This window comes from Equus asinus, chromosome 2, assembly GCF_041296235.1.
Source record: "Equus asinus isolate D_3611 breed Donkey chromosome 2, EquAss-T2T_v2, whole genome shotgun sequence".
NCBI lineage: Eukaryota > Metazoa > Chordata > Mammalia > Perissodactyla > Equidae > Equus > Equus asinus.
Genome location: NC_091791.1, coordinates 89,685,268 through 89,746,215, shown reverse-complemented (window position 1 = coordinate 89,746,215; position 60,948 = coordinate 89,685,268). Strand labels below are relative to the sequence as shown.

The following is a 60,948-nucleotide window of genomic DNA, read 5'->3' as shown; positions in this document are numbered from 1 at the left end:
TTGTGCCATGTCCATGCCCAGGATCTGAACCAGAGAAACTCTGAGCCGCTGAAGCAGAGCATGCGAACTTAACCACTGGGCCACTGGGCTGGCCCCCTCCAGCTATTTTTTGACTTCTCCTTTAATTTCTTCATTGACCCAATGGTTGTTCAGTAGCAGGTTGTTTAGTAATCACACATTTCTCACTTTCCCAGCTTTTTTTTTTTTTTACAAGAGTAGTTGATTTCTAGTTTCATAGCATTATGGTCTGAAAAGATGCTTGATATGATTTCAATCTTCTTAAATTTATTGAGGCTTGCGCTGTTTCCCAACATATGGTCTATCTTTGAGAAGATTCCATGTGCACTTGAGAAGAATGTGTATTCTGCTGATTTTGGAAGGAGTGTTTGTATATATCTATTAAGTTCATCTTGTCTAGTATTTCATTTAATTCCACTATTTCCATGTTGACTTTCTGTCTGGATGATCTATCCATCAATGTAAGTAGTGTGTTGAGGTCCCCTACTATTATTATGTTGCTGTTAATTTCTCCTTTTAAATCTGTTAATATTTGCTTTATGTAGTTTGGTGCTCCTGTGTTAGGTGCATATATATTTATAAGTGTTATGTCCTCTTTGTGGAGTGTCCCTTTTATCATTATATACTGCCCCTCTTTGTCTCTCATTGCCTTTTTTATCTTGAAGTCTACATTGTCTGATATAAGTACGGCAACACCTGCTTTCTTTTGTTTGCCATTAACTTGGAGTATTGTCTTCCACCCCTTAACTCTGAGCCTGTGTTTGTCTTTATACCTGAGATGTGTTTCCTGGAGGCAGAATATTGTTGGGTCTTGTTTTTTAATCCATCCAGCTGCTCTGTGTCTTTTGATTGGAGAATTCAATCCATTTACATTTGGAGTGATTATTGATATATGAGAGCTTAATACTGCCTGTTTTTTTTTTTTTTTGAGGAAGATTAGCCCTGAGCTAACATCTGCTGCCAACCCTCCTCTTTTTGTTGAGGAAGACTGACCCTGAGTAACATCTATGTCCATCTTCCTCTACTTTATATGTGGGATGCTTGCCAAGTGATACATAGGCCTGCACCGGGGATCCAAATTGGGGAACCGTGGGCTGCCAAAGCAGAATGTGTGAACTTAACCACTGCACCACCAGGCCGGCCCCTAAATACTGCCGTTTTATCACTTGTTTTCTGGTTGTTCTGTATTCCCCTTGCTTCTCGTCCTGTGTATTTCTGACTGCCAATTCAATTTGGTGTTTCTCTGTGATGATTTTCTCAGTTTTCTATTTATTTATTATTTGTGTCTCTGTTCTGATTATTTGTTTAGAGGTTACCATGATGTTTATATAAAAGATCTCATAGATGAAATAGTCCATTTTCTGATAGCCTCTTATCTCTATTAGCCTAAGCAGGTCCTATCCTTTTCCTCTTCCCCATCGAAGTTATTGTCATCATGACTTATTCCATTTTCTGTTGTGAGTTTGTGATTAAAATAAAGTGATTATAGATGCTTTCCTTCCCTTTATCTTCAATGTTATAATTGTTTGTTAAACCTGTTTTGATAGAGAGCTGCAATTTTCTGATTTTGTCTATCTATTTCTCTCCTTGCTCAAAGCTTTCTAAAGCTTTTCTTTTTTGGTTCTGGTATGAGGGCATTCTTGATCATTTCTTGTTGTGGGGGTGGGGGTGTCTTGTGGAGATGAACTCCCTCAGCTTTTGTTTATCTGGGAAAGTTTTTATTTCTCCATCAAATCTGAAGAATAGTTTCACTGGATAGAATATTCTTGCCTAGTTTTTGTCTTTTAGAATTTTGAATATGTCATTCCACTCTCTCCTAACCTGTAAGCTTTCTGCTGAGAAATCTACTGAAAGCCTGACAGAGGTTCCTTTGTAGGTTATTTTCTTTTGCCTTGCTGCCTTTAATAATTTTTCTTTGTCATTAACTTTTGCCAGTTTTGCTGATATGTGCCTTGGAGAAGGTCTTTTTACATAGATGTAATTAGGAGTTCTATTATCTTCATTTACATGTAATTCCAGCTCCTTCCCCAAGTTTGGGAAGTTCTCAGCTATTATTTCTTTGGATAAGCCCCCTGCTCCTTTCTCCTTCTCTTCTCTCTCTAGGATACCTATAACCCTTATGTGACATTTCCTAATTAAGTCAGGTATTTCTTGGAGAAATTCTTCATTTTTTGAGTCTTAGTTCTCTCTCCTCCTCCATCTGCAGCATTTCTATATTTGTGCCTTCTAAATTACTAACTCTGGCCTCCATAATATCAGCTTTGTTTTTTTAAGGATTCCAGATTTTTCCTTATCACTTCATTGTGTTTTTCATCTCCAACATTTCTTATTTTTTATTTATAGTTTCAATCTTTTTTGTGAAGAATTCCCTGTGTTCATTAATTTTATTCCTGAGGTCATTGAACTGTCTGTCTGAGTTTTCTTGTAACTCACTGAGTTTCTGTATGATAACTAATTTGAATTCTCTGTGATTTAGATTGTACATTTCTGTGACTTCAGGATTTATTTCTGGGTACTTGTCACTTTCCTTTGGGTCTTGAGTGTTAATATATTTCTTCATGCTATTTGATGGGGTGGACTTTTGCCATCACATAGTGATAGTATCTGGTTGCAGATTCCACCTGCTGCCACTAGGGGTGGGGGCAGGAGTTGTGTATTCTGAGCCTGCTGTGACCCCTGGCAATGTGCCTGTCCACTGGAAGCTGTGCCAAAAGGGACCATCTACATTTGCCCACTGGCCGCCACTGCTTTACACACATAGGTGCAGGTGCTCTGGCGGGGATCCCCTGCTCTGGCTGGCTGGCCGAGCTGGTGCACCAGGCATTATGGGGGAAGTGGTGCTTTTCTTTTGTGTGCATGATCCCACATGCTTCCACTCTGCATTCACTGTCTGCCTATCTGGGCTGCTCAGCTTGGTGGGGATGCCTCCATGATTGCTTAGCCTCCTTGGTGTGGAGCATCCCACAGGCTGGGAGGCAACTCCATGAGTGCAAGCATTCCTGCAGAGGGCTGCCTCTTTCCCTTTTCCTCTCAAAGCCATGTGCCAGGTGCTGCGCAAGGTCCTATGCCTTAGATCACTGCCACTGGGGAGGGAAAGGAGATCCCCTTACCTCCTTCCACTCTTTCCTAGGGAGGGGGTCCAGCACCCCCACTCTCAGATGTATGGCTGTGTGGATTTCTCAGACATCTATTGTGTTGTGTGAATGTCCTCTGTTGGTTTATGAACCTCCTTTTCATTGTATCTTAGGGGGGAGAGTTTAAGGGAAGAGCTCACTCTGACATGACATCACTCAGGAAAGAATTCTTTTTATATTTTAGATACTAGACCCTTATCAGATATATGATTTGCAAATATTTTTTTCCTATAACGTAGGTCTTTTAAAAAATTTCTTAATAATGTCCTTGATGCACAAAAGGTTTTTATTTTTATGAAGTCCAATTTATCTACTTTTCTTTTGTTGCTCATGCTTTTGGTGTCATATCTAAGAATCTATTGCTAAATTCAAGATTTACCCCTCTGTTTTATTCTAAGAGTTTTATGGTTTTAGCTCTTATCTTTAGATTGCAGATCCATTTTGAGTCAATTTTTGTATATGGTATGAGGTAGGGGTCCAAATTTATTCTTTTGCTGATGGATATCCAATTATCTCAGTACCATTTGTTGAAGAGATAATTCTTTCCCCATTGAGTGGTTTTTGCACCCTTGTCAAATATCAATTGACCATAGATGTATGTATTCATTTCTGGACTTTCAATTCTATTCCATTGGTCTATATGTCTATCCTTATGCTAGCACCACCCTGTTTTGATTACAATAGCTTTGTACTAAGTTTTGAAATTGGGAAGTGTCTTCCAACTTTGTTCTTCTTTTTCAAGATTATTCTGGTTATTCTGAGTCCCTTGACTTTCCATGAGAATTTGAGGATCAGCTTGTCAATTTCTGCAAAGAAATTATCTGGGATTTTGATAGGGATTGCTTTGAATCTATAGATCACTTTGATAGTATTGCCTTCTTAATAATAGTAAGTCTTCTGATCCAAGAACAATGATATGTATTTTCATTTATTTAGATATTTTACAATTTCTTTAAACAATGTTTTGTATTTTTCAGAGTATAAGTTTTACATTTCTTTTGTTGTCTTTATTCCTACATATTTTATTCTTTTTGATATTATTGTAAATGGAATTGTTTTCCTAATTTCATTTTTTGATTGTTCATTGCTAGTGTATAAAAATAGAACTTGTTTTTGAAATACTGATCTTGTATACTGAAATCTTGCTGAACTCATTTAGTTTTTCTAATTTTTTGTGGACTGTTTAGTATTTTCTACATTCAAGATCATGTCAGTTGCAAATAGAGAATTTTGTCTCTTTCTTTCCAATTTGGATATTTTTTTTTTCTTATCTAATTGCCCTGGCTGGAAGCTTCACTACAATGTTGAATAAAAGTGATGAGAGTAGACATCCTTGTCTTCTTTTTGATCTTAAATGGAAAGCATCTAGTCTTTCGCCATTAAGTACGATGTTAAGGGTGGATTTTTAAATGGATGCCCTTTATCAGGTTGAGGCTGATATTCACTTCTATTTCTAATTTGTTGAATGTCTTTATCATGAATGAGTTTTGGATTTTTTTCATATTCCTTTTCTGCATCTACTGAGATAATCATGTGGTTTTTGTCTTTTATTCTATTAATAGGGTGGATTACATTGACTGATATTTGGATGTTAAACCAACCTTGCTTCCTGGGATAAGTCCTACTTGATCAAGGTATGTAATACTTTTCATATGTTGTTGAATTTGTTTTTCTAGTGTTTTCTGGAGTATTATTGCATCTATATTGGCAGAGATACTGGTTTTTAGCTTTCTTTTCTTGTGATTCTTTGTCTGATTTCTGTATCAGGGTAGTACTGGTCTTAAGAATGAGTTGAGAAGTCCTCTTCTATTATTTGGAAGAATTTGCGAAGAATTGGTAAGAATTATTCTTTAAATGTTTGTTAAAATTCACCTGTGAAGCCATCTGGGCTTGGCTTTTCTTCATGGATAGTTTTTTGATTACTAATTCGATCTCTTTAGTTGTTATGGGAATCTTCAGATTTTCTATTCCTTCTTGACTCAGTTTCAGTTTTTGTGTCTTTCTAGGAATTTGTCCATTTCATCTAAGTTGTTTAATTTATTGACATACAAATGTTCCTAGTATTCCCTTATAATATTTTATTTTTGTAAGGTTGGTGATAACGTCCTTTCTTTCACTCTGGATTTTATTCTTCTGTCTTTTTTTCTTGGTCAGTGTAGTTAAAAGATTGTCAATTTTGATGATCTTTTTGAAGAACCAACTTTTGCTCTTGTTTATTTTCTCTATTTCATTATTTTCTGCCTTAGTCTATATTATTTCTTTCCTTTCAGTTTGGGCTTTGCTCTTAAAAGGTGGTTGAGTCTAGAGCTCAATCACCTGCAGATTTGTTCCTCAATTCCATCTTGTGTATTAGGACTGGTTTTACAAAGAATAAGACACACTCACGTCCACTGAAAACTCATGAGCTGGTGAGAGAGAGACTCAAATGCTCCCCCTCCCATATGAGGCGGCCGGTGCTATAACGAAGCATTGTCAGGCAGGACATACAGCCCGAGAGGGCCTTAGAGAAGGTTTTCCTCCTCTGAGAAGGAGGTGATGTTTGAGTGGGGTTTTGGAGGAGAACAGGCACCAGATGGGTCCAGGAGGAAGGGAAATTCTGAGGAGGGACTAGCATGTGGAAAACCCAGAGCTGGAGAGAGAGGCCGCATGCGCTGCCCAAGCCAGGAAGGAGTCCTTGCCTCGTGTTTCCTTCTCTGTGGCTGACTTAGGAGGCATGAAGGCTAAATTGGGGGTGATGAGGTGCCTCTGGGTGTCCTGAGCACTGAGCAAGGACAGGTCCAGTGCCTGGGCAGAGCAGGGCCTTGCCAGGCTGGAATGGACTGTGCCCAGGACATCATGGCCAGGACTTCACCAGAGAGCAAAAGGTCAGAGCAGATGAAACAAGGTGGGCTGCTTCCTTTGGCAGGTTTGTGCCAGGCAGCTAGGGAGCACTTCTGGGTTTTCAAACTCCTAGTCAAATCAGGCACCTTCCCGCTTTGCCACCAAAGTGAGAGCCAGGAAGCAGGGCCACAGGCAGTCCTCACCCAAACTCCAGAAAAGAAGGGACCTCTTTCTCCAGCTCCAGTTTGAAGAATCCTGGGCTGAGATCTGATTGGCTGGAATTGAGTCAGGTGACTTCTCTCGGCCAATCAACTGGCTGGGGGAAGGGCATCTGTGTTCAGATGGCAGGTCCCACATGGAGGAGGAGGGACAAGCAGCATTTCCAAGAGCGAAGCAGGGCACTGAGATGCATAGTCACTTCAGGGGTCTAATGTGGTCAGATTATGCAGACACCAACCAGCCTACACACACATGTGTGCGTGCGCACACACACACACACACACAGGACAAGTGAGTATCTGCACATAGAATTGGTGTTGGGAGTTAAGGTCCCACATCGATTAGGGCTACATGGTGACATTTCAAAAGTAAATGGCCAGCTCTGGTTGGTGTTAGCAGGAATAGAGTTTCATCTGGGGGGCTGGGCTTCTTTGAGGGGACCTCAAACTGTGAGAATGCAGGCTTTGCATTGGCTGGTTAGGTTGTCCTTTGTCTGTGATGTTTGGGCTTTTGTATTGTCGGCACCGGGCATCAGCAGACCTTTCTAGATGGGGGTCTGAACCTGGTGGTGTTTGGACTGCAGTGGGGCTCCCGAGAGGAACTCTGGACAGATTACATGGGGCTTGTCCGTGGGCTCTTGCTCTCCCTCTCCCCTCCAGCTGTCCTGCTCCCAAGTTGCCTTTGTGTGTCCGTGCAGAAGTCCAGAGCCTGCAGTCTGCGGGCAGTTGTTACTGTGAGCTGAATGTTTGCGTCCCCCCAGATTCACGTGAGGAAGCTCTAATCCCGAATGTGATGGTATTTGGGGATGGCGCCTTTGGGAGGTGATCAGGTTTACATGAGTGAAGGTGGAGCCCTCGTGAAGGGGTTAGTGCCCTCCTACAAAGAGCAAGAGACACTGGAGCGCTCTTTCTCTTCATGTGCACACAGAAGAGGGCTGTGGACACACAGCAAGATGGTGGATGTTTGCAAGCTGGGAAGAGAGTACTCACCAAGAGTAGAATCTGCTGGAACCTTGATCTTGGCCCTTCAGCCTCCAGAACTGTGGGAAATAGATGTGTATTGTTTAAACCACTCAGTGTGTGGTATTTCATTACAGCAGCCTCAGCTGACTGAGACAGGAATAGAGCAGGAGGCGCAGAAATAGACCATCTTTGGGGTCCTAATGGCCTGACCACAGGGCATCTGAAGACACCAGTGGCGTTTCTCTGCTGATGCGGGGTCCTCAGTGGGCATCGGGCAAGGCTTGATTATGGCTGTGACTTGCACACCACCTCTTGGTTAATCACAGTGCAGTGACGGCATCTTCCATGAAATGACAGAGGAGACAGAAGGAATCCAGCTTTTCTTTGAACTCTGGTGGAAGTAAACACAGCTCAATGATCACAAATGATTTTGGAAATCAGTTTTGGCATGGAAACAGGCAAACCGTGGTCTGCCTGACAAACTACCGTAGGTCATTTAAATTTAACTAAAAAGGCCTGCTAGAAACTGTTTTTCCTTCAGAAATGGCCTGAGGTGAACCTGGGAAGTATCAGAAGATACAGGAAGAACAAGATTTTCGGAGCAAGACTCCAATCCTCCAGCCCCCGGCCTCTCCCCACCCTCTCTTTATCGCCTTCCCATCTCCTCATTCCTAGAAATAGACTTATTATAGAAATAGACAGAGATATTATATGGTAGCAAAATAAGTGGATGGACTTAGTGAAAATATAAGCAAGATCAGTCAGTATCGCATACATTAGAAATTATTCAGTGGATTTCAAGGTGCTGTGAGGGAATATGCAGGAAGTTTATAGTTAGGACTCTAGGAAAAGGTACAAGTAAGGTGAAATGCAGGAAGAGACAGGAGAGCAGGCAGGACCTTAAGCGTTGAGGCCAGGCCTTAGATGCTGGGCCGCGTAACAGGGACCACTTCCTGCGTGGAACTGCTCGATCCAGTGGCAGTAGGCAGCAATGGCTGATTGTGACAGACTCAGAACTTCCTGACTTGGCTGCTCACATTCTGTGGCCACCCCAGGCAAAATCTGGAGGAATTTACTAGGAAAACAAACGTATGGGCCCATAAGTAAAGGAAAATAAGGGTGGCTCCGTAGGTACCATTTTGAATGCTGAGCTAGCCTATGGATCAGTGGGCATTGCCACCTGGGATGGTTGTAATGACAAGGCAGGCTCTGGCCCTGGGAGGCAGGTGTCTGGGCAGCAGCAGGAGCAGCAGCAGCCACTAGGACATATGTGGCAGCAACAGGCTCAGGAAGTCCAGGATGCTGCTGGGGTGGAGAACTGCTGAGAGGTGACAGAATGTGACTGTGGGGTGTGCAGACAATGGCTAGGGCTTGGAGAGATGCTGGACTGAAATGAGTTTCTGTGCCCACATGTGGGGTGGAGGTGCTCTTTAGACTGATCCCATGCTCAGGAGTAGGAGTAGAGTGGCAGAGACCACAGGTCACGGGCACTAGAAGGGACTCCAGAGAGCCTAAGCACAAGAAGTGGACACTAAGAGGAAGAAGGAGTCTTCAGGATAGGCCTGGAGGCTGGGAACTGCCAGCTTCACACGTTCCTAGATTGTTTAATACGAAGGGAGTTTTCAGATGCTCTCTAAGAGCAGAGGCAGTGTCCCTCAAGGATAAAGGCAATATTTTACAATTATCCTCTCGGTACACATTTCTCCCACCTGAGCTTTAAGCTCACAGTGGTGGGCGGGCTACTGGCAATTGCTCTGCATTCACCAGCTTCCTAGTAAAGCTACTACCAAGCCGCTGTTTTCCTTGCTTCTGTCTGACGCCTTCTCAAAATGGCGCCAGATGGCCTCTGGGCTGGCAGTGGGAATGCTGGTCTAAACATTGTTAGGGGGTGGGGAACGAGATTGAATCAGAGGGGATCCTGGACTCAGAGGCTGTACCCCAGATACAATTATGTAATGTTCGCTTGGACAGCCCAGGAAGTATAAGGACTCCCTGAAGGATGGAAGACGGGATTTGGTGAGCAGAGGGATCCACAGCCCACACTGTGTGCAGTGGAGGACTCTCGAGAAAGCTAGGAGGGGTTCTTGGGGTGCTTCCAGCTGGAGGAGACTCCGAGAAGGAACAGAGGGTCCTGGAGCAACAGCAGGCAAAGTGCTTGGGAACCAGAATTGGGATGGTTGGCTCAGGCCTCCCTCTTTCCCTCCACTGGGGGTGGGCACTTGAGAAGGAACACGGGGGCAGCACCCAGGAGGAGCGGGGAGCCCCCTGCCCAGAAGACTTACTACTGGCACACCCAGTCAACACCCACACCCCCCAGCCCTAGAGGCAGCCTTCACTGCCTCCAGGTGACAAAAATACTGCTCGTGGCAGGCTCCTAGAGAACCTTAAATCTAAGACGGGCCTTCAAACAGGACCCACCAAACGTTTGCAGGAAAAAAAATGACAATTGAATAGAGACACCAAGGAAATGGGCTTAACTGGGCGAACAGGAGATTTTAAAAGAAACATCTTGAAAGGGATGAGAGTCTATTGAATCCATTAAACAAGAACAAGCAATTATAGAAATAGAACAACGAGGTCTTGGCAATGAGAAATATGATGGTCAAAATACATTTAAAAAACTTAATGGATGGGATTAATTGCACAATAACGTAAGTCAAGAGGGAGTTAAATAGCTGGAAGAGCAAGCAGGGAGTACCTCCAGAACTCGGTGCCAGCATCTTAGAAAGACTGTCAGTGGTCTAGCAAATTCCAGGCTTGCTTTCTCCCAGAGCACCGGCTGGACTACATTTCCCAGGTTCCCTTGCAGGTAGGTGTGGCCACGTGACCAAATTCTGTCCAGTGAACTGAGTGGAGGGTCTGTGGGCCTTCTGGACTGAGAGTCGGCCTCTTTCCTGCTGTCCCCTCCCTATCCTGCTGCCCGCCACTGGCTGCAGCCAGCTTTGACCCAGCAGATGAGGAGGACATGGCAGAAATGTCAGAGAGATGAGATGGAAGGAACTTTGGGTCCCTAAGTGGCTGTGTGGAATGCTCGCTGTGAATCACTATGAGTGAGAAAAGTAAATTTTGTTTTTTAAACCATGGAATTTGGGGCCTTTTTTTGGGTATAGCAGCACAACCGTCACCCGAAATAATATAGAAAGTATAAAAGAAAGTTAAGAGTGATGAAAGATAGTTTCAAAATCTGTCCAATGGAAGTACAAGGAGGATAAAATAGAAAGAATGGATAGGAAGAAACAATCAAGTGAAAAAATGGGGGGAAAATGGGGCCAGCCCGGTGGCATAGCAGTTGGGTTCGCGTGCTTTGTTTCAGCAGCCTGGGGTTTATCAGTTTGGATCCTACACATCACTCATCAAGCCATGCTGTGGCAGGTGTCCCACATGTAAAATAGGGGAAGATGGGCACAGATATTAGCTCAGGGCCAATCTTCTTCAGCAAAAAGAGGAGGACTGGCAGTGGAAGTTAGCTGAGGGCCTCAAAAAAAAAAAAAAAAGGGAGAAAATATCTAAGAGCTGAAGAAATACAAGACTCTAAATTTGAAGGCCTACTGAGTGCCAAAGAGGATGAAAAGAAAAGATAAAAAGAGATCCAGACTTCCTATTGTGAAATTTCTAAACATCAAGGATAGAGAGCAAATCCTAAAAAGGGGAGGAAATTAATAAATAACCTTAAAAATGAGGTTTAAAGTGACATCGTTTTTCTTCCTTGGAAGCACTAGATGCAGAAGAAAATGGAGCAGTGTTTTTCTATAAGTCAAGTGTGAGGGCAAAATAAAGACATCTTAAGGCTAGAAGTTCTGTTTATCTCTAACCTTATTACCTATGAATCTTACTTGAAAGAATTACCAGAGGATGTACTTCAGCAAAATGAAATATGGATTAAAAAAAAAAAGATGTGAAATATAAGAAATGGTGTGAATAAAGATAGTAGTAAAACTTAATTCCAAATTGGTATTATCAGTATAATATGTTGACTGTATTTCATAAAACTATAACAACATGGAACAAAGATTCTAGATAACCTCAACATTGGGGCAAGTGATGAGGAAAATATATACACGTTAAAAATGGATGTAACAATAAACCCTCCTCTTCAAAATAGAAAAAAATGTGAAATAAGAAATGCAAATCTGTTTTTAAGAGGAGAATCAGATTTAATTAAAGGAAAACTAAGAAGCAAATCACTTGGATCTAAAAATGATTTATTTATTTAGATAGCGTATTATAAGTTAACCTTCTCTGTGCTGTTCTGACAATGGAAGGATTCAGTATATTTCTAGCCCAGTGAACTGAAACATAATCAATTTGCTGACAAATTTGATTAAGGTGAAGATCTCAAGTAAAATAAAATTTTATTCTGTTCTAACTTTATCACAAGTCACAGGTCCTCCCTGCTGTTTCCTGACATTCAATATAAAGATACAGGAACATCTTTGTTGTAAAGATGTTCTCTGTTATCCAGTTGTTTTTCCATAGAGCATGTCTTTACTCATGAAAAATGTAATTTCTCAACTATAAGTGTGTATGCACATCAAGGTTTTTGAAATGTTCTAGTCAATTTTGTAAAACATGACTAGCAAAGGAGAACATTGTTCAAAAATTGTACCTACTGTTAATGACTCCAGATAGAATTGACTCTTTTTTTCCTTCTTTCCTGTTTAGATCTGGTGGTGGTGGTTTGGTTTCAAGTGCTAAATAAAAAAAAAACAGTGACAATATCAAATGTTGGCAAGGATGCGGAGACGATGGATCACTCATATGCTGCTGGTGGGAGTGTAAAATGGTACAGCCACTCTGGAAAACGACAACAACAACTAAACGTCTAACCACTATTTGAACCAGGAAATGCACTTATTTGTCCCAGAAATGAAAACAACGTTCATCCCCAAATTTGAACGTGTTTATGTAGCTTTATTTGTAGTAACCTCACACTAGTGGAAACCCCCCAGAGGTCCTTCAACAGTGAGTGATTACGCAAACCCTGGTACATCCACACAATGGAATACTTCCAAGCAATAGACAGGAGCAAACTATGGATACATGAAACAACTTGGGCGAATCTCCAGAGAAAGCCAGTCCCCAAAGTTTACATCCGGCGTGATTGCATTTATGTAACATTCTTGAAATGAAACAGTTACAGAAATGGAGAACAGACCAGTGGCTGCCAGGGGTTTGGGAGTGGGTGGGAACGGGAGGGAAGCGGGTGAGGTTATAAAAGGGCAACAGAGGGATCCTTCTGGTGATAGGAGTGTTCTGTATCTTGACTATTTCATTGTCAATATTCTGGTTGTGATACTGTATGCGGTTTTGCTAGGTGTTACCATGAGGGGTCTGGGTAAAGGGCGCGGGGGATCTCTTAGTATTATTTCTTACAACTGCGTGTGAGTCTACAATCGTCTCAAAACAGAAGCTTAATTTAAAAAAATGTGCTTCTGAGAATTTCTATACCTACAACTCAATTCAGAATTTTGTTTATCTTTGTTCTTTTCTTGTTTGGGGTGAGATATAGATGATGATTAAGGCTGGAGACAATTGAATAAAGTTCAAATATTGGTACTAAAAATTTAAGAGTAACTAGAAAAATAAAAATGAGATGCATAGCTCTGAACTTCTAAAGAAAAAAGGAATAAAGGGATACATTGATTCAGCTAACGAAAGAAGGGAAAAGAAGAGATATGAAACAATAAAGCACGGTAAATAGAAAGCATAAAATCAGAACACTAGAATAAATCCAAATACATCAATAATAATTATAAATATGAATAGGTTAACTTATTCTACTAAAATAATGAGATTCCGAGGAGATTATAAGCCCAAATCCAGCTACGTGCTGTCTCTAAGAGCCTCTTGAAACAAGGTTTAAATTAAGGGAATAAAAAAGGTTATAGGCTGCTGTTAAAGCTGTTCATTTTTCATAAATAACGAAGATGTCGTGCTCATAAATGCATATGTCTAAAACACATAACGTGTGGGAAGGAGATTGTAAAATGCATTACATTCTGGGCATAGTCTGTCTTTCAGGAAAGATTTCTGTATGATAGAATTGCTGCTTTAATTATAAACTGCTATATAGTCTCATTTGGATCTGGGAATTTGCTCATGTGACTTAGATATTAGGCATGGGATTAATATTGCGCTCTTCTCTCTGTGTGTGCATCCCTCTGGAACTTTAGATAACACAGATCTGCAAGTGCGGAGGAACCCTGTCGGTTCTGGGGGAGGGTGGTCCAGGTTCTAGCTCCTGAAGAAGGAGCTAAGACTCCGTCCAGGCAGCAGAGTGGCACTGCTCTAGAGAAAGGGAAGTTTTGAGTTTATCTTTCCCGTGAGAAAATGGAATGGGGTTTCCTTTTTGGAGGAAGATTTAAAATTATCTGTGGGAAAAAATGATTTGGACTTGATAATGGAGGCTGGGGGAATTTTCATTGGTACATTTAATGGGATGGAAGCAAATATTGGTTCCTCTAGTCTTTCTGGAATTGTGTTATTGGCTGTGATGGATCAGATTATGGTTAAATGTATTGTACTCCCTTCCCCCACATCACGTCAGAGGAGAATAGTTCCTGGTTGTGTTAATGTTGGGTGTAGCCCTGTGACTTGTTCTGGCCCCGGGTGGGTGGGGTGCAGCTCCTTGCCCCTTGACTTTGTGCTCAGCCATGCAGCTTGCTTTGGCCAATGGATGTTAGCAGAGGTGACTCAAGTAGGGTTGGTGATGAGCTGGCATAGCTGGGCTTGTCTTCTTGCACTTCTGCCTTCTCCACCAGTAAAGCTTCTTCTGGACTTCAGCCTGGGCCCCTCAATGAACATAGGCAGAGGAGCCTAAACCCCAGTGAGGAGCCAAGCCCACTTGGACCCGTAGCTCAAAGCAGAGCTTCCCCATAGAATGTAACCTAGACCGGCAAACCTCTAGCAGACCTGCTGTTATGTTTGTATGTCCCAGAGATTTTGGTGGTTATTTGTTACTTAGCAGTAGCTGACCCATACATTATTTTATCTGAGAAGCTTGGTAGGACAGCACAGCCAAGCACAGTCTGAGATGAGGAATAGAATAGAGTGAGTTCTGCATCCAAGGCATGTGGTAATCTGGTGGATATTTTACTTAATGTCCCTTCTGCACCCATTTTGGGAGTTTCTGGATCAAAACCCCTTTGATAACATGTCTTGGGGAGCTGAACTCTGTGTCCAGGGTCCAGCACATGTAGATGCTAGAAAATATTTCTGGAATAACTACAGACTGAATGAATCCCAGAAAGTCCCAGAAGGCAGGGACAGGGGTTGGGGGAGTAGGTACAAAGAATGTAGGTTGGATGCTTGATATTACCGCCCCCCGCCCCCCGTCCCCCCCCCCCCCCCCGCCCCCCGTCCTCCTGGAGGAGAGGTTGACACAGTGGGGCTGGTAAGTCCACTGGGTTAGCAGAAGACGCGGACCTAGGCTTCTGGGGGAATGTGCCCCTTTCTTCTTATCTTTCTCTTACTTTCTATTAAAAAGGAAAAATGCTGTTCTGAGCTGGTCGGCTTCAAGATCCCGGACTGGACAGTGGGGAAGGAGCCTCAGCGGCAGACGGCAACCATGCCCTCTTCCTCCTTCCTCTGAGGCGGGTGGGCACGTTCTGCACCGCCCTTCCTTGCAACGGAGCAGAGAAGGAGGGAGGCCCTGGGTGGGAAGGGCAGAGAAAAGGCACTGAAGTCCAGGTTTACCCTGGAGAGAGGCAGGGGCAGGGCCAGCTGTCTGGGGTCGGAGGCCGGAAAGTTGCTGGCCGCCTGGCTGACATCCCGTCTCTTTCTTTCCTGTGGCCAGAGTAGGTTATTTTACAGCCCAGCCTCCTTGTAGCCTCAGCAGGGAGCAATGGCAAAGAAAGAGCGTGTGACCCTCAGGGCCTGGGGAGCCCCCTCCCACAGCTGCTGTGCCCAGTCCGCAGCCCCGAGCCTCCTGGAAGATCAGAGCCTTTCCTGTTGCGTGGCCCTGAAGTCCTGGGGTCCCTCCCTCACATTTCCCTTCCGTGTGGCTTTGAAAAGGACTTTGAAATTGTATCGCTCTCCTTCAATCCTTCGCATCCTCACCAGTTTGTCACGAACTTGAACCAGTCCCGGCTCCACTTTACAGATGATGAACCCGAGGCTGGAATGGCTGTTACCAAGCTTCTTTACTCTCTGTGCTGTGGGTAAAGCACGTCATTTCACTTCTTTTGTTTATTCTTTTCAAGATTATAATTATTAGTTTGTTTTTTAACAGAGAGAAATTTAGAGAAGACAACAAACAAATGGCCTACATTCCTATTGCTCACATAATCCTGTTAACATCCTTCCCAACCCCCTACTTCTATTTCTGGAGGTTGCTATCTCCAACTTTTATTTCTGTTTTATTCCACGAAGGTTCATTCTGGTTTTCTCCCCTTTGGTATTTGTAACTGCCTTTTCCATCATTGAGAAAACCAGCTCCCACCATCCTTAGTGTATTTGCCTTATTTGGTTGATTCTCTGCCTGGAGCCAACCTCCCATAGTAGACTGCCTCCCACTCTGCTCGGGCTCCGGCACTCCACCTTGGCTGTCCCCTTCTCTCCCGTGGACACCTTCTCCATTGTATTTGGGCTCTAACACCCTGCATTGGGCCGCCAATTCCCTGCCTCCCACATGGATACTTTCTTTGTCCTGTTCTGGCTCTGACACCCCATGCCACATTCCCTAAGGGGGTGCCATTCTCGGTGTGCTTGGCTCTGACAGTGCTGGGCTCCCACGGCCGCTGCCCCACCCCGTGTGATGTATTCATCTCCTGCTCAGTTCCAACACCTGCCTGGTCTGCCCCTTTGAGGACATCCTCTCCCTCCACTTGGGCTCCAACTCTCTGCTCTTGGCCACTGGGACTTTCTAACCCCAGCCCCACCCTCATGGGACGCCATCGGGCTCAGCCCCACCTAATGGCTTTTGGACTGTATTGTTCCCTGCATTATCAAGTGATTTGGAACCAATTCTGGGTATGAATATGGATATTAAGAAGGGAAGGGAAGGGAAGGGAAGGGAAGAGGAACAGCATAACTGCTTTACAATTTTTACTTAAAACATTTTCAAATACACATGAACTGCAGAAAATCGTGTAATAATGCCATATCCCCATCACCTACATTCAACAATTACCAAGATTTTGAAGCAACTCCTTCTAACAGTTTCAGTTTGTATTCTTTTGGTTACTTCCTAAAGCTAAATAATATGTGTATACTGCTATTTGTTATTTTTATCGTTTTGAGGCATCATCTATTTACTCTTTGCAATCAAGGATGAGAATTTTTCTCACTTCTATGACTCCATCCCCCTATTGCTGAGAAGCAGAATAGTTACAAAAAATCAGTGTATGCCCCCATGAAAGCACTTATTAATTGTGAAGAGAAAAGGAGCAACTTTTCGATAGTATAAGGCCAGTGAACCCCGTGGGCATTGGCCCGTTGCTGCATTTTTTTTCTGGGAAATGAGTTCTTTGGCCAGAAGCATTGTGTGGGATAACGTGATGGTGAATACAGAATTCAGTCAGTTAATGGCTGGTGATGCTGGAAGGGCACGGTAGACAGGAAGGGCAACTCCATTTCCAGAATAAGTGTTAAGTCAACGTTCGCTTCATGAAGAAGGGTTACAATGTAGTCAACCTGCCACAGGTGGCTGCCAGTCTCCCCAGGGACTCATGCCATATTGGGGGTTCAATGATGAGCCCTGCTGTTGTCAGAACAGGCACTCAGCAACAGGCAACCAGGTCAGCCTTGGGGAGGGGCAGGCCGGGATGTTGAGCCCACGTGTGATCTCTGTAAACATCCTCATTCCACTGAGTCCATAAGCCTATTAAGCACGCACCAGGGTGTCTGGGAAAAGAGGCTGATTGATGTCCACAAGACGGATCATCTTGTCTGCTGGATTAGCATTCTTATAGAACACAAATATCCTCACCCTCTATGCTCATTCTGAGAGGTGCATCTTTGCAGTTTTTTTGAGATCTCCTTGTTATTAATTCTCCAGTCTCTGCCTGAGGCACTAGTTGTCTGGCTAAAGTTTAGTTGCTCCTCATGCACTAGACCAGCATTGATCTCTACCTGTGGCCATCTCTCCAACCTGCCTCTGGCGCATTTCCCTTCCACATTGTCTTCCAGGGTGACCCTTGAGTGGGACTGCAAGCTGCAGCAGTCTGCCCCCAGAGGGTCCCAGCACACTATCCAGAGCGTGTGTCAACAGGCTCAGGTGTTTTATTCATGGTTGCAGGCACAAGCTGAGGGAGAGGCAGCCCTGGAGCAGGGCAAGAGGCCATGGAATCTGAGTGGCCTGCTCCTGAACTTCCTTGTGCCTCCAGAACCTGCTCAGGCCTGATCTCATCTGCACCACTTCCACCTGCTGATAGGGTGCTGCTTGCACGCCCAGCTTTATTATGAGAGCCAGATGACCCCTACTTTATGGTGGCAGCTCAGGTTGTTCAGTCACTCGGTTTGGCATTCAGTCTCCACCTAGGCCAAGTAGCAAGCCTCTAGCAGTTTCCCAAAAGGACAATTGGTATTTGAAAAAAGGGGTGTGGCTTTGCTGGAATCCCCAAGGAGAATATGCTGGGTTATATGTCACAGAGGGCAGAGCAGCTTGCATGAGCCTGGACCTGCCACAGAGCGTTCTTTTGCTCTGAACACCACTCAAAACTGGCTGCCTTAAGGTACTCAGTGTGTTACTACCTCAGTGGGGTATCTGTTACTTCCCAAAGTCAAACAAGCCCACCAATCACTGTGCATCTTTCTCAGTGGTAAGGGGTGTAAACAATGTACCTTTCATGTTAGTGGGAGCTGTCTGACATGCTCCATGTCACTGACTTCAGGAAACTCCACTTAGATGGCAGCCCCTGCATTTCTGTCAGGTGTATCTCTCATCATCTTGAAGGCATGTGTCTTAGGAAGGCCTTTGTCTGTGATTTTCCTGCTCGATCAGCAGGTGTTATCACTGTAGTGGGCCAGCAGAATGTCTGTGGGCATTGAGATGATCGAGGCCTCTGTAAACCACACTATAACAGAAAGCTGGAGAAGAGACATAGCCTGAGAGAGGACACTGAATTTGTACTGCTATCCTTGCCATGGGGAAGCAAACTTCTGATGGTCCTTCCTAATTGATATAGAGGAGGGGGAAGCATGAGTCAGATAAATGTTTCCATACTAAGTGCCGGAGGTGGTTAAGTTGTTCTCTATCACATCTGGAACATTTGGAACAGCAGCTAAAATTGGAGTCAACATCTCATTAAATGTCATTCTCCAGGATTCGGCAGCTTTCTGCACAGGATAGAGAGGTGAGTCAAGTGAGAATGCAATGGGAATCCCAAACTCTTCATCTTTTAAGTCTTTGATGATGTCACAGATCTCTGAAATTCCCCCAGGGATGCAGTAAAGCTGATTTATTATTTGGGTAGGGAGAGAAAATTTCAGGCTCCTGGGTTGCTTCACTATTTCTTTGATCTCGTGTCTCCTTCTCCTTGCTTTTATTATCACTTATGCTGGAGTATTTTCTTAATTAACTTTCTCAGAAAGGGTTCATGGAAAATAAACTTGGAAGTCTGGAAATCTCTTTATTCTGCAGTTTCACTTGATGATATTATGGCTGAAAATAGAGTTTTAGGTCCAAACTATATTTCCATGACCCCTGAAAATACCACTTCATCACTTACGTCACTTCATAGTCTCCCATCATCCTGTGTTGCTGATAAGAATGATAATGGTTGAGCACCATAGCAGAGTGAGTTGTTCCCTTTGTCTCTCCCCTCTAAGTTACAACTAAACAGACGTCCATTAAACCAACAAACCTACACAAGACAGCAGGATGCCTGAGAGATCCATGCAGCTCTACATCTGAAGGTGGGTGAATTGGATCCCCGGGAAGCAGTGGACCTAGGGGAGCAGACATCTCCTCCTCCCTGGTGGCAGCGATCCAGGTTGTAGATCCTCACACAGAGGCCAGCATGACTGTGGGTGGAGGTGGGGGCAGCCCAAACAGCACATGAATGCTTTTGGAGTTGTACCCTGGCCTGAGGAAGCACCCACCTACTGATGCAGCCCCATCCACGTGAATGCTCCCCACTGAGTGGCGGCCTGCATGCCAAGCACAGCAGCTCAGCCCACTGAGTGCAGCACCTCAGCTGGACACAGCTGCTGAGTGTAGTGACCCCACCTGCACAAGCACGACCCACCTGCTAAGCACAGTGGTCCTGCCAGCATGAGTGCAACCCACCAAGCAGCTGGGACCAGCCTGCATGAGCACAGAGTGGCCTGACCAGCACAACTGCCAGCAGTGGCAGGTGGAATCTGTGACCTGACACTACCACAAAAGTGCCAGCAGAGGATTGATTCATCAAACGCCATAAAGAATTACAGTAACACTGCAGAACAGAAGGAAAATAGCAAGTCTCCAGAAACCAGACCTGAGGTCACAGAAGATGACAATCTAAATGACAGAGAATTCAAAATAGCTGTCATAAAGAAACTCAATGAGTTACAAGAAAACACAGAAAGACAGTTCAATGAACTCAAGCATAAAATTAATGAACAGAAGGAATACTTCACCAAAGAGATTAAAGCCCTTTATAAAAACTATATAGAGATTCTGGATATGAAGAACACAATTAATGAGATAGAAAATAATGTAGAAACCATAAAAAATAGAGAAGACCTTATGGAGGACAGAATTAGTGACTTAGAAGATAGAAATCTAGCAATGCTTCAAGTGGAGGAGGAGAGAGAATTAAGATTTTTTAAAAAATGAAGAAATTCTTCAAGAAATATCTGACTCAATTAGGAAAATTAATGTAAGGATAATAGGTATCCAAGAGGGAGAAAAGAGGGAGAAAGGAGCAGAGAGCTTGTTCAAAGAAATAATAGCTGAGAACTTTCCAAACCTGGGGAAGGAAGTGGACTTACAAATACATGAAGCCAATAGAACTCCTAATTACATCAATGCAAAAAGACCTCCTCCAAGGCATGTAATGTTAAAACTGGCAAAAGTCAATGACAAAGAAAAAGTATTAAGGGCAGCAAGGCAGAAGAAAATAACCTACAAAGGAACCCCTATCAGGCTTTCAGCAGATTTCTCAGCAGAAACCTTACAGATTAGGAGAGAGTGGAATGATATATTCAAAATACTGAAAGACAAAAACTTTCAACCAGGAATACTCTATCCAGTGAAATTATCCTTCAGATATGATGGAGAAATAAAAACTTTCCCAGATAAACAAAAGCTGAGGGAGTTCATTGCCACTAGACCTGCCTTACAAGAAATGATGAAGGGAGCCCTCCTACCTGAAATAAAAAGGCAAAGATTTACAAAGCTTCCACAAGAAAATAATTAGATAGACAAAATCAGAAAATTGCAGCTTTCTATCAGAATAGGTTAGCAAACACTATTATAACATGAAAGATAAAGAAAAGAAAAGCGTCAAAAAAAAAAAACTATAAACACTTCAATTTACTCACAAACTCACAACACAAAAAAGAAAAATTTGTGACAACAATAACTTAGGGAAGAGGAAAGGGACGGAACCTGCTTAGGCTAATGGAGATAAAAGACTATCGGAATATGGACTATCCCATCTATGATATCTTTTATACAAACCTCATGGTAACCACTAAACAAAAAATCAGAGCAGAGTCACAAATCCTAAATAAAAAGAAACCCATCACCGAAAACCACCAAACTCAAATGGCAGTCAGAAATATAAGGGAAAAGGAACAATGGAAATATAGAACAACCAGAAAACAAGAGATAAAATGGCAGTATTAAGCCCTCACATATCAATAATTACTCATTGTAAATGGATGAACCTACCAATCAAAAGACGCAGAATGGTTGGATGGATTAAAAAACAGTACCCAACAATATACTGCCTCCAGGAAACACATCTCAACTCTAAAGACAAACAGGCTTAGAGTGGGGGGACAGGTGATACTCCAAGCAAATGGCACCAAAAGAAAGCAGGTGTAGCCATACTTACATCAGACAAAGCTGACTTCAAGATAAAAAAAGACAACACGAGACAAAGATGGGCATTATATAATGATAAAAGAGACTTTCCACCAAGAAGACATAATACTTATGAATATACATGGCCCTAACACAGGAGTACCAAACTATATAAAGCAATTATTAACAGACCTAAAGGGAGAAATTGATAGCAACACAATAATAGCAGGAGACTTCAACACCACACTTACATCACTGGATAGATCATCCAGGCAGAAAGTCAACAAGGAAACAGTGGCTTTAAATGAAACACCAGATCTGATGGACTTAACAGATATATGTATCTATAGAACATTCCACCCCAAAACTGCAGAATACACATTCTTCTTAAGTGCACATGCCACATTCTTAAAGACAGGCCATATGTTGGGAAACAAGGCAAGCCTCAATAAATTTAAGAAGATTGAAATCATATCAAGCATCTTTTTGGACTACAATGCTATGAAACTAGAAATTAACTACTCTTGTAAAAAAAAAGCTGGGAAAGTCACAGATATGTGGAGACTAACAACGTACTACTGAACAACCATTGGATCAATGAAAGGAGAAATAAAAAAATACCTGCAGACAAATGAAAATGGAAACACAACATACCAACTTTTATGGGAGACAGCAAAAGTGCTCCTAAGAGGGAAATTCATAGCAAAACAGGCCTACCTTAACAAGCAAGAAAAATGTCAAATAGGTAGTCTTAAATTCCACCTAACAGAACTAGAAAAAGAAGAAAACAAATTCCAACTCCAGCAGAAGGAGGGAAATGATAAAAATTAGAGCAGAAATAAATGAAATAGAGACTAAAAAAGCAAAAGAAAGAATCAATGAAACTAGGAGATGCTTCTTTGAGAAGATAAAGAAAATTGATACACTCTTAGCCAGACTCACTAAGAAAAAAAAGGAGAAGCCTCAAATAAAGAAAAATTTAAAAAGGAGAAATTACAATGGACAACACAGAAATACAAAGGATTATAAGAGGATACTATGAAAAGCTATATGCCAACAAATTGGATAACCTAGAAGAAATAGATAAATTCTTAGAATCATACAATCTCCCAAAACTGAATCAAGAAGAAGTAGAGAATCTGAATAGACCAATCACAAGTAAAGACATTGAAACAGTAATCAAAAACCTCCCAAAAAACAAAAGTCCAGGACCAGATGGCTTTTCTGGAGAATTCTACTAAACATTCAAAGAAGATTTAATACCTATCCTTCTCAAACTATTCCAAAAAATTGAAGAAGATGGGATACTTCCTAACTCATTTTACGAGGCCAACATTACCCTGATACCGAAACCAGACAAGGACAACATGAAAAAGGTCAATACCGCTGTTGAGCATAGATGCAAAAATCTTTAACAAAATATTAGCAAATCGAATACAGCAATACATTAAAAGGGTCATACACCATGATCAAGTGGGATTTATACCAGGGGCATAGGGATGGTTCAACATCTGGAAATCAATCAATCTGATCTACCACATTAACAAAATGAGAAATAAAAATCACATGATCATCTCAATAGACACAGAGAAAGCATTTGACAAGATCCAACATCCATTTATGATAAAACTCTCAGTAAAATGGGTATAAAAGGAAAGTACCTCAACAGAATAAAGGCCATAAATAACAAACCCACAGCCAACATCATACTTAATGGTGAAAAACTGAAAGCTATTGCTCTGAGAACAGGAACAAGACAAGGATGCCCACTCTTATTCAGCATAGTACTGGAGGTGTTTTGTTGCCAATCTTCTTTTTTTTTTTTTCTTAAGGATTGACACCTGGGCTAACAACTGTTGCCAATCTTTTTTTTCTTTTCTGCTTTATCTCCCCAAACCCCCCTTGTACACAGTTGTATATCTTAGTTGCAGGTCCTTCTAGTTGTGGGATGTGGGATGCCGCCTCAATGTGGCCTGACGAATGGTGCCATGTCTGCGCCCAGGATCCAAACCCTGGGCCGCCTCAGTGGAGCACGCAAACTTAACCACTCGGCCACAGAGCCAGCCCCAGTACTGGAGGTTTTGGCCAGAGCAATTAGGCAAGAAAAGGATCCAAAAGCATCCGAATTGGCAAGGAAGAAGTGAAACTCTCACTGTTTTCAGATGACATGATTCTATATGCATAAAACCCTAAATAAGCCACCAAAAAACTGTTATAAGTAATCAACAAGTACAGAAAAGTTGCAGGGTACAAAATCAACACACAAAAATCAGTTGCATTTCTATACACTAATAACGAACTAGGAGAAAGAGAAATCAAGAATACAATCCTACTTACAATCACAACAAAAAGAATAAAATATTCAGGAATAAATTTAACTAAGGAAGTGAAAGACCTATACACTGAAAACTCTAAGGCGTTATTGAAAGTAATCAAAGAAGACAAAGAAATGGAAAGAGATTCCATGTTCATGGATTGGAAGAATAAACATAGTTTTAAAATGTCTATATTACCTAAAGCAATCTACAGATTCAGTGCAATTCCAATCAGAATCTCAATGACATTCTACATGGAAATAGAACAAAGAATCCTAAAACTTATATGGAACAACAAAAGACCCAGAATAGCCAAAGCAATCCTGAGAGAAAAGAACAGAGCTGGAGGCATTACAATTTCTGACTCCAAAATATACTACAATGCTATAGTAATAAAAACAACATGGTACTGGCACGAAAACAGACACACAGGTCAGTGACACAGAATTGAAAGCTCAGAAATAAAATCACACATCTATGGACACCTAATCTTTGACAAAGGAGCTAAGAACATACAATGGAAAAAGGAAAGTCTCTTCAATAAATGGTGCTGGGAAAACTAGACAGCCACATGCAAAAGAATGAAAGTAGACCATTATCTTACACCATACACAAAAATTAACTCAAAATAGATTAAAGACTTGGATGTAAGACCTGAAACCATAAAACTCATAGAAGAAAATACAGGCAGTACATTCTTTGATAGTCTTAGCAGTAACTTTTTGAATAGCGTGTCTACTCAGGCAAGGGAAACAAAAGAAAAAATAAACAAACGGAACTACATCAGACTAAAAGCTTCTGCAAGGCAAAGGAAACCATGAGCAAAATGAATAGACAACCCACCAACTGGGGGAAAATATTTGCAAATCATATATCTGACAAGGGGTTAATCTCCAAAATATATAAAGAATTCATATAACTCAACAAGAACAAAACTAACAACCCGATCAAAAAATGGGCAGAAGATCTGAACAGACGTTTTTCCAAAGAAGATATTCAGATGGGCAACAGGCCCATGAAAAGATGTTCAATATCACTAATTATTAGGGAAATGCAAATCAAAACTACAGGGAGATATCACCTTACATCCGTTATAATGGCTATAATCACCAAAATAAAAAATAAATGTTGGAGAGGTTGTGGAGAAAAGGGAACCCTCATACTTTGCTGGTGGGAATGCAAACTGGTGCAGTCACTATGGAAAACAGTATGGAGATTCCTCAATTAAAAATAGAACTACCATACGATCCAGCCATCCCACTACTGGGTATTTACCCAAAGAACATGAAATCAACAATTCAGAGATCTATGCATCCCTATGTTCATCGTAGCATCATTCACAATAGCCAAGATGTGGGAGCAACCCAAGTGCCCATAACGGATGTATGGATAAAGAAAATATCGTGTGTATATATACACAATAGAATACTATTCAGTCATGAAAAAGACAAAATCATGCCATTTGCAACAACATGGATGGACCTTGAGGGTATGATATTAAGCAAAATAAGCCAGACAGAGAAAGACAAATACCATATGATTTCACTCATATGTGGAAGATAAACAAACACATGGACAAAGAGAACAGATTAGTGGTTCCCAGAGGGGAACGAGGTAAGAGGTAAAGGGGCACCTGTCATGGCGACGGATTAAAACTAGACTATTGGGGGCGAGCACGATGCAGTCTATACAGAAACTGATATATAATAATGTACGCCTGAAATTATATGATGTTATAAACCAATATCACTTCAATAAAATAATTAAATAATAAAAAAAGAAAAGCTACTGCCCCTGGAACTCCTGGTCTCCAATGGACTCTGTTTACAACAGCCTCTCCCAGCTTCACAAAAGTGTTTCCCTCCCTTGTTTTCTCCTGACTTGCATGCGGTTTGTAATTGCGGCGTGCCCTCAACTGCAATTCTTTGCCATTCTCCAATAAATCCATTCTGCTGGTTAAAAAAAATGATAATGGTCAATTATCCCATTTGTTGTTGTTGTTAGCAACATTTTCCTCCTTGTGGGGCATTTTAGAGTCTTCTGTTTATCCTTGGTGTTGTGAAATCTTACAGTGACTTGTCTGGGTGTGGACCAGCACCCAGGGGATCCCTTCACTCTACACCCCTGGAAAACTTTCTTTTATTGATAATTCCTCGTGCTGGCTGCTTTCTGTTTACACCCCACACAGATCCCTTCTCCCTCTTTGTTCTCTGTCCTTCTCTAGGCCCAGGGAGGCTGGATGATCCTTTGCCAGCTGGATTCCAGTTGGATTTGGTCAATGGCCGGAACCCACAGGAGCCTGGAAGCGAAGGAGACGTGGGTAGACGTCCTCCCTACTTTCCCTTGCTTCAATGCTGAGTCCCTGGTGATGGCGGCCTGCCTCCATTATAGCAGCTCAGTGAGTGGCCCCCTGGCTCTGATGACATGGTTTTGTCCCTTGTTCCTTTAGCCGTAGGCGGGTAACTGCTTCTGCTCGTCTCTGGGTGCCTCACCAGTCCTTGTATTTTCCCTTAACCCTGCCCACCCCTCTGAAGGTGACCCTCCCATTCACGTCCCTTCATTTGGGGACTGGGGGTGAATCCTGCCCCCTGCTTGGGCTCTGAATGATATGCTCCCTTTCATTTTCTTGGTTCTCCCTTCCTGGAAATTTTATTAATCAGGTATTGGATCCTTTGCATTAATCATCTATGTCTTTTATTTTTGCTCCCACATTTCCCATCTTTTTGTGGTTTTGCTCTATATTACGAGACACGTCCTTCCCTCGTCCTCCCATCCCTTCCGATAAAATGTTTTGCTATTTCCGTAATCATACGATTGACGTCCAAGAGTTCTTTCTTGGTCTTGTCTTATGGACTCAGCAGCTTTGTCCGTCTGTCGAAGGATTAATGGAAGTTTTGCTCTCTTAAAGCTCTATCCCTGAGTTACTTCAGTTTCTTTTTAGGTCAATTACTTTGTTTATCTTGACCTATCCCTTTTGTGCTGTTGATTTCTAAATATATGGGACTCTCTGTTTCTCTGTTCATAAGAACGGGAAACGAAGCTGATTTTCCTGGATGGCTGATCGACATTCCTTTGCTAAGAGTCTTCTGGGAAAAGAGCAGGACAGCTGCCCAGGAGCTCTGGGTTGGGGGGGGGACCCACTTGTCAGCTTCCCTTGAGAAGGAGCAGGTGGGGGGTGAGGGACATTCCACACAGGACTGGTTGTGTAGGCTGGGCCTCCAAGAAGGAGCTGGAGATTTCCAAGTGGAAAACGAGCTCTGTGAGTCCAGGCTGTGGAAGCAACGTTGACACAAGCCTGGATATGCGAAACGCAATGATATTCCCTAAAAATAAAGAGTTTAAGTGGAGAAAGATCTGGGGGAGGCACCCTTGGGGGGGGGGCTAAAGGAGAAATAGAGTCAGACCGATTTTAGAAGCTCCCCGTGGCTGAGAGCGTGGGGCCTGTTAGGAGTGTGTGGGACTAATTCAGGCGCGAGGTATGGGACATGCCGTGTGGGTGGAGAGGTTTCAGAATAGAATTGGTGGGGACTGCTCATTAGCTGTGGGGGGAGGCATGAGGAGGTAGACAAGCGCACAGGCCACAGGGATGATACCAGCAGCCACAGATCTCCAGGGTGCGTTTCCTGCCGGGGTCTCTGCTCAAAGCTGTTTACATGTCATCTCATTTCACCTCATGGCAGCCCTCGAGGAGGATTGTCTTACTAGCTCCATCTTATGGAAGGGAGGGCGTCGGAGGCTCGGGGAGCTGCCTCCCATGCCCAGCTCGTGACCACTCACCACCCTGGCTCTCCAGGCGGCAAAAGTAACAGCGAATCGCCTGCCAGGGTGTCGTTGGGGTCCAGCCCCCTTCCCTGAACCCAGCTTTCTCATAGACCAAGGAGAACACTGACCTTGCAGCAGACTGAGAGTCAAACTGCGAGCTGTCGAGGGCCCAACACACCTGCTCCTGTTTGACTCCAAGGTGATTCACGTGGAGCATTCCTAAGGGGGCGGGAAGTGAGGTCTGTCACTAAGCTATGAAAGAGGATTGATGTCTGTGAGGTGAGACAGAACTTCCAGATTTATGGGGCAGGGCAAACCCTGCTGAGCCCCTTCCTCAGAGACTGTGGAATGCAGCCTGGCCGCTGGCAGGACCTCCTAGACGGGGGTCCTGGCCCTGATGCCAGCCAGGGGGGAAGGACAGCTCCCAGTTTCTTGTTCACCGGCTCTGCTTTCTTGAGGAGCTGCAGATGCTCCCGCTATGCTCCGTGCCGGGCTCTGCAGCCACCAGGGGGCGCTGTTTCCTTCCCCAGCAGACTCAAAGGGTCTGACTCCAGCTCCTGCTGCGCTGGTTTAACTAGGAATGTCTGCTGCGAGGAGCTCCCGCCCCTCTCAGGGGCGCCACGACGGTGCTGGAGAAGGAGCTTGGACTTTGGGCTCAGATCCCAGCCCCACTGTCTACAACTTGGGTGACTGAGACAAATCACTCCACTTCTTCCAGCCTCAGTTTTCTCGCCTGTGAAATGGGATGATCACACCCACCAGATGGGTGTGAGGATGGAATAAGAGCAGGGGCTTCCGCTGGCATGGGAGCCGTCCGCCACCTTCACTGCCCTCTCCACTCCTCGGCTGTCCTCTGACAGCTGGGGGCTAGGGCCCAGGCTGGGCAGCATTCCCAGCGTGTCTGTGTGGCAGCCTGCCTCAAGGGTCACCAGCACGGCCGCAGAGGCTGCAGGCAGCACAGTCCCCACATGGCTGCCCCACGAGGAGGAGGTGACGGTGTTGAGTTCTCATCCACACAGAGAACAGATGTCTATAGTTGAGCGGTTTCTGGCTGGGAAATAGTCTCCACTTTAGACTCCAGGAAGCCACTGTTACAATGAGGTCCCATTAAATGCATTCCTTCCTTCCTTTGTCAGATGCTGCCACTGTGTGTGGACCCATGCTGGGCTCTGGGGGCAGAGACAAGAACAGTGCCCTAGATGCGGGGGAGGGAGCCAAGGATGCTTGTGCAGACATACAACCAGGCTGCGCCACTTGCCTCCGCAGCAGAGCACAGAAGGCAGAGGGGACATTGGAGCTGGGGTGTGAGGAGGAGCAGCAGTTTTCCGGGTAGTCGAGGCAGGGAGGAGAGTGGGCCCAAAAGGAGAAATGACAGGTGCAAACCCCGGGGGCCGGCGAGCAGGGGCTTGGGCATTGGGCAGGCTGGATCTGAGCATTTCTTAGCTGAGTGACTTTATGGAAGTTGCTCAATCTTTGAGACTCACTGGGCTTCATCAGTAAAAGAGGAATAAAAAGGGCCACCTCTCAGAGCTGCTGTGACGCTCAAATAGGGTAATGTCTGTAGAGTCCACATGTGCCGTAAATGGCAGTTGCCATTCTAGAAAGGGCCACTGCCCACAACTCCGGGGCGTTTCCATAGATGTCACCATGAATAGTGCCTCTGGGGTTATTTAGTGTGTGTGGGGGGGGCATGACTGGGTGGTCTGGGCCGTGTCCTGTGGCTCATGAGGAGCCATGGAAGGTTTTATTTCCAGCTTTATTGAGATATAATTGACACATAGCATTATGTAAGTTTAAGGTGCACACTGTGTTGATTTGATAAATTTATATATTGCAAAATGATTTCCACTATAGCATCAGCTCATAGCTCCATCCCATCACATAATTACCATTTCCTTTTTGTGGTGAGAACATTTAAAATCTCTCTTAGCAGCTTTCGAGTGTACAAGACAGTATTGTTAACTGTAATCACCGTGCTGTACCCTAGGTGCCCAGAAATTGTTGCTCTTACAGCTGGGAGTTGGTGCCCTTTGACCTATATCTCCCCATGTCCCCCTCCCCCAGCCCCTGGTGACCCCCGCTCTGCTCTGTTTCTGAGTTCAAGCCGTGGAAGGCCTTATGGAGAGCCGTGCGTGTCCAATATTTAGGAGGTGCCCTTGAAGCGGATCTGTTACTCTCAGGAGATCCTCCAGCCACATAAGTGAGTTTATGGTGTGGGCTCCTTGAGGCAGGAAATTATGTTTTCAAAATAGGAGCAGCCCTTGCAACAAATGTTGCTCCATTTCAGCCAAGTCCTGTCACCTGGACGCCAAAGCAGTGCTTTCTCATTTAACTCTCGTTACAGCCACCTTGGAGGCCCTTCCAGGATTGAGAGGCCCTCCCTCACTGTTCCACCTGCCCCTCTGGAAGCCCTCTTGCTTACATTCTCCAGCCACATTGCCCTCCTGTGGTCTCCAGTGGCCAAATGCCTCCAGCCTCAGGGCCTTTGCACTTGCTGTGCCCTCCACCTGGACTACCCATCTAAGGCTGACCCATTTCCCCACAGCAGCTCTCTGCCCTAACTTATATACTTGTTTCCTTGTCCCTTGTCCATCTTCTCCCTCAGGGCTGGGAGTTCCAGGATGGCACAAGGATGGGACCCTGCCTTGTTCAGCTCTGTGTGCCCAGCAGGAGAGCCAGCTCATAGGAAGCCTGCAATTAACATTTGTGAAGGAGTTTATGAAAGGCAGGTCTTCTCATGCCCATTTCATGGATGGGAAAACTGAGGCTCAGAGAGAGAGATAGAGAGAGAGAGAGAGCGCCACGCAGTTACAGCGTGCTGGCGTGCAGGGCCGGGTGGCGTGGTGGGGGGAGACCCGCGTGTAGGGCTGCATCTCCGGGGCGGGCAACCAGGGCTCCAGGGCGCGGCTCCTGGGGCGGGCGTCTGGTCCCCTGGCGGGCGGGTGGCCGGAGCGTCCCGTGGGCGGCGCGGGCAGCTGGCTGGGCGGGGGCGGGCGCGGGCGGCGGCCGGGAAGGAGCCGGGCCGAGCTGGTACACGGCAGGGAGGTCCGCTTCGCACGCAGGGAGCGCCGCGGCCGCCGGAGCAGGTGAGGCCAGGCGGCCCCCGCGCCCTCGGGGGACCCGGGGGCGGAGGAGGAGGCCGGCCGGATCCGGGGGCCCTCGGAAAGCAGTGCGCGCTGCCGGCCCCGGGCGCCTGGGGAGGGACGCGGCGCCAGTGGGCTTCCCAGAGCCCGGGGCGCAGAGCCGCACAGCCGGGGCGAGGGGATCGGGGGCCCCTCGAGTGAACTGGGGCTCCCGCAGCCTTGGTGTCCTCGCCTGAGCCGTGGGGGCCACCAGCCCTGCGAGCGCGAGTGGAGGAGGCGAGGGGCGCGGGGAAAATGTGTGCGCGCTGGGGCCCTGGGAGACAGGAGCTGTCGCTGAAATTGCAGGAAACAAAGCAGACGTCCTTCTCCCCTTCTCCCTTCTTCCCTCATGGGGAGATTGATGGAAGGTTTCATTCATTAATTTTCTGCTGACTGATGAGGATGGCAGGCTGCACGGAGGCCTCCCCTAGGGTTGGCCTGTGTTCCCACCTTGTCTTGAGAGCTGCCTGGGCACTCGATCCGGGGACACCATCTCACGGATTGTGCACAATAATCCCCCCTCCCCAGTCGCCACCCCCTGGGGTGTACCTGGGGGACCTGAGGTCTCCTGGTCCTCACTGGGATCTCAAAGGTTCACAGTGGGAAGTGAGGGACAATCTGGGTGTGAGGGCCCTAGTGGGGGGCCAGATCACCCAGAAAGCCCTGAAGTGGTCAGTGTGGCCCCAGTTCAGAGCCCTGGGAAGTGGATGTGACCACCCCGAGGTGATCCAGGTGAAGAACAGTGCTGCTGGAGGCTGTACGGGACGGACACTGAAGGGACGGATGCTCCCTCAGTCACAGCCCTTCAAGCTGGTCTCTCTCCCCTAAGGAACTGTGCTCTTGTGTTCACAGGGTGAGGAGGCCTCTGAGGTTCCAAATCGTGTGGGGAAAGCGACAACTCTGTCTAGGAGAGTCATTCCATTAGGGGCTCCAGGCCCAAGTCTGTTTGGGAGGGACGAGGACTGGAGAGGCTGGGCCATCCCCAGGGCTGCCAGGGAGGTGAGGGTTCAGAAGACCCTGGGCAGCTGCCTCTCCACTTGGGGCATCTTCTCACCTGGCTGAGCATCGTCCCAGCGCTCCCAGGAGCTCACCGGGAGCTCCGTGAGTGGGCCAAGTTGGGCTCTGGCAGGGACCTTGGGTGTCCATCTCCAACCTGACTCTGCCACTCCACCCGCTGCACCTCAGCTCGCCTCCTGCTGTAGCGGCGGCCCCACTCCCCTTTCCTCCTTTGCAAAGGCTGGCTGGCAGGGTTTCAGAGTCAGACTGACCAGAGTTCCAATTCAGCTCTGCCACTTATTAACCGTGGGACCGCGGGCAGGTCCCTTCCTCTAACCGGGTCCTCCTCTTTAAAATGGGGCTGATATTAGAAGGAACCACGTGCATTTGCCGTCTTTGCAGGTCAGACGTGGCTGGATACTGGCGATTTCATTTGCTTCAGCCTAGCGATGCCTTCTTCGCAGGGCTGTGGTGTGGATTAAGGTGCTCCAAGCTTGGGGAAAGCTGATGTCCCTTCTGCCCCTGTCTTCCAGGAAAGTGCGTGCTCTCCAGGGTGAGGCGAGCCCCCTCCCTTCTTGGTCTCTCTCCTCCAAGACTGGGCTCCCTCATTCCCTCTCCCGCTGGCCCTTCCAGATTTTCCAAATTCCCCTTCCTGCTCCTCTGGCTACAACAGGCTCAGACAACTACCCTGCCCCTCTTTCCTGCTGACCTGGGGCTCAGGGATGTGAATTACTGCCACCCACCCCTGCAGTTTGCTTCTGGAAATCCTCAGTCCCTGTGCACAGAGGGCCTTCCTGGGGTGGGGGCTTATGGTGGGCCCCTCCCGGCCTCTGCAGCTCTGGACAAAGATGCAAGGGCCACCTGGCATTTCCTGGTCCCCCAAGGCCCTCCTTCCCAGTGTTGCTCCTCTCCCAGCCCCAGCCCTTCCCTCCTGTGTCCTGTTCCCAGAAGCTGCTGGAAAGGGCTGATTTGGGTTCAAGCCTCCATGTGGGCTAGTTAGTAGGGACTGGCATGGGGTGTCCTGGCACATGTGTGAGCATCCCTTGTGTTAGCTCTATGTGGATTCTCCAAGAAGGGGGCTACACAGCCAAGCAGATCCACGATGCTGCCTAGCGCTCCCCCTCTTCCTGTCTCAGCCCTCTCGCTCAGTCCGTTCTCTACATCCAAGCGATCTTTCTGGAATCAACTTGAGCTTGCTGGCCAGCTTTCAGCAGCAAACCCAGCATTCCTGGCCTGGCCCTCTTCTCCAGGCTCATCGTTTGCCACTCCCTTCCACTCACTTTGGGCTCTAGTTTTTTCTGAACTGCTTGCTGTTCTCTGCGGAGCTCTGCTCTTTTCTGCCTCCCTGCCTTTGTACATGCTGTTCCCTGCACCTTGCATTCCATCCTCTACTTTGTCCGTTTGGATGGTTGACTCCTCTTCAGCCCTTTGAGCCCTGGATCAATGTTACTTCTCTCATCTTTCTGCTCCCTTCTCTGGTCTCCCAGCCCACAGACATTCCATTCCTACTGGTTTTGGTGACAGCCATGTGGCCTTGAGTTTCATCTGCATGCCTGGTGGTTGGTTCCTCTGGTCTGGGAGGGACGTGGCCGTATAAATCATCTTTGCAGCCCTTGTCTCTAGCATCGGGCTTGGCACGTGCTTATTGAGTGAATTAGTGAATGAAGCAGTGAAGATTTTTCTGGAACCCTCTCCATCCAGGAACTCTGCTGTGGTCTTGCTGTACTTGGCCATTTCGGAAGAGCTGGTGTTGTTCCCCACCAGTGAGCAGCCCTGGCTGGTGGTCAGCCGGAGCCTTGGGTTTCTGTCCCATTCACTGCTTCTGAGCACAGTGCGTCCACCACAGTTTCATGCAGCTGTGGCTGCTCTTGACTCAAATACCAGACGTTATGTTTGGCCTTGGTGTGTTTCATTTGTCATGTTCAGTTCCAAATGGCCCTTTTTGCTAAAAGACTGTGGCGCCAGGAAAATCCTCCTGCCTCTGCTAGCCGGTAGCCAAAATAACCAGACTGTAAACTGTCAGTTGAATTCAAGACTCGATCTTGTGAATGGCCAAATGCGACCCATCTTTATAAGCCGAGTCAAATGCAGGTGAGTGACATTTATGACAGATGACAAGTAGATTTTACTGATCGCTAGTTAATTTTGGTCATACTCTGTAAAAACGACCTCTAACTTCGCACTCGTGAAGAACATATGAATGGTCGTAAATACACATAACCATTATATGGGACTTAAAGAATATCTGAAATAGGGTATTCCTCTATGAACAGTGTTATCAAAGTGGAGCTCCAGGGCCATGTGCATCGAATCACATGGGCCACTCATGAAAATACAGATTCCTGGGCCCCATCCTGCACTCCCTTAGCTGCGTCTCCTAGTGTGGGACTCTGGAATCTGCGCTTTCCACATGCTCCTGGAATGATTCTGATGTATCCTGAAAGTTGGGAGTTGCTTGTGGGATCAATGACGATGAGGGAACTCGTGAGGAAAGTGGGGCACAGTGGTGTGTGTAATGATGTGGTGACACTCCATATCTCATCAAAATATCTGTCGTTGGCATCACCACCTGGAGTTCAAATTCCAGTTTGATCTTGGCAGAGTCCCTCGTGTTGAGGAGGCACCAGAAGAACAGGGACGGGCTGTGCCGGGTCCTGGAGGTGTGGACTGGGCTGGTGTGTTTCGGACTTGCAAGCTGTTTCAGGTGACTTGAGCATGGACATGGAGGGGGCCCATGAGGAGGGCGGCAGGCATCCCATGACCTTGGCTAATCGTGTGTGTGCACATGGTGGGCAGGTGGAGAGAGCCGGTGTGCTGCTGACCCCGTCTTTGCATACCTGGCAGTCTTCAAGTCTTCCATGTGTCACCTGAGCAACAAGGCTGGCAGGGCAGGTAGAGGCTGAGACCGGAGGGCGCACTGTGTGTCAAGCCCTGAGGTTTCGGTTCTATCCTGACAGGCATGGGTACCATGGAAGGATCTGGGCACATGGCAGCATTTGCTGCTGTGTCTGTTTGGATAAGATGTGACAAGGAGATTTCTACCCATGCTCCCTAAACAATTCTGTCCCTGAACTCTGCGTAATTAACCCAATTTCTTTATCGTCAAAACAGCCTTGAAGCCTGAGGTAAAGGGAATTTTTAGAGCAAGATCTGGCATCATACAGACCTGGGTTTGTATCTGGACCCCATTATTTAATGGCTGTGTGAGTTTGGGCAGGTTGCTTTACACCTCTGAGTCTCAGGTCCTCCAGGTCCCAGCTGTGGGATGGAGGTAGCCACGAGCCTCTCTACCAAGCCCGTGCTCCTCCCTGGATTCACCCAGGAGGCGTGATCGCTGAGGACCATTTGTCTGTTTGCTTTGTAGGCATTGTCACGGAATCTTCTGGAATCTTCTCACGTGCACTATGAACATCTCTCACTTCCTGGCCTTTCTGCTCCCAGGATCCTCGCAGGGTCAAAACAGGAGCAAGTCAAAGGGCATCTCATACAACTTCTCTGACCACTGCCAGGATTCCACAGATCTGATGGTGTTCATTGTTACCTCTTACAGCATTGAGACGGTGGTGGGGGTCCTGGGCAACCTCTGCCTGATGTGTGTGACTATGAGGCAGAAGGAGAAGGCCAACGTGACCAACCTCCTCATTGCCAACCTGGCCTTCTCTGACTTCCTCATGTGCCTCATCTGCCAGCCGCTCACAGCCATCTACACCCTCATGGACTACTGGGTCTTTGGCGAGGTCCTTTGCAAGATGTCAGCCTTCATCCAGTGTATGTCAGTGACGGTCTCCATCCTCTCGCTTGTCCTTGTGGCCCTGGAGAGGCATCAACTCATCATCAATCCAACAGGCTGGAAGCCCAGTGTCTCTCAGGCCTACCTGGGGATCGTGGTCATCTGGCTCCTTGCCTGCTTCCTCTCCTTGCCCTTCCTGGCCAACAGCATCCTGAAGAGTGTGTTTCATAAGAACCACTCCAAGGCTCTGGAGTTTCTGGCAGATAAGGTGGTCTGTACTGAGTCCTGGCCACTGGACCACCACCGCATCATCTACACCACCTTCCTGCTGCTCTTCCAGTACTGCATTCCGCTGGCCTTCATCCTCTTCTGCTACGTGCGCATCTACCAGCGCCTGCGGAAGCGGAGGTGGGTGTTTCGCAAGGGCGCCTACAGCTCGCAGGCTTGGCAGATGAAGCGGATCAATGGGATCCTCGTGGCCATGGTGGCTGCCTTTGCTGTGCTCTGGCTGCCCCTGCACGTGTTCAACAGCTTGGAGGACTGGTACCATGAGGCTATCCCCATCTGTCATGGCAACCTCATCTTCTTGGTGTGCCACCTGCTCGCCATGGCCTCCACCTGTGTCAACCCTTTCATCTACGGCTTTCTCAACACCAACTTCAAGAAGGAGGTCAAGGCTCTGGTGCTGACTTGCCAGCAGAGTGCTCCTGTGGAGAAGTCCGAGCATCTGCCCCTGTCCACAGTGCAAACGGAAGTGTCCAAAGGCTCTCTGAGGCTCAGTGGCCGGTCCAACCCCATGTAGCCAGCTCTACGGCTTCTCCCTGCTGTGTTCATTGCCAGGCTCCTTCACTTAGCTAAGTGGGCCAGCTGCAAGCTGAGGGTGGCACTCTGTCATTACTGGCCTTCTGGGGCCCAGACAGCCTGGCAAGAGCCTGTTTTTGCACCATTTGCATGGTGAAGCCTGACATTCAGATGGCTCAGCTCTTTGTTCCTGGGAGAATTCCGAGTCTGGATTCTGCAGGTCACAGCAGGCCTTACAGCTTGAGCAGACGCCAGAGCCAGAGATGGTCTGCTTGGAGCAGGCAGAGTTCATTGTGGTAACTCAGTAACAGATGCCCAGCCTGGCAAGCTAGGTGTTTCACTTCCACCAGTGAGACTTCAAGGCCACTGTGGGGTGAGGGAAGGAGCACATGGGGTGGGAGCTCTGGACCTTGGTCAGCCCCTACCCTCTGTGAGAGATGAGGTTTGTGATAAGCCTTGTAAGTGGTAAAGAATGCTGTGGAGGCGAGACAGTGGGGTGATGTTACGTCATCAGCGCATCCAGCTGCAGAGAACAGAAGCTGGTGGGCCTGGGTCCTCACAGTCCTCTGCAGTAGGAAACGCAGCCCCGAGCAGCAGGGATTCCGGGGTTCACATCCTGCTCCATCCTTTTGCTCTTTCACTGCATCTGCCACCTTGTATGGAAATAAGCTTGCAGATATTTCTCCTTGATAAGACGGTGAGCACCTTTGAGATGGCATCTGGATTGTCATAGAGCTTATGTCCTCCATGCCTAGGATAGGCCCTGGCACAGGGAGAGGGCTCCAGAAAGGTTTGCTATGGTCGGCTGATGGTAAAGGTGCCCCTACTGAGTGCTGAGCCGAGGGAGGTGTCTTGTGCTGTGGTCCAGCGTGGGAAGGGCTCAGGTGGCTGCAGCCACACTCTCTTGCCTGCCCTTCCTTTCCTCCCAGGACCTCTCTTGACAAGGTAGCTGGCCAGGGACTCTGTGACCCTCCCCAGTGTTGACCCACTGCTGAGGCTTGGGGCAAGGCCATGACTCCAGTCTCCCTCGTTCCACTCTATGGCCACTGAGCTGACCTGCACCAGGTGATGTGTCATGGTTCTTCCAAAGCCTCCCCAGGACTTTGGGCCTCCCAGTGGCCTTCAGTAGTGGCAGGGGCAGGGATTCCTTGGAGCCTGGCGTAAGGGGTGCTGGCTGAAAAGAGCGGGGCTGGGGGGGTCATCTTCCTTCGTTCAGCAAGCCAGGGAAAATGGAGAAAGGGCTACAATGAGCGTGAATGTTTCACCCATGGAGGTCATGGCCCAGTCTTCTGGATGCTGAGCCAGACCCAAGGCTTCATGTTGTGTGGACCAGACCGCTTGTCCCTGCAGGGAAGGCCACATCAGGATTGCTCATGGGCCCCCTTGGATGGGATGTCCAGGCCTGGCTTGGATGGGATGTCAGGCAGAATGGACAGTGGCTGGGTCACCCATGGCCTAGATCCCACAGTGGGGATCTGGCTCTACACGGGGGATCTGGCAAAGGGCCAGGGAGCAGAAGATTCAACAGCCACATCTGACCGCCTCTCTGGCTTGGCCCCTGACAAAGAACCTGTGCAGCTGACACTCAAGACAAGTGCTCTTTGAGCCTCCAGCTCCCTACCTGGAGCTGTTTGTTTCGTTCCAGCTTTTGGTCGCATCTCCCATTCTGTTCTTTGGTTCACCTGTATTCTGGTGTTTTGGACGATTGTTGAGCCATCCTTTCGGATGCAGCTTCCACTTGTCCTCTGATGCCATCTGCTGCTGGCTACTCCAGGTAACCAACTACCAGCAAAGCCCAGGCCCTGCGACCCATTCCAGCAGATGTCATTGGCCAAGATCCCCAAGGAATTGGGGGCCTCGGGCCCCTCCAGATCCCATGCAATTGGCTAGAGTTTGTTTCCCATCAGTCATCTCAGTGGTGCCAAGATGCTTGAGGACAAGGATGCTTTAGGGCGCTGACATGCCTTGAGGACTGGGGGACCAGGCTGGGCATCTGGTGAGGTGCTTGGCATTAGGATTTGGAGCAGTGAGTGGAAGCCTCGTTGAGCATCTTCTGTGCATCCCTCACCTTGCTTAGGTTGACGCAGCCTGCCTGGATGGCTGTCGCCTGCTGCCAGTTCTCATGACCCGTGGGGTTGCCTGGTTACCCAGCATCCTAGGAGCTTGCCACTAAAGTGTGCTCAAAAGACTAGCAGCCTTAGCATCACCTGGAGCTTGTTGGACGTGCAGAATCTCTGTTCCCACTGCTGACCTACTGAATCGGAATCCGCATTTTTATCAAGCTCTCCAAGTTTGTGGTGCACACATTCAAGTTTGAGAAGCTCTGCTCTAGGAAGTAGGTTGCCCTGGAGCCTGGAGCCCCTCGGTGAGCACCTGCAGACCCCCCACTGTGGGATCTAGGGTAGAGCTTTAGGAATCCTAGTTCTGGACTTAGGGTTTAAAATGGTATTGCTGAAAAGGTAGATACAGTGTTGGTTGGTTGTCTCATCTCTGGCCACGTGTGGACATATTTTTTGTGAAGCCTTTTTGTTCCTTCAATAAATATTTGCCACATGAACAGTGTGCATCGTTACATTCTTAGTGAACCTGCCACTCTGTGTTCCACTCTGTTTCACTGAAAACTGTATCATCAGTAGTTTTCCATCTTGGCTGGAACTGGACTCACACCCACGAAGATGGCCTGGGAACCCTCAGAGGGTGCAAAACCCTGTCGGACCCTGGTGGCCTGACCTTAAGTCCTGTCTAACTTCAGCCTTCCTCTTTCAAGAAATGACCTCGACTTTTTCTTTTTTCCATTATAAAAATAATCATATTCGTTCCTGCAAATACACAAAATATACAACAGTAAAGTGAAAAAGGAAATCATGGTCCACCACCCTAAGATAATTGCCATTTACATTTTGGGTGGTCATCTCTCTCTCTCTCTCGAGACCTATATATATATATAGGGTTAAGTTTTATTTTTTTTAAAGTGGTTGAGATCATACTATGAGTGTATGCATATTTATGTATAATATTTAAGGATTATTTTATATCTTTTTTTGCTTAACCTTATAAGAATTTTTATTCATTCATTCAACAAATATGTCAGACACATGGTTGGTGCTGGGGACAAGTGGTAAAGTACACACTGTCCCTATTCTCATGGAGTCACTGGGTCCATCCTGTGTCCTTTGTCATCATCAATTGTGGTATATTTAGATGTTGGTAGACCTATTATAAATAGTTCTGGGATAAATGTCTATGCAGAGAACTTTCTGTATTTGAAATGATTTCCCTAGGACAGATTTTCAGAAGTGGAATTAATGGGCCAAAGGGTGTGGCCATTTTTCAAGGCTCTTCATGGATACTGCTGAACTGATTTCCAAAGAGGCTGGAACGATTTGCACTCCCTGAATAGTGCCCGTTGCACCGGACCCTGGCCGCCATTGAAAAGTTACGGTAATGAAAAGGCCTCCGCTGTTCACTGACCCCGTCCCCTCTCATCAACTCATACCTCACTCCAGCATCATCAGTTTTCTTGGCTCCCTTTATACAAAACTCCTCCAGAGGCTTGTCTCATCTTGAAGTTGGCTTCCTCTCTTCCCCTGCTGTTTTGTACTCACCTGTCCATCCAAATAACTCTTGCCAAGGTCGCCAGTGACCTCCATATGGCCAAATCCCATGGCTAGTTCTCAGTCTTGTCTTATGGGACCAATCAGTTGGCAGTTGGTCAATCTTTTTGCCTTGAACTCTTTCTGCATGCGGCTTTCTCAGGACATCACACCCGTGGCTCTCTCCTGCCTCCCTGGGCTCTCCCTCTCAGGCTCTTTTTCTAGACTCTCATCTCCCCGACCTTGGGTCATTGGCCTGTCCCCAGGGAGCTATGCAGGCCCATCTGCTCTCATTCCTAGGTGGGCTCATCCCATGTTCTGGCTTTCAACAGCACCCAGTGTTTCAATGTCTGATGCTCCCAAACGTGAATCTCCAGTGGACTTCTCCATGCTCTCTGGGTTTGTAGAGCCAGCCACTTCTTTGTGTTCCTTAGTACATCCAGTTGGCGTCTCAAACTTGTTCCAAAGCATATTCAAAAGCAAACTCTTGGGGCTGGCCCCGTGGCCGAGTGGTTGAGTTCGCGCGCTCCGCTGCAGGCGGCCCAGTGTTTCGTCAGTTCGAATCCTGGGCGCGGACATGGCACTGCTCATCGGACCACACTGAGGCAGCGTCCCACATGCCACAACTAGAAGAACCCACAACGAAGAATACACAACTATGTTCCGGGGGGGCTTTGGGGAGAAAAAGGAAAAAAAAAAAAAATCTTAAAAAAAAAAAAAAAAGCAAACTCTTGGTTTGCCTCCCTGCCTCTTCTTCCTCAGTTTCCCCTCTTTCATTAAATGGCAAATCCCTCTTTTCATTTGCTTAGACCACAGTCTTCGGGATCAGCCTTCTGTTCATACCCCACATCCAGTTCGTCAGCAAGTTATGTAAGCTCTGCCTTCAAAATGTATTCAGAATGACTGCTTCTCACCTCCCCCGGCTCTGCCACATGGTCCAAGCCTCCACCCTCCTCTACCGAGATGGTTGCAGCGGCCTCTTCTCTGGTCTCCCTTGGGGATAGTGATTGTTTGAAGCCTAAGTCAGATCCCCCCACACCTCCATTCAAAGCCCTTCCTTGGCTCCCTGTCACTCTCAGAGCAAAGTTCACAGCCCGTGGCCTGCCCCTCTCCCACCCGCTTGAGCAGTGCTGGCCTCTCTGCTGTCTCTGGAAAACTCTAAGATTGCTCCTACCTCTGCCTTTGTGTTTCCCACTCTGTGTAGCTTGGAGTGCTACCCCTGATATCAATATTTTCACTTCCTGGTTTCCTTTACCTTAAGTGAACCTTTATCAGAAGATTACTTCCTCAACCACACTGTCGAGAGACACCCCCTCACTCTGCATGCCTACTTTACGCCGCAGGACTCAGCACCTGCCGCATGCTTACACACGTTCACTGGCTTTAGTGTTGAGTGTGTCGCTCCCGCATTGGAATGGAAACCCCATGAAGGCAGGGACCTTGTATGTTTTATTCACCGTCTAGCTCTCAGAAGTGTGCCCGTGTACTCGAGGTGCCGAAGAAATATCTGTAGGGTAAATACGTTTAAAAACGTTTATAGTTGATAGTTTATAGTTGAATGACACTTCAACCTCTTGTGCGTGGTTTGTAGGATTTTCGCCCCAGGTTTAACCGCTGTTGTTGACTGACTGTGTGGCCCTGAGCAGCTTTGCCTCTTGGTTCCTGATTCCTCATCTGTAGTAATTCTGGCTGCCATGTATTTAGTGTCCCAAACCATGTGCTACACTTTATATACGTTGCCTCCCCTCAACCCTGAGATTGGATGGGTGAAGAAACTGAGGCTTAGAGAGGTGAAAAACTTTATCCAAGTTTTCAAAAAGAGCCAGATTTGAAACCCACTCTGATGGATTCCAAAGTCCATGAGTTGGACTGTTGTAGCATGAGAGAAGGTTGACCAGATGGCCTCTAAGGTGCTTTCCAGCTTTTAGCTAGAGAGTTTGTGCTTTATGGGCAATGGAGAGGCCATGAAGAGTTTTAAGCAGGGGAATGGCCCGGTCAGGTTACGTTTAGAGAGAACAGTGTCACAGAATTGGCCTAGGTTCCCCTAAAAGCAGAAGCTGAGGCAAAGCTTCCTGGGCTTTCCCTTTGTTAGAAAATGCAATCGCAGGGAACAGAGTGAGGGCACGGGGAACAGACAAGGAAAGAGAGAGAGCCATTTCAAAGATGTGTTATTGAGCTGGCTGCCTTTAAGAGGCAGCTCATTACTCCATCTTTCATATTACTATCTCAGGACAGTCTGTCTGGAAGGAGAAAGAAGGAAGAATTTATCCACTGGCTCCTGTATTCCACTGGGTAAGGGTCTGCCGCCTGGAGCTGTGCATTCGTGGACACTGAGTACACCTTCACGTGAACAGAGCAGCTCCGGGGAGAGGTGTAAAGGTGTGAGGTGAGATGGGGGGTTGGAGCTGGCAGAGCTGGATCCTGCAGCGGCCCCTGGACCAAGAGGCAGGTGAGGGTGAGAAGATTTGATGTGGGGCAGATCTGGTGTTATGGGTTGAATTGCATTCTCCCCCAAATTCATATGTTGAAGTCATAACCCCCAGTATCTCAGAATATGACCTTGTCTGGAAGGAGGGGTGTTGCAGATGTAATTAATTAAGGTGAGTTAATACTGGAATATGATGGGCCACAAGCCAACGTGACCAGTGTCCTCATGAATTTGGGCACAGAGACTCACACACAGGGAGAATGCCATGTGAAGAAGGCAGCACAGGTCAAGAAGATGCTTCCTCAAGCCAAGGCAGGCCAAAGATTGCCAGCGAACCACCGGAAGCCAAGGGAGAGGCACGGACAGACTCTCCCTCACAGCCCTTGGCAGGGACCAACCCTGAAGATACCTTCATCTTGGACTTCCAGCCACCGCAGCAGGGAGACAATACGTTTCTGTTGGGTAAGCCAACTGGTCTGTGATACTTTATTATGGTAGCCCTCTTACAGGAGGCGAGATTAAAGGCAGGGGGACCCGTCCGTGTGAGCTACTGTGTCAGTGAGATGCTCTGATATTGGAGACAGACCCCAACTCAAACTGGTTATGGTGAAATAGAGAATTTATTCAACTCAATTTATTCGACTCAAGTTTTGGGGCTGTCCAAGGGAAATTCTTTGCCCTTAGGCTGGATTCAGGGGTTCGAACAATGCCATCAGTATTCTCCTTTCCTTGCTCCCTTGTCCCCACCACTTGCTCTAATCTCTTGATTCTGCTGGCCTCTTCATGACTTGGCTCTCTCTACACACAGCGGTAGGAGGCCCCACAGCTCTCACCTTACGTTGGTCCTCACGAGCCCAGGGGGAAGGAGCTTAGCTTTCTCTCCATGCCCAGTCAGAACTCTGGGGAGGACTCCAGTAGCTCCGTTCTGAACGGATGACCATGGCCAAGTTGTTGGAACACTTTCTTTAGCATGGCCTAGGTCCGTGGGTCAGGGTGGTGGGGTCAGCCCCACTTGAATCACATGAGTGTGATGGGGTTATCATTGCAGAGGGTAGAGGTAGTCGGCCAAAGAAAGTGATGCCACGCAGGCAAAAACACAAAAGCAGAGGTGGGCTTGGAGAGGAGAGAATGGATTGGAAAGAGATCTAGCTGTTGAAAGGACGGGATGACTTGGGTATGGGAGAGAGAAGGGAGATTCCCAAATTCCAGACTTGGGAAAGCAGGTGTGTCTTCGGTCCATTCAGTGAGCTGCAGCAGGGTTTTTGAGGAGGAGCAGTTTATCTTTGGACGTGTCATGTTTGAGGCACTCTTGGGTGTCCAACTGGATGGTCAGATGCTTGAGTCTGGACCTCTAGGGAGAGCTTTGGCCAAGGAATGACCAAACCATGCTGAGGGGCTGGGATGTGGCTAGACTGGGGTTTGGGCTCATCTAGAGCTGGGCACGGGCCAAAGGAATTCCAGTTTCCCAGAGCTGAATCTGGTGAGAGGACAGCAAGGTCATCAAACAGGTTGGGGTCCTGGGTCACGGGGTGGGGCAGTGCCCAGCAAGGAGGCCCTGGTGGAGAGAGTTGAATAAGCCAAGCACAGGAGATATTTCCCAAGAAACAGCTGAGCCCAGAGATGACACGAGGTCAGCTGCTCTTCACCTGTGCTCTGTGGCCTCACTTCTATGGAAAATCAAGGACAGCTTCAAGGTCAAACTTCTTGGCTGGAAGTTGGGAGTTGTTGCTGTGACTTACGGCTTTGTGGGGATACATGATGCCCGAAAAATTGCTGAAAAGACCTGGAAAGTCCTCAGAGAAGAAATCTTTGAGTCTGACACCCTGCTGAGAGATGGCCTGCGGGTAGAGGAGTGAGCACAGCTGTCGTCTCTGTCTTAAAGTGGCAAGTGCTGACTTGGACAGACATCCTTTAGTGACAAGGCGCTTGGCCTGGCGTGGTCTGGTGGTGGGATTCTGACACATCTTACAACAGCTGCAAATATTCACACATAGACCAGACTGGGGCTCCTGGATCCCGAGGAGACACCAGGAAAAGTTTGCAGAGCGTGTTAAGATGCCTTCTTAGCTGACAGCAACCAGGCACTTCCCACCTTGGGCAGCTGAGCCGGCGTCTGCGGGGTGAACTTGCCTAAGAACCCTAGAGCAGGAGGGTATCTGGAAATGTGGCTGTGCAATCGTGGCCCTTGAGGTTTCCAGTTGTTTAAATGTCACCTTGTACTTGAAACTGATTCTCATCAGACTCTGAAAACAGTTTATCAGTGCAATTGGGGACCGGCACAAAGCTCTCTTGATATACATTTCCCTTCACTCGTAAAGCTGTTAGTGGGGCATTCGATTAGTCATTCTTTTGACTGCCAAGGAAACCACACTGAAAATAGGGCATGCATTTAGAACAAAGAACTTTAACTCACTGGTGAAAACCCTTCCATAGCCATATCTCCCTCTCTAGATAGTGGGCTCTGTGACAGCCAGCAGCCTGTTGCCACCTTGTAAATGTCATTTACAGCCCCTTCTGGGTTTTATGACTCTGAGATGCAGCGTAAGGGGGGATCTGCAAATGGTTACCTGAAGCGAGAACTCCCTTTCCTACCTTTTCTTTTACAGACCCACCTCTTCAACCCACACACCTGGAGCTGGTGGGAGACTTGTCCCTTACCCGGGCAGGTGTGAGGCCCAATTCTTCAGCTTCCTGGGCACTGTCAGAGGGCACTGCCAGTTGGTGGTGGGTCCCCAGTCACATCCTGGTGGAGGGAATACTGAGGTTTCTCATCAGTATATTTAACTCTTCAGAGGAAATGGCCTGCACATTTTGTCCAGTGAATAGCTTTAAAACAGTTAAATACATCACGGTTTATGTAAGACGGTGGGTGTTTCACCATCTATGAGATCTGGGGTCTATGGCTGTGGGCAGGGCAGAAAGATCTGGGGCCTTAAGCTCTGGGGAGGGGTGTATGCAGCTGTTGCACTTATCCTTATTCATTGGCACTTTCTCTGCAGATGGCATGACCGAGACACCTCCAGATGGGCAGGTGTAGAAACAAGTACGGTGTGCAATGTTAAGTGCAATCTGAGAGTCAGGGTGTGGAGGAGGAACCCGTCATTCTCCAGGAGGGCATTTGGGAGGATGTGTCTGCAAGTTCACCAGATGAGCAGGATGGGAAAAGGCTCCCATTGCAGTGAGTGACAGTGGGAGGCTGCAGATCCAGTGCATCCGGGGAGGGGGACCGTGAGGGCGAGCCTGGATGGAGAGATGAGATTGGTGTGGAAGGTCTTGCATCCCAGACTAAGCAGTTTGACTCTCATGTTGGTGAGGGGAAGACAGCGAAAGGTCTTAGCCGGGGGTGCCGTGGTTATGCTTGAGGTTAGGGAAACTGCCTTTGGCTGCAGTGAGGAGAAGGGGTTGAGGCATGATAACTAATGTCTTCAGCTGGTTCCTGGTTTAGCTCTTCTCTGCAGGCTGGCCCCACAGAGAAGCTGGTCCCCTGCAGAGCTCCAAGGCAGCTGCCTCCAGCTGAACCCTGAAGGCAGCCTATCTGGGTAGAACACTGCCGTGTCATAGGCTGGAACCCTAACCCTTGACCATAGTGGGGCTGCTCTTCCCCAATTATGAAGGCTGAGCTGGAAGAGCAGGGCGGATGGACAGAGTTCTGTCACCACACTGTGATTGGATCCCGAGTCCTGGTCCAGTGAAGAGAGGGGCTGGTGCTGCCTTAATCACAAAAGCCCAAGGGCCAGCGTCCCTCTCCTGGAGTTGGACGTCAGCCCAGCTGGAGCCCTGTGCATTGCCCTGGAGTGGCTCAACACGCTTGTTCTGAGCTTATCTCTGTGGGTTTCCTCCACTGAGCGCTGCTCCAGCAGGCAGTGTGTGGGCCACCCGGTTCTTGTCCTGTGTTTGCTTAAGGAGTTTGAGGCCATTTCCACAGCCTTTTGGTTCAGCTTGCTACAAGGAGGCTGCTCTCACTTGCAAGCAGAGAGCCTTGACGTATGCAGGCACATGGAGGGTGATGAGGCTGTGTAGGGCACCTTGGTGACGGGCCTTAACTGTGCCCACCCACCTCCTCCTTGGACCTCCTCCACTGCCTGGGTCCCCTCCCCACAACACATTACCCAGGCCTGCCCTCCAACTCAGAAGTGACGAGGGCTCTGTGTCCAGTTTGGAGCCCCTCAGGGTTCGGTTTGTTGACTGACTGACACTTGTCTGGAAAGAGTGACTGGACATCATAGAAGGCTTGTCACGTCATGGTAGCCGTCTTCTCAGGGTTCAGTGGATTCCATGTCACCAGCTCACAGAGAAATGTCTAGAAGACGTGAACTCAGTTTCTATAATTGGTCAAATGGGAGGGTTTGGACAAGAATATTTTTAGGGATCTGTGTTCTTTTAGAAGAGTCCGTGATTTATCTTCATGAGAGATAGAGTAACCTTTCCATGGAATGAAGCAGAAGCCCTTGCTGGCAGAGGCAGTGTCTGGACCAGTAAGTAGAATTCCTAGTATATGATGGGTGTTGCCTGATTCTTGTTAAATTCATAGTCACATTTTGATGAGAACTGTCCCGATTTTTCTGGCCTGGCATACCCAGGCCAGAGCTTGCTTCCATGGCTCGGTTAGTTAACTTAGTCATTTAAGTTAGCATTAGCCATGTCAGAGCTGCGCAATTGGTTACTAGAAGCCAGATAACAGCCTCATCAGTCTGAATTATTACTGAACACCGACGGACACATGGTGCTAGATAACAAGCCATAACGGTCCAAAATGTTTAGAAAATATGTGGGACGAGCTGGGTCAGAGACCTACGTCACACTATTGCCAGCTCACCATGCCGGGCTCCAGCACTCGGGCCTGGGTCCAGCATTGAGTTCTGCGATGCTCCCTTGTCCCAGAATGTCAGTGCTTGAGTCTTGCCAGGCAGCTTCTCCAAGGGGCCCTGAGCCTCCTGCTTCCTCCTGCCTCGCCTGGCCTGGCCTGAAGCTCAGGACTGGGGAGTGTCAAAAGATATGAGCCTGTGGAGGGTGACAAATGCAAAGCGCATGAGGATTACTCATTTTGGGAAATGTTATCCCATATTAATGACATCACATTTCTCCAGTCTCCCAGCTTAGCATCCTCAAAGTCTTCATGCTCTTGCTCCACGCTCTCTGTCGTTCCAACCTACAGACTTGGTGAAGTCCACATTGGAAAAATTCTTTTCATGGCTTTGCCAACCCCCTTTTTGGATCTTCTCTTCAAAGCCAAGCTCCTCTGGGAGCATCCTACGTTCATGGCCATCCCTTTCTCACCTTCTCTTTCTTTCTCAGCTGATGGGCGTTCTGACATCCCCCGCTGCTGAAGTTGCTCTCCATAAAATTATGAATGGCATGCTGATTGCCACAGAGTTTGGGTCCTCACCCAACTTGACCTCGGCAGCATTTTGTTCTTGACATCACGTCCCTGAAATGCCACCTTCTATTAGCTTCCGTGACATGATTCCAGCCTCGTTCTTCTAACTCTGGCTGCTCCTTCTCAGGCTCCTTTGTCCCTCAGATGTCAGGCTTTTTCTGGTTCCACCTTGGCTCTTGTGTCTCACCCAAGACACTGTCCACGAGCAATTGCATTATATTGCTGGGGCCTCAGCTGCCACTTACAAGTTGACAGTCGTCAAATTGCACCTCCTCCACACTTCATCTTCTTGCCTCTGGACATTGCCACCTGGGTGTCCCACACACACCTGAAGTGCAAGCAAGTCCAAAGCGAAATGTGACCCTTCCCTGGGATTCCCACTGGATCTTCCATCACGGTGACTCCTATCCAGAAACACCTGATGGCCTAATTCACAGCATCAGATTCATTTGTCCCTTTGGACTATTGCAAGAACCTCCCTCAGGGGTGTCTCTGCCTCGTCTTGCAGTCCACTGGTTCCTTCTCTACTCCAGTCACAGATTTGATCTTGACTCTCTCATTTGGTGGTTCCCACCATTTATGGGATGGAGTCCCAGTGCCCTCAGCCATTCGTCGTCCACTTCTAGCTGGCCCTCCCATTCTCTATTTGTTCTGTGCCCCTGCTCCAGTCCACCAGACTCCTTATTTTCTGTTCCTCAGACATGCCACACTTTGCCAGATTGATGCCTACTGAATCCCTGTGCCCTGTCTAGGTCTACTTTCTCTGAAAACTTTCCCTGGCTCCCTTGTCTCACTGTCTGCCTGCCCGGAGTGCTGTGCAGTGTTTCTGTCGGGCACTTAGGGAGTCTTAGAATTGGAAAGAAGAAAGGGTGTCTCCGTCTTTCCACGTGGCTGTTGATCCCTCAAGCAAAGGACTGGGCCTTTTTCTCCCGGGCAGTCAGCCTAGTGCCTGGCCCTGAGTAAATGCCTCATGGAAGGACACACAGTGTCCACCATGAAGAACGGACGAATGAACTTTGAGGCTTGGAGGCGAGCTGAGCCTCAGGGAGGAGACCAGGAAGAGCCGGGCTGGAAACCTCTTCTTCCTACAGTGCAGCTAATCGAGGCTACAGGATTCTCCAGCAATGGGACGCACGACGCAGCTCTCCACACAGAGCATTTAAACTAGGCGTGGGGGTCCAGGAGAATGTGGCCTGTCGGTCTGTTTTCATATTTCAGAAAGCAGGACAGTATAATATAAATTAAGAGAGACAGAGAGAGAGAGAGGGAGGGGAGAAAAGGAAGGAGGGAGGAAGGAGGGGAGGGGTGGGTGGAGGCACCAGAGCAGAGCACTGTCCTCCCTAAGTTCCTTGGACATGATGGAAGGAAGTTCTCCTTCTTGGGCTCAGTAGTTTATCACCTGGTCAACTTCCTCCACTTTCCCCAGGCAGAACTGTTGACACAGGAATCAAACAGCATTTGTATGTATTAGCACAGAAACCAATTAACAGATGCTTGTGTTCCTATGTCAATATGCAAACTTCCTCATGCAGACGGGGGTAAGCAGACATTTGGCTTAGAAATATTTGGGTTTTAGAACTATTTAACTAACGCAGGTCTAGACGAGATGCAGGCTGCTGCACCCTCTTCCGGGGGGGTCGGGTGCCTGCACCCGTCTGTTTTTATCAGTCTCCCCCGCTGTGCTCTGGGTGTTTCAGTGCTCATGTCATTAGCTTCATCAAAGCTAACATTCTCTTTAGTGAGCCCTTGGGATCCACAGACTCTCTCACTTAACAACGAGAGGGAATGGGTTGTGTGTGAATCATCCGTGAATGAGGGTCATTCAGTCAATATCATCAAACGCCTACAGCAACCGGTACGTGACAGGCGCTGGAGGTGCAGATGGCAGGACCACAAATGTGCATAAGGCCCAGAGGAGCTCAGAGCTGATAAAGGAGACCTTTGTCTGATGGCAAGGTTTATGTACCAAAGGCCTCTCTGTGTGCTGTATCATATAGTGGAATATAGGGGACAAGCTAAGGTCCAATAATCAGAAAAGGCCAAATAACACAGTGTGACGGGCCCCTGGGCTACTACTGAAGACTTCCCGATAGCATTGGCAATGCTCATGATCTGTTCAATAGTTTATAGTCAGGATGCTAAACAGTAGGGCCCACTCCCCACTATTCGTCAGTGTGTTTACACATTCACAGGAAAAAACAACCAATAACCTTGGAAGGAAATATGACGGTGACTATGGGATTGTAGCGATATTTTTTCTTTGTTTTCTTTATATTTTTCACCTTTTCCAAGTTTTCTACAAGAAGCAGACATTATATTTTTAAAATGCAAAAGCTAGTTTTAAAAATTCTTCATGCCTTGTGGAAAAGACTGTTCACAAAGCTTCTTAGGGTCCCCTGGCTTCTCTTTCTGTCTGGTTCTAAGAATTCCTTCGAGAGAGCCACCTAAAAGCAAAATGAAGGGGAAAAAGGATGTGCACATTTCTAAGCTTCTGACACGTTCTGCACAACCACTTTCCAGCAATGCTGGGCACACCCTCCTTCTGCTCCAACAGCCCACGTGAGAGGCGGGGCCTTGGAGCAGACATGTGGGTCCCGAGGGGATGGGTGCTCTGTCTGGTGACATTTAGTCCTGTCCTCGTGTGGACCTCACACACCACCCCACTCCCCTAATCGCCATGTCTGCGCCTGCTTCCTAGGGGGAGCAGAGCAAGCTGGGACTTGAGTCCTGGGTTCTGAGCAGGATTTCCTCACTCATGTGATGCCCAGCCTGCTGTCCATACAAGGCCGAGGCGAGTCCCGGGGAGCAAATTGCTTCCTGCCTTGAAGGGCTTGTGCAGAGGTGGGGGGGATCCAAAGCCATGAGGAGAAACCCCAGGACTTTGTCAGACAGGGGAGGGGGAGTCCTCCCACTCGGGCCCTGCCAGGCTCTCAGTGGAAGGCCAGGGCTCTCCGTGGGCAGAGAGGGAAGTGCAGGAATGGTCTGTTCCAGTCCCCCCACCCCGTGGGGGTTCCTTCTGAGCCTGGTCGCTGAGGCCTGTGTGCCGCCAGGACGCAGCTCCTGGGGTCTCACAGTAGGGCCGCAGGGCTGTGAGTGGGGCTTTGGCAGCGAATTTCTCCGTCGTTTTCCAGCAAGTCGGGCTGCCCGAGTTAGAAGGCAGATGCCCCAGCCTCGCTGTCTGCTCTGGAGGATGCGATTGCACCTCGAACCACCCCGTGGGCGGTGGGACGCAGCTTGGTGGAGTGGAAAGGGAGGGATGTGGACGTGGGCTGAAGGGCTGGCCCCACTGCATAAGTGGCCCCAGCATCTTTGCTTGCCTCCTGCGCATTTGGGGCTACTCTTGCCCACTCTGAAGCAGTCGACCGGTTCGCTCTGTAACCCTGAGTCTAGATCTTTCAATACTGGCAAGGACAGCAGCCCCCTGTGGGCGACAGTGCCTGACCCTGAAGCCCCCGCCCCAGGCATTCCCTTTCTCCACAGGCACCTCATTCATCACAGCTCATCCCCCCACCCATGCTGGCCTCTGGGGCTCGGCGCCCCTCTGAGGGCCCACACCCAGGATCCCTCAGTCCAGGGGAGACTGAGCTGGAAGGTCCCATCAAGTCTCCTGATGGCTCGGGACCCTCCTCTGTCTCTCCTTGCCACCCCCATCCAGCTCCATGGGGCTTCTTTCTTCCTTAAACACATCACACTCCTTCCTGCCCCAGGATTACGGATACATGGCTCCCTCTGCCTGGAATGTTCTCCGTCCCTCCTCCCCATCCCCAGCTAACCTGCAAGGGGCAGCTTTCATATCACTCCCTCTGGGGCGCCTTTGCTCACCCCCAAGACTGGCGCCAGCCCTGTTTTCCACCGTCTTGTGGCTCCTTGAATTTTATGGCATGGGCATAACCTAGTTTGCACTTCAGCATTGTGTGATCATCCGACTTTTGCCCATCTCTTAATGTCCACTTCATTAGAACAGGGCCGAGGGCTGTTTGTCCCCAGGAATCCCCGCACCAGCTCTGCCGCGGACACTCAGTAATATGGACCACGGACCGAATCAGGAGGCAGCAGGTGACCCCATGTTATGGGCTCACAGAAACACGTCCCACCTCTTTGGAGGGGCTTCCCCTGTGCTGGCCTCGCCCCAGTTGCCTTCCTGGGTGGGGGCCTCCTTGCCCACCCCTCACTGCCCCACTAACTTTCCGAAGTCTCAGACGTACGTAAACTCCTGGGAGGTCCTCCAGGGGCAACCAGAGTCGCCCTCCCACTGGCTCCTGCTTCTTTGTGAGAACCTGCCTTTCCCAGATGATGACGCAGGAAGTCTTCACCCTGTGCAGCCACGTATGTGGCTTTGGGCCAGGCAGACACACAGGAAGTAGCAGGCCCAGAAGGACCAGACCAAGAGCAAGGAGACTTGTCCTCAACGGCTCAGAAATGTGGGCCACAGGAAGTCAGTCAGGGAATGACCTTACCGACATCCAGAGACCATGGGGAAGGGCCTTGGTACCCGGAGGACCTGTGATGCAAGTTACAGTGTCACAGTTGAGACCCCTGGTTCTGCTCTGTCCTCCTAGAATGGTAGCAGAGCAGGAGCTGCCCTACAGAGGGTGATCACAAACTTCTGGCCTTGCTTTAATCCGGTCTCTCTTAACCAAAGAGTTCTTAGTTACATTGGGGAAATGGAGGCAGCTAACAAAGTTTTTCTTTAGGTGTCAGAAGACCTGGGTGCATTCTATTCCTCTCTCCCTGCCTTCCAGCCGCACTTTCCTTCTTTTAGTTCGTAGAATGTTTGTGCTTTTCTCTACCTCAGGGCCTTTGTACATGCTGTACTCAATTTATGGAAAGGTATACTTCCAGTCTACCACAACCCTTTTAATTATTTGACTCCTACTCATCCTTCAACATTCAGTTCAAATAAAATCTGCTGTAATAAACTCTCTTAGCTTCCTCTGATTTTCCTTCAAAGTATTTATCCCAATTTGTAATTATATATATTTTTGTGGCAATTGGTTAATGTCTGACTCCTCACTGTGTTTAACCTCCACAAGGGCAGAGACGGGATAACTGGTTCAATCTTATTCCCAACATCTAGGCCAGAGCCTGGCATGCAGTGATTGCTCAATAAGGATTTGCCGAATTGACTTGAATTGCTGTCGCCAGGGTGGGTGTTTAGCACCAACGCTCAGGACATGTTGTGGGAGAAGCCATGTTCAACTTGGACCTGAACCAGGGGCGTTTTCTCCTGCCAGTTACTGGCAGGATGCTCCTCTTCCATCCGAGCTCCTCTTCCATCTGAGCAGGAGTTTGAGGGCCAGTGTACTTCATTCATCCTCCATGGTTGCTAATTTTTAACACAGAGGAGATGTCACATAAAAATCTGGACTTGCAGCTTCCTTTGAAAAAGAGGAATTCCAGAACCCCTTGCCTGCGTTCATGTGTGGCCACCCTGGCTGGATCTGAGCCACCGCTGCCCCTCTGGATGGCCGTGTCGCCTTTCAGTTCACCTTGCCCTCTTCACTCATTTGTGGCACCCGTTTGCACCTGTCGGCAGGTGTGTGAGGCTCACTGGAACACTCAGGGTAGAGAGGGATGGGAAACCGCAGGGCCTTGACAGACACGGGAGATCTCGTCTCCACGTGATGAGGACTCGGTGCAGACCTTTTTGGGCAGAAACTCTCTGGAGTGGAGTAGGAGAGGTGATGAGGGTGGGGAGCTGCTGTAGAAACACACTGATGAAGATGGTACTTCAAGGAAGATTCTAGCACGTGTGGGATAGGAACAGGGGCAAAGCGCCCTGGTGGGGACAGGATGCACAGGGGCTCTTGAGGCAGATGACCTCAGACAAAGGCAGGAAAAGACCTAGGGGCAGCCAAGCTGACCTGGGACAGTGTGGAGGAGCCCAGAGAGACCTTTATGCAGCCATTGAGTGTTCTTTCATATTCCTTAGACGTGAGAGATAAGAGCTGAGGCTGGACATGACTGACCGGCTTGAGGGCCACTGGAAGTTGAATCAGAGCGAGGGGACAGTGATCGCCCATTCGAGTCGGTCTCAGTGAATCATTGACCATTGTCGGAAAGTCCTGAGTAAGAGCCTTCTGGGTGGCACACAGAGTGAGACCTGGGCTCGAGCAGCTTCCTGTGTATTGGTCTTAATCAGCAATCTCTTGGTTACAAAGAACAGGGCATCATTCATACTAGGTTAGGCAGAAAGAGAGCATTTATTAGAAGGGGCAGTGGACCCCTATGACACCAAAGGTTAAGGAGTGTGTAACTGGGTCTCACAAAGAAGGGATGCCCTGGCTGGATGTTGGAAGCTGAGGTTCCCCATCCACCATTTTGGAGCCCCGTGGCTTCACATCTCTGCTTTTCTCTGCCCATCGCTTCATTATCCTCTCTCATTGCACACTGGGTTTACTCTATCTCCCTGCAGACTCACTTTCCTGGTCAGCAAATCCTTGAATTCTCAGTTTAAACGCTCCACAGAGTCTGACTAGAGTGGCTCATACCCCAGTTCCAATTTCGTAGAAGAGGGAATCAGATTGACTCAGCCTGAGTCAGGAGCGTCTGTCCTGCCCCAGAGCTGTGGGCAGGATGGGGCCACAAAGCTCCCTTGAAGCACACTGAGCAGGGTTGTAGCGGAGGGGGGACTCGGGCGGAAAAATTGATCAACACATCAGCTAGAGCATGGAAAGGCAGGGTTCTGGGTCCAGAGTGGGCAGAAGTGGGGCAGTGGTCACTTACAGAACCCCAACTCAACAAGGCTTGGTTCTGGATAGGAGTGGCTATGGATGAGTCAGCCTCCTTGAGCCTCACTTCACCATCTATAAAATGGTTACAGTAATGCCCATCTTCCAGGGTTGTGTGAAAATGAAATGAGCCAGAGGATGTCGAGGTTTAGCTCAAAGGACCCAGGTCAAGGGTTGCTGTTAATGTTATTTCTTTTCACCAATGATTACTTTTTCTTGGTGAGGTGGGAGCTTTGGCACCATCTGAAAGGGTTTAGGAGTGGCATGAAAACCTGAGGGACCAGGAGGGGCCAGGAGGAGCATGAAAATCTGATTTCCAGAGAGAGATTAAAGTTGGATCTTTACCAAGATGGTGGAGCAGCATCATTGGCCAGCAAATTCCTAACCATATTGTCGTATGATGGAATGCTACTCAACAATATGGATGAAGCTCAAAAACAGTAGGCTGTGTGAAAGAAGCTTGATGCAAAAGAGTATATACATTTTGCATGCCTCCACTTAAAGATGTTTTAGAAAAGGCAATCTTGTCTATAGTGATAGAAAGCAGAGAATGGTTACTTTGGGTTGTGGGTGAGAGTGAATGGTTCTAAGGAGGCTGGAAGAAATTTTTTTGTGGTGATAGAAATGTTCTGTATCTTGATTGTGGTGATGGTTACATGAGTGTATAAATGTTTCAAAATCTATCAAGTTGTCACTTCAAATATGTGTATTTTATTGTATGTAAATTGTACCTTGATAAAGTTCATTGAAGAAAAGGAGGGTGTGAGGGTTAGTTTTATGTGTCGACTTGGCTAAGCCACAGTGTCCAGATATGTAGTCATACATTACTCTGAATGTTTCTCTGAGGGTGTTTTTGGACAAGATTAACATTTAAATCAGTGGCCTGTGAGTAAAGCAGATTGCCCTCCATACTGTGGGTGGGCCGCATCCAATCAGTTGAAGGACTAAATAGAACAAAGACTTACCTCCTCTGGGCAAGAAGGAATTCTGCCAGCAGACTTGAACCACACCATTAGCTCTCCTGGGTCTCCATCCTGCTCACTCACCCTGCAGATTTTGGACTTCCCAGCCTCCATAATCACATGAGCCAATAAACCTCTCTCTCACTCTCTCTCTGTGTATACATCCTCTTGGTTCTGTTTCTCTGGAGAACTCTGACTCACACTGAGGTGGGTGGGAAACGCCTTACTCTCAACTGTGATTTACTTCCTAATTTCTCCTATTTGTTACTTTCTTTTCAGGCTAGAGAATTCCCACCTGTCCCCATTGCTGCCCACAGTCCCTCTGCCTGCTGAGTCTTTCCCCGTTGCTCTCTGGGACCAACCTGTGCATCAGTTTTGTTTTCCCTGCAGGGAAGGGCTTAATTCAACACTGCCCTGTGTCCTTCCTTGGTTCCTGTTCTGCATTCTCTCCCTCACACAGCCTATGCCTGGCGCTGCCTCCTGCAGGTGCTTCCCACGTCTGCTCGGGCATCCGGAGTATGTGGCTGGCATTCACTGTGCTGTGATCAGAGCCCGGGCACCATGCATGTATGCCCAGGGGCTTTAACTCACCTGTACATCCCAGATACAGCTGTCATCTCTCCAAAAGAAAACGTGTGGGAAATACTTTCACCTTTCTGTCACTCCAAAATCTCCGAACTCCATCACCCCCGGTGACCCAGCAGCTGTCCCCAGAGGGGCATGCTGTGGATGTGGAACCCAGCACCAGGGGCCACGGATGTGCTCTCACTGGGGATTTATTGAGTTTACATGCTTTAGGGTCTGGGGCTCAGAGGAGCAATGTTTTGGTGAGCGGGCCATTGACATCAGCTAGTGAATACCCATGAGTCTCTTTGTGCTCTGATTCCAACATGAGCTTCCTGTCCTTCCCCAGAAGAGAGGAATTTCAGGGCTGTCCAGCAGAGGGTGGGCTGACACGCCTGTCAGTTGGGTCTCTGAGGATAAGAGATGGCTGGGACCCAGAACCCCAACTAGTGGCTGAATGCTGCGGGGTGCCTGAGAACCATGTGACCTATCCCCTCCCACACGTATTCTTTTTTTTCCCTCATGGTAAAATATATATAGCATAAAATTCACCATTTTAACTATTTGTAAGTGTACAATTCGGTAGCATTAAGTACATTCATATCATTGTGCAACCATCACTATCTGTTCCTCAATTTTATTTTCATCCCAAACAGAAACTCTGTAACAACTAAATGCTAATTCCCCATTCTGTTCTCCCCTCGGCCTCTGGTAACCTCTAATCTACTTTCTATCTTCATGGATTTTCTTACTTTAGATATTTCATGTAAGTGGAAACATACGATGTTTGTCTTTTTGTATCTGGCATATTTTATGTAATGTTTTCAAGGTTCATCCATGTTACAGTATGTATCAAAACTTCATTCTTTTTTATGGTTGAATAATATTCCATTATTGTTTATCCATCCATCTGTTGATGGATGCTTGGGTTGTTTCCATGTCTGGCTATTGTGAATAGTGCTCCAGTGAACACTGGCATACAAGTATCTTATCAAGTCTCTGTTTTCAATTATTTCGGGTATATACCTGGCAGTGAACAATCTATGTTTAACTTCTTAAGGAACTGCCAAATGTTTTCCACAGAAGCTATATCATTTACAATCCCACCAGCAATGTAGGAGTGTTCCAATTTCTCCACATCCTTGCCAACACTTGTGATTTTTCATTTTTTAAAATTATAGCTATCCTAATAGGTATGAAGTGGCGTTTCATTGTGGTTTTGATTTGCATTTCCCTAATGACTAAAGATGTTGAGTGTCTTCTCACATGCTTCTTGGCCATTTGTGTATCATTTCTTCAAAGAAATATCTATTTAAGTTCCTTGCTCATTTAAAAAATTGGGTTGCTTGTCTTTTTGTGGTTGACTTTTAGGAGTTCTTTATGTATTCTGGGTATTAAACCCTTACAATATACATGATTTGCAAATATATTTTTTTTCCATTTTGTAGGTTGTCTTTTTATTTTCAGTCATGTCTTTTGATTCCCTAAGGTTTTTAAATTTTGATGTAGTCTATTTATTCATTTTTTCTTCTGTTTTTCATGCTTTTGGTGTCATATCTAAGAATCCATTGCCAAATCTAAGGTCTTACAGAGGTGGCATCTCAATGACTGTCTCTCCAAACCACAGAGAGGCAGGGAAGAAAAGAAGTCTGCTTCCTTTTGTGCCTCCTACCAAAAGCTTCCCAATCCTTCTGTAATAGGCCCATAGGGTGTCATAGAACGTATGTGGTCCTGACCTGTGCCAGCTGTGTTCCCTTGGTTTCCCTAGAGGTCAGGGTGAGAAGCCCGCTCCGCTGTTGTTTGTTTATCCTGTCAGAACTCAAGGGAGGGGTGAGAGTTGGAGGAGGGCTGGGGCTACGTCCGTCCACCTGAGGCAGAGCAGGGGATTCGGGTTTCAGAGGGAAAGCAGAGGTTCTAGGGGCCAGAGGGGATGCTTGGTCTTCTGGAGAAGGAGGCAAGAGAGGCCAGGGAAGGTCAATGGCCTGGGAGGCCCAGGAGAGTTGGGAGAGAGGGGAGAGAATGGAGGGGCTGAATGAAGTCTGGGCGCCTGGCTATAGGGGCTGCAGACGGGGACCTGGGAAATTCCAGAGGCCCATTCCTCTTTGTCACCTAGATGCTGGTTGTGTGGCCCCTTATATGGCACTGCAGGGACTTCTGGGACAGTTTTGCCTCTGTGGTACCCTGCTTTAAGATAAAGGCTCCTTCTCACCAACGTTCTGTGGTTCTGTGGGGGTAATAATGAAGGGACTCCCCCTCTTGACATAGAGGGTCAGATGACACATGCTGGCCAGAGTGTATCATAACATTGGACGCATGCTTGTTGGTTCAGGTGTCAGCTCGTAACACAGTGGGGCCAATCAGACTGCATTTTTTAGGAATTGAAAATGAATGCTGGGAGGGGCGTGCCCTCTCCCTCTATATGGCCTCTGAGGACTATGTGAGCTTGGGGCTTCTGTGCCCCAACTTGTCGTCTCATGAGAGAATGTGTCTGAAACAGAAGCCAAGCAGAGGGCTGCAGAGTCTAGAGGTAGAGAGGGAAAGTCCGAGGACCTTGTTTGGACTTGCAGGCCCAGCCACACCTCAAAGTCCTGGTCGTGGGCTTTCCAGTTAGGCAAGCTGATAAGTCTGCTTTGAGTGGTATGTCTTTGTGGACGATTAGAGCTGGCCCCAAAATCTTTGACAGAGCTCCTCTTGAGAGGTGGTGTGCATCCAAGCTGGTCATCTAAGCCGGAGGCCCCTGTGACAAATAGAAATGGCAAGCAATAGGATATATTGGAGTATATGAGGAAGCCATTTGGTGTAAACCTAATTTGGCCTGACCTTGTCTTTCCAAAAGGGCCTGACTGTGGCCGTTGAGGATGCATTGTATATCTGCTTTAGACATTCCCTACGGCAAGAGCAAAGGCCCTTGAGATAAAGGTGCAACTTCCCTCCCCCTCCCAATGTTGGCATTTCCTTCAGGATTAAGCATCTTTCCTTAGGCTAGGAACTGATTGCTGCACTCACCTGTGCCCACCCAGCTCGAGACAACAGACTTGCTTCCTGCTGCGCCCGCCGAGATAGCAGACGCACTACCTGCTGTGTCCATCAAGTGCTGTGCTGACAGGGCAACCTTGTGACTATTGTGGGAGGGACATTTCAATCATATGTAAAGCATCCTCTTTGGGGGTATATAATCACTCTGTACACCTCACTTCTTTGGTGCCCTTTCTTCCTTTGGGAAGAAAGGCCCCGGGCCATGGTCCTCAGATTTTAGCTCAGAATAAACTCTCCCAAATTTTCATTTATAGACTGGTTATGGATTATTTTCGTCGATACCTGGGTAAGATCAGGTACGGAAGAGCATCCCAATGGGGCTGTGGGGCCTGGTGGGAGGAGAGAGCAAGGGTTGGACTCTGAGGAACCGGAGGAGGAGATGCTTATTCTGTCACAGTCCCATTCCATACTCTCACACCTCCAGAGGGAGGTGCTACTGCTCTTATTCCAACCAGGAGACTGAGGCTGATGGAGGTGGAGGCCAAGGCCACCGTGTAAGCAAGCAACCAGGTATAGAGTCCACGCTCGCCTCCTCTTCAAGTCAGTTTTCCTGCTAACGAGGCAGTGACCACAGTGCCCTCACCACCACCCCGCCCCGGACTCCTGAATTATCCTGCTGCACAGATCTCATTACCGGGAGCAGGGAGCGTAGCTCCAGCCTCGCCCACCTTGGCCGCTGATGGGCGCCCTAATTGGATTGGCTCCAAATGAATGTGACGCAAAATTAAAAGATGCTGGAAGACTGCTGTAAATGGAATGAGTCGGCTTCAATTTATTATGTTTTGAATTCAATTAGATTTCTCCTCTAATCCTCTCCAAATATGAATCCAGCTGCTGGCTACACAGCAATAACCAAAAAGGACTATTGCTGCTGAATTCCAGCCTCCACCATTCAGCTTGGGCTCCGGCAACAGCACTGGATGGAAACCTCAGCCTGGGCGTGGGGAGGTCAAGGGAGTTCAAGGCTGCCAAGCCTCCAAACAGCCAGCCAGTGTATTTCCTGTCAGGGAGGGGATTCAAAGCAATGTACCCGATTAAGATGGTTTAAAAATTATTTTTAGTGCATAAACACTTCAAGAGACGACACAGAAGGGACTTTCAGAGTTTGTGGACTTTGTCATGTGACAGGCAGCAGGGGACATGGTGACCTGAGTCTCGGTTCAGCCTGGCCACAAACTCTCTGTGCGACTGGTGTAAATTGACAGCCTGCCCCAGCCTCAGTTTCCCCATTTGCAAAGTGAGGGAGCTGGACTCTAAGAATGTTTCCATAGCCCTGGTTTCTCTGCTACTATTCTCCTTTTGTTCCCATCTGCCCACCCACCCCGTTTCCATGACTCCCATTGTCACTCTCTGGCTGCCGTGGCCCTGGGAACCTGACTTCTTCAGGCTGCCTCTCCAGGGCATTCTTCTTGGTCATAGGTTGGATCCATCCTATGGGAGGCTCTGGCTCGACGGCAAAAGTATATGAGGAGAGAGGAGTCAGGGTCCCGCTCCCCCTGCAGCCCCTTCTCCACATCTCCAGCTCTTCCTGGCCATGGTGACACTATTGCCTCTTTGTCTCTTTATCCCCAAGGGTATAACAGCAACCTAGAGTTGTCTGCATGTTCTTCAGCATCTCTTGTTTGTTCTCTGCACTCTGCTCACATTTTTGTAAGGAATATTGTCACTATAGTTGCATCATTAAATGAGTTCCATTTCTTGCCATGCCCCCAATAATGCAGATGCTAAATATACTTTTTGATTGAGGTTTCCTTGGGGGGGGGGGTCCTTCAAAGAGAGGGAATTTCTTTGAGAGAAAAGGGGGCTCCTGGTGTGGGGGACTGGCATGAAGCTGTGAGGCTTCCCCATGGGCACTGCCAATCCTCAGGTGGAGAGCACAGTGTGGGGAGGAAGGTGGTGACTGTGGGGGACCTGGAAGTGGGGAGCTGAGGGATGGCTGTGTCTCCTGGCCTCAGAGAGCAGCTGGTGCCATAGAAGCACAAAGGAAAGAGGGAAAGGCTCCCCCCCCCGCTCCATCCTTGACCCAGCAGGATGTGGGAGTGAGAAGGCCCTGACTGGGGGCAAAGGGCACGTGTCCTCAGAGACCCCAGGAGGGAGGGAGCTCTGCAAAGAGGCTGATGACAGAGGGTTTGCTTGCTCTGGAAGGGGGCTCCCAAGGGTACAGTGATTAGGACTTGGAGTCAGCCATGGGGGAAGATCCAGAAGGAGAGGATGGAGGGAGAGAGGGAAGGGGGTGGGAGGCTAGGGGACTGCCTTTGGGATGGTGACCAAATGTTGCAGAGGTGGGATCAACTAGGGTTATTTATGGCTCCTGATTTATGTCTCCCTGCTTCGGGGAAGTAAATGACCTGGGCCCCTGAAGGAGGGTGGAGAAACCTGCTCTGAATGCCTTGTCCTTTGTGAGTGAGCCGGGACCTGGAGAAG

At 47.7% G+C, this 60,948-nt stretch overlaps 1 protein-coding gene and 1 long non-coding RNA gene across 3 annotated transcripts; both read left to right on the top strand.

Moving 5' to 3' along the window:
- Window positions 1–4,713: 4,713 nt before the first annotated feature.
- LOC139046229 (uncharacterized) lies at window positions 4,714–12,259 on the top strand. Its single transcript, XR_011506040.1, has 3 exons — window positions 4,714–4,786; window positions 4,920–4,988; window positions 11,816–12,259. It is a non-coding gene; the product is annotated as an uncharacterized lncRNA (long non-coding RNA).
- Window positions 12,260–25,592: 13,333 nt separating this feature from the next.
- LOC106831376 (neuropeptide Y receptor type 4-2) lies at window positions 25,593–38,392 on the top strand. Of its 2 annotated transcripts, XM_044759751.2 has the most exons (3): window positions 30,291–33,393; window positions 33,904–34,006; window positions 34,667–38,392. In XM_044759751.2, the coding sequence occupies exon 3, from the start codon at window positions 34,707–34,709 to the stop codon at window positions 35,832–35,834; it is 1,128 nt and encodes a 375-aa protein (XP_044615686.1). In that variant the 5' UTR covers window positions 30,291–33,393; window positions 33,904–34,006; window positions 34,667–34,706; the 3' UTR covers window positions 35,835–38,392. The 2 variants fall into 2 exon arrangements, with proteins under 2 accessions (XP_044615682.1, XP_044615686.1); XM_044759747.2 differs by lacking the exons at window positions 30,291–33,393; window positions 33,904–34,006 and adding an exon at window positions 25,593–30,270.
- Window positions 38,393–60,948: the final 22,556 nt, after the last annotated feature.

Excerpts from the sequence above, each read along its gene's own strand:
- LOC106831376 (XM_044759747.2), top strand. The coding sequence starts at position 34,707 with ATGAACATCTCTCACTTCCTGGCCTTTCTGCTCCCAGGATCCTCGCAG.